This window comes from Drosophila mojavensis, unplaced genomic scaffold, assembly GCF_018153725.1.
Source record: "Drosophila mojavensis isolate 15081-1352.22 unplaced genomic scaffold, ASM1815372v1 contig_136, whole genome shotgun sequence".
In the NCBI taxonomy this organism is placed as follows: domain Eukaryota; kingdom Metazoa; phylum Arthropoda; class Insecta; order Diptera; family Drosophilidae; genus Drosophila; species Drosophila mojavensis.
Window position 1 is genome coordinate 8,789,172 of NW_025318667.1, and position 72,089 is coordinate 8,861,260.

General features: G+C 38.4%; 1 protein-coding gene and 1 long non-coding RNA gene across 7 annotated transcripts; one reads left to right on the forward strand and one right to left on the reverse strand.

The window, feature by feature from the left end:
- Positions 1–1,260: 1,260 nt before the first annotated feature.
- Positions 1,261–44,357, reverse strand: LOC26528598. 6 transcript variants are annotated; one of them, XR_001449001.3, is made up of 4 exons: positions 44,038–44,356; positions 43,050–43,963; positions 18,112–18,240; positions 1,261–1,838 (listed from the first exon to the last, which is right to left on the reverse strand). It is a non-coding gene; the product is annotated as an uncharacterized LOC26528598 (long non-coding RNA). The 6 variants fall into 6 exon arrangements; XR_001449002.3 differs by having other exon boundaries at positions 43,050–43,966; XR_004364552.2 differs by having other exon boundaries at positions 43,050–43,620; positions 43,671–44,356.
- On the forward strand, positions 41,680–42,720 carry LOC6585018. The gene has a single exon (XM_002010622.4). It carries the CDS (start codon positions 41,796–41,798, stop codon positions 42,459–42,461), a length of 666 nt encoding a protein of 221 aa, XP_002010658.2. The 5' UTR covers positions 41,680–41,795; the 3' UTR covers positions 42,462–42,720.
- Positions 44,358–72,089: the final 27,732 nt, after the last annotated feature.

Below are 72,089 nucleotides of genomic sequence, written 5' to 3' on the forward strand. Positions count from 1 at the left end.
GTGTGTGTGTGTGTGTTTAGACCATAAGCCTAGACTGAGGTGCTGCAGGTGCTTTCCATATTGCATTACCAGCAAACAGACAACAACAACAACCACAAAAACTGTTCAATGCTTCACTGAGAAGCGATTCACAATTGTTGTTAGATGGCCAACGTGTCATAGCTCAGCCATGTTCGCATATAAATCAGTTTTGCATGAGCTGTCCCCTCTCTCTCTCTCTCTCTCTCTGTCTCCCTCTCAACATTTTGGTGTAAGACCCAATGCCTGATCTATTGGCAAGCCGAATTTTTATCATTTCTATTGGTCTTTCTATTTTGTTAGATTACGGGCATGCGAATATCCCTGAGTTGTTCAAGTTTTTACGAACTAAAGCTCATTTTGCATTAGGTTTTAAGTTCTTAGCGCGAACAAGCTGATGGTTGAAAAAAGAGGATCTTGACTTGATCAACTAGCAATTTTTCCATGCAACCCACTCTGCTCTAATACTAATAATACTACTAATAATACTAATAGTCTGCTCTAATAATCTTTCTAATGTATGAATGACAATTGTTTTTATTTTATAAATTTTAATAGATTATTTTCTTATACAAATGCACATAATTCAATTATAAAATATTGTTTAAATTAATTTCTATAACTTACTTTAGCTACGTCTCACTCAATTTGATGAAAAATAGTTATTCAAGTTTACTCATAAATTATATAAAAAATATATAATTCAATAGTTTTTAAAAATGTATAAATTTAATATATATAATATAATATATAATAATATTATATTATATACATATATAAAATTTATTTATTTATTTATTAGTACTACTTATTAGTATATAATATAATAATAAAACTCACTTAAAAATAAAGCATTAGCAGGGCTTTACAATTATAAGTATTGTTTAGTTTTTCTAAATTTTCTTCATGTCTTTTAAATTCATCTTATAAATAAATTAATCAGATTATTATAATAGATCAATAATATCAAATAACTTCTTTAATTTGATTTCATTCATAGTAATAAAAATATGAAATTCAATAGTTTTTAAAATGTGTACAATTTTTTTTTATTTAAGTGTATGATATGTCATTATATTATTATATTAGATTTTCAGATAATACTCCCATCCTGCAGTTGCCTTTAAGGCTATACAATTTATTTATTTTTTTTATTAGTGATTAGAATTAATATAATATTAAAACTAACTTAACATTAAAGCATTCATGTTTCAAATAAATTTATAAAATTATCATACTAGATTAATAGTAATAGCTCCTTCAATTTATTTTCATTTAGAGCAACTTTTCCTGCAATGCAGCCGTGTTTAACTAATTTACGAACTAATCACCTGTTCTAACTCTCCAGTTGGATCGTCATCGTTTTTATTGGCAGCTGCTTAGAAATGCCGCGAGGGTAGTAAAAATTCTTTGGAGAGCGTTTCGCTGTTCATGTTAACAGACTGAAAATATATGTAAATTGATTAATTTTTATGGACTCTTCTATTGAAAGCATTTGGCATGCGTCACTCAATATTATTGACAATATGCTTTTGGATTCGTCCATTGTCTGCTTCATTTTAGTGTAGATTTTCTTTTCTCTTCGAGTTGATTGAATTAATTTTTTGTTTTTGTTTTCAGTTTCTTCTCTAGCCATTGTTGTTGCTGTTGTTGTTATTTGTTGCCCAATTAGGATTCTCTATAGAAAGTCAATGAGTTTATTTTATTTGATTGACTTTTAATGAAGACCACGCTGGCTCTCCTCTCTCCACTCCATCTCTCTGTCGCACTCTCATTGTGTAGCTCGAAGATGTATGGGATGCCATTTCGATTCCATTACCCTAAAAAATTTCCAATATTAAATCGTGTTGCTGTTCCATTGGGTCATTGTGTTAACAATTTTTATAGATTTTTAATTGGTCCAAATGTGAGTTTTTAAAGTTTTTGTTTTGTCCCTCGGCTCACAGCCGTGCAGCAAGGTCGTCAGACCTTTAAGGTGTCGCCCATTCATTTGCATAGCCAATCCACTACTCTCGTTCAGATGGTCCCGTACGTGGGCCCTAATGAGCTTCTGTTTTGATACAAAACTTGCTAAATCTTAAAATTAAACAAATGCGAAGGCTGCAGTTAAATGTCAAATTTGATTTGACTTTATGTAACTTTGAATCTGTTCTATTTTAGAGACTCGACATCGAAACGAGAGCGACCTAACTCTTTAGACGATCTTGGATATCGGTTTCGTGCGTAGATATCTTGTATAGATATCATAATATGATATCTAACACAGATCATATAGATTTCGTATACTTGATAAGATGAAACGACATGAATTTTAAGCTATTCAAGAGGCCAATGCAATGTTTGTTTGGTAATCTGATCTTAATCTGAATTGCATGGTTATAGAAGATGGAGAAGATGGAATGAGATAGGGTGTGCAAGAGGAAGAAAGTGAGAGAAGGGGAATAAGGAAGGCAGTTGGAGATGAAGCGGCAGACAGACGGAGAGACAGAGAGAGAGAGAGAGAAAAAGAAATGAAAAGAGAGAAAGAGAAAAAGAAAGAGAGAAAGAAATGAAAGGAGAGGAAGAGAAAAAGAAAGAGAGAAAGAAAGAGAAGCAGATAGAAAGACAGAGAGAATAAGAAAGCAGGCAGAGAGAGAGAGAGAAAGAATGCAATGGAGAGAGAAAGAAAGAAAGAGATGGAAATAGAAAGAGAGACAAAGAGAGAGAGAGAGAGAGAGAAAGAAATGAAAAGAGAGAAAGAGAAGCAGATAGAAAGACAGAGAGAATAAGAAAGCAGGTAGAGAGAGAGAGAGAGAGAGATAGAGAAAGAAAGAAAGAAAGAGATGGAAATAGCAAGACAGAGAAAGAGAGAAAAAGAAAGCAGACAGCAGAGAGAACTTAAGGAAATGATAGGAAGATAGGATGGAGAGAAAGCAATAGACTGAAGCAGAACGAGCGAGAGGGATGGAATGATGAGGGCAAAAGAAAAAGAAAGATCGAGTGAGGAAGAGACGAAAAGGGAGTGAAAAGATGCAGCTGAGAGAAAACGAGTAGAGAGGGCAGAGCAGACAAACACAATGAGAGAGAATGTGAATGATAAAGAGGAAGAGAGGAGAAAATGCAATAAACAGACAGTCAAAGACAAACCCAGTGAAACAGAAAGAAAGAGAAGAGAATGAGAAAAAGATAGTGAAACCAACGCCACATGCAAAAAAGAGTGATAAATAAGAGAGAAATATATAACCAAATCAATGGATAACATCGTGAGATATAGCTATGGATTTCAATATAATAATTAATTGAAAACAAGCTGTATTCCAAGAAATATTTACTCTATAACAGCTTGAAGAAGTATCAATCGAAAGGTATTCGATTTTAATGAGGAATGGTAGAGAAACATGAAGTTATGTAAGCCGAGAAGTTTAGGTTCTATGTGATTTCTCAAGACTATACAGCTGATATTTCGCTAGCCAATGCCACAATACAAACTCAAGCAGAGTGAGCACATCCGTTTCCCATGAGGAAGCGATTCGCGGTATTCCGTTTCAAAAGCATCTGCAGAAGCGCCGCCAACCGTTGTCTTTCACGATCCCTTCATCTCTCTTTCCTCCTTTATTTTTTGGCGTTATTTCTAACCCAAAACAAGCGGCATAAAATGGATGTGTATACAATAAATATAATAATTTATATAGATGGCTCCGCCCTACTCCACTTGCGAAACGAACAAAAGAGGGAAGAGTTTCCTCTGAGCGAGACAGGTCTTGGATTCGGTTTCCCAGGGCAACCCTTTCGAGCTGCTGAGCACCCTCTATATAGAGCTGCTGCTGCTGCTGCTGCTGCTGCTGTCTATCACAAATCTGTCACGAGGGTTGCTAGCGTATCGGCATCAGGTGAGCAGCGTTCTACCTGCTGATGCCGGTTGCTGCTACTGCTGCTGCTGCTGCTGCTACTCCTCCTTCTCCTCCTCCTTCTCCTTCTGCTGAATGGAAATGCAATGCAAAGTTGCTGCTCTGCGCCCATCGATCAACACAATTTGATTCGCATTTGTGTGGGAACGCAGCACAGGTGCTGTTTCCAACTCGTAGAGCTGCCAACTAGCTGGAAATTCGATACATGCAGCTGCCGACTGCCGACTGCCGACTGCCGCCGACTCTCTACATATTAGATATGTTGCAAATATTTGCTTAATCTTGAGTGGAAGCTGAGCTGCTGCATTTCCTCTCGAATTTCCTTTTGGGTTTTCAGATTTCGACAAAAAGTCGCTGGCCATAATTAAGAACATGTTATGAGCGAGTAGCAGCAGCAGCAACAACAACAATTTATGTGAGCTGCATGGCAACAGCAGCAGCAACAACAACAAAGACAACAACCGCAATAATGACAATCGCACAAATCAACAAATCACGATCAGCGGCAGCCACACAGAACTCACGATTTCTGCTGCCCAAAATTCTGGACAAAAAAAAACAAAAAATGAGTCTAAAAACGTACAGCACAGATGAGTTTTGCTCCCAGTGATCAAAGACATTCTAATGCCCTTTGTTTGTTAGCTAGAGTTAAGAGATGAAGAACGAGTTTCAGTTTCAGTTCTATTCATTTCAATTGCTGATAAGAAATGAGAAATTTTCAGATGAATATAATTACATATATTATTATAAGTTAAAATCTAATTATGTGTACAGATATATAAATTTGCATTAGGAAAATTGATTGAATATCTTAAAAAATTGAATTAAGTTTCATGAATTTTTTAATGTTAGAAGTGCCTGAGATACTACATTTAGCTCTTGCACTAATTATCGTTCCGAAGAGCGATGAATTTGATTTAGAATTCTTAATATCTTATATCCATTTCCACAGTTTCCCACCGGGCTCCATATTGCGAGTAATCGTAAATAATTTAATGTACCCAGAAGTGCTCTAAAAAACCTCAACATGCTTGAGCTAGAAGAACAATGAATAAAAATTGCAAATGCCTTAGACAAAATTTAATAAGAACAAAGACAACGCAAGGCGGCGCTAAGCTGATGACGCGCACTGTATGTGCTCCTATATCTTTTAAGTAACTCTAATACATACACATATATGATATAAATATTCCAACCCCTTATGCTGCTCATCTTCCATTTGATACTCTCTGCAAAATGAGAGTACTTTAAACAAATTTGAGCAGACGCCAGCTTAAGCTGAGACAAAAACAACAACAGCAACAATAACAAGAATTGAACTGCCAACAACAACAACCACACAGTTTGAATGAACAGTGCCAATCCTCCTCCTCACGCCTCCCTCAACAAATTCTGGCTAACTTTATCAGTCAGTCCAGTCAGCTTGAGCGTCTGTCCCTTTGTCGGTTTCTTCATTGGTTCGCATTGTCTAGCTGCTAGTTGCAAGTTGCAAGTTGCAAGTTGCGGGTTTTGGCTACTGTTTCGAGCAAACATTCGACTGGAGCGCGCATGCTTCAGTAGCTAACAAGACTGTCTGTCTGTCTGTCTGTGTGTCGCACACAAAATTGTGGCCGAAATGTGTAGGCAATTTGTCAATATGCTATGACGACAACTACAACTACAACAACAACAGCAGCAGCAACTAGCAACTAGCAACTGGCAGCAGCAGCAACATTATTGACATTAGGGCACCTGTTTGTTTGCCAACATAAAACTATGATTACCGTTGTTGTTGTTGTTGTTGTTGTTGCTATAGCTATTGTCATAGTTGCTGGCAGCACGCGTACGTACGACTCACACACACACACACACACACATACACACCTGCACATGTGCACAACTCGTGACTGAGTCGAAAGACGCCAGCGTCGAGTCGCAGCCAACGTTAATCATAGACAAAATAAAAGCCATGGCAAAACGTAAAGAGTGCCCAAGTGAAAGAGCCAAATGCTAGGCCAAGCTGTAGCTATTGCTGTTGTTGCTTTTTTTTTAGGTTTTTGGTCAATGAACAAGAAAAATGGATTTTCACGGTTACATGCGTCGCACACACACACACACATACACAACATGCATATGACATGTTGCCAAGAAGCAATAGCAACAACAACAACAACAACAGCAGCAGCAGCAGCAACATGAGCTCTAGAAATTTTCTTGAGCAAGTTCGTTGCCTAAGTCTTTCGTTTGCCGCAGTTGCAAAAAACTGCGCAACGCTTGGCTTAAGCCACAGCTGACATGTCGAAGATGAGAGTAATGTTTAATTCAATTTTCGATAGATATATTGTTGTAAGGAATAAGTATAATTTTTATATAATATATTCATGATTTATATAATGATAATGGTATTAATTCTTTAAAAGAATTCTGTCATTTGAGAATTGGCGAGAAGTTGAGTAAATGTATTAGATATTATATATTATTTTACTATCAAAATATATAGGAGCTCTTCTATTATAAGTGCTGGACTGAAGAATACTCTAAGCCACCAGGGTAGCCAAGGCTATAAATCATTTATGTTATGACTTTTAAGCAATCTGAAGCTAATATGTCGCCCAAAGGGTGCGCTATCAATATCTTATATACCAAGATAAAGCAATTATAGGGATGGAATTTAGGGTCTTTGTAAATTTGTATATTTTATATGCGAAAAATTGTATTTTTTGATAAAGCTTGGCTGCTGCCAAGAAATAGAAAATAATTATAAATGAATTATATAGATGGATATATTAATGTATAGAAATATGGATTTATATACATATATATCTATAAAGCAATGTGGCTAGCCATATCGGTATATATAGATTTGGCATTACAAATTTGACATTATATTATTATTATTATTTTCTTCTTAAGCCATTTTGAACTTTTTTTTGTTATCTGCGGGTTGAAAATCTAACTCACTCATTACCTCTTATGTAATCTTGGTTAATTTCTAAATATTTTCTATTCTTTCTTCTAGATATGAAAATCTAACTCATTCGGGCATTATCTGGCTTTGATCTAGTTTTAATTAATTTCGAAATGTTTCTATTCCTTCTTTAACATTTCTGTTGCTCTTTGTGTCTGCTTCGATACACTCGATATGCTGTTCGCGAATCGAAATTCAAATCGTTTCGCCGCCCTTGGGAAACGACAACAGACGTAAATGAGATTTCTGGGGTGTCTAAACAAAACGCACTTCCTCTCAGCAGTTGCGCAGCCTGAATCCTTAACGAATTCCCACGCTGAATGCTAGCTGTTGTTGTTGTTATTGTTGTTGTTTCTATTGAAAATGGGCGTTAGGCTATACGCCCTCGCTTGAAGAGCAAACTATGAGCATTACGATTATAGCTATTATGATTAACAGCAGGTAGAAAATAGAGGGTAGGCCAGGTAAGCAGCCAGCGAGTGCGGCATGCGTCCTGCTTGACAGGACTCCACGCTTATCTCACAGACAGATAGATGAATAGATGGATAAAGAGTGGAACTGTCACTCGGCTGTCGCCTGACACTTTGTGCTCGTCCTTGATCCTTGAACCTTTGAATTGTCACCTTTTCTTTTCCATCCACTTGCACTTTCACTTTTGCTCACACTTATCGTCTAGTCTGCTTAATCCCTTAAATCCCTCAATACCTATAAAATGCACCAAAATGCTGCTAAATTGCCATTGTTTGAGTCGAGCCGATGTCCTAATGAGTCCATCAGCGTTTTCTAATGAGCTCAGCATTGTTGTAGCCATCCAAAACCAAGAATAGACAGACAGATAGGAACAGAGATAGACGGACCCCCCACAGTTTCACAGTTCCACAGTTCCCCAATTCCAGAGTTCCGTTCGTAAGCAAAGTTGTTCGCTTCGTTAAGCGGAAGCAGCTTTGACGGCATTAAACGCATATGGAAATTATCATTCAAGTTTTCAACGAAATATTACACGGCTCAGCGATTGTCTTAACACTCCACCCGCACCTCAAACCGGACAGCTACCTGCACCGCCTCCTCCTCTCAGCCACAAATCGTTTTGGAGCCGGGTGGCTGAGCTGTTAGTTCTTGGAATTGGCTCGAAATGCGTTTAGCATAAACGAAAATAAAACCTATCGACGCTTCTTTAATTAAGCTGTCGACAGGGGGCGGCCAGTGCTTGCTTCTAGCGATGGCATTTACATATTAGAGAAGAGCGTGCGATGTGCTCTGGGCTCGTGGGCAAGCGTTTAGTCGATCAGATATTCTGTCATTCAGTTAATACTCATTTAGTTATTACTCATAATAGTAATATTCTCATCTCTTTAAGCTGGAGATATACGAAATAAATCTGCAAAGATCTCTTCATGTAAACCTCTCAATCAGTCGATTGATAGGCTAATAAATCCATCAATCAATCATAGAATCTTTTAGCTGGAGATATACGAAATAAATCTGCGAAGATCCCTTCTTGTAAGCCACTCAATCAGTCGATTGATAAGCACCTAAATCCATCAATCAATTACTTGGTCAATCACAGAACCAACGAGTATATGCTTAGTTCTTATATAAAATTTCTAGAATTTTAAGTCGCTCAATCAGCCGATTGATGAGTTACTTAATTGTTTAATGAATCAATCGATCGATCAATCATAAAACTGAACCTGCATAGATGCAGTTCTTTGGACAATGGCTTGGTAATTCGCTCAATCAGCCGTTTGAAAACAATTAGTCAATCATAACACATTAAGCAATCTGCTGAAATTCTGTTCTAGTGATGAGCACTTGTTCAATCAATTAATTAATCCGTCAATCATAAAACAAAAACCGCCAACAACTCGCAACTAGCTATGGGCAACTGGTTCAATCATTCCATTAAACAATCTGTCGATCTGATTCTCAGTCTGACTTAAAACGAAACACGAAGAACATAAAACAGAAATGTGTTGAAAATCAGTTTTACGCGCTGACAAGTTGAGCATGTGGTAAGCATATGATTTGCTCTACTCGTTCCGCTGCACACGTGCACCGTCTTGGCATGGGCAGCTCCACTGCTGCTGCACCCACTGGAGCCCCGCTCCGCTCCACTCAACGCAGCTCAGCTCAGACTGCGCTGTTGTCCAGCTGAGAGAGGCGTACGCAGTCTTGTCGTGACCCAGTGAGCAGCAGATGACAACTTTGTGTGCATAATTAATGTACTTAAGCAGCAGCAACCACTCCGAGAGGCATATTTAATAACTTGTTTATAGTCGCAGGCATTGGCATGGGGCATTCATCAAGTGGTTTTGACCACAAAGCTTAATAGGGCACGTGCCCTGCTTGTTAGGCCAAGCGGCCAAATGGCCGCCTCTTGTGGTTGATGTTGATGTTGATGTTGTTGCTGTTGCTGTTGTTGTTGCTGCTACTGCAATGGTCAATCATAGCACGCAGCATGCCGTTAGATCCAAGCTCAACTGTACCCAAATGCACATACACGTTGCTATATGCACGCAGAGAAGTGGGGAAAAGGGAAGACTTGAACAAGATGGCATTGAACGAAAAGCCAAAGTCAAGTTGGAGCCTTCGCCTAATGCAGCAGCAGATGAAGTTATTAAAACTTGTTGTGAACGGCAGTTAAAAATCAAAACAAGATGCAACCAAAAACACAGAGAAATGCAATTGCTAATGCTGCTGCATTTGTGACTATTGCTGATGCAGCTGCTGCTGTTGCTGTTGCTGCTGGTGGTGGAGATTGTGGCGTCGCATGTGGAGCAGCTGCAGCGACTGGCGGCTGGCTCTCTGTTGGCTGCCTGCACGTTGTCTTTCAAGTATTTGTCAATTAGATTTTTAATTGCTGAAATATGAATGTAGGCGCAACAGCAATAGCAACAATAACAACAGCAACAGCAACGCATTTGCCATGACTTTGACGTTGACAGCAGCAACAGCAGCAGCAGCAGCAACAACAACAGCAGCAGCAAAAACATCAACAATGTTCTCAAGTTGCTTTTTTTATATACCCTTACTGCGGGTATTGCAATTATCTTATGAGTTGTATGAAGTACGAATGTAGTTAATTTTTTGCTCAGTCGATCAATCAGTACACCACTTGGTTAGTCTTCAGTCTGCTGGGCAGTCAATCAATCAGTTTAGTTTGTCACTCTTTTGCTTAGTCGGTCAATCAACAGACTGTGCCATTAGTTTATAGTCGATCAAACGATTATAAGTGAGTCAAAAAGTTTTTTTTATCAGTTAGTAAAGCTGTCAGCATTCCTTCAATCATTGAGTCTAACAATGAATCTTTAAATCTATTCATCAATCATCAATCATTAGTCAGTAAATACAACATTTAGTCCATCAATCAATCTTCAAATCAATCATCAATCATTAGTCAGCAAATACAACATTTAGTCCATCAATCAATCTTCAAATCTATGAATCATTCAATCGAATAATCACTTAGTTAGTTAGATCAATCAAATCAGTCATGAAATAGTTGGCCTATCAGTCTATCATTCACTCAGTCAATCAATAACTAATAGAGACTTCCAATATTGCTGATCAATCGGCTATTCAATCATGTTCAATAATCGTCTTCAGTCAGCTAGTCCGTCAGTCATTCCTTCATAATGAATAAATTTGATATTTAAATAGAGTTGATCAATCAGTTAAACAATGTTTCAATCATTTATTAACGTATCATTAAATGAGCATAATCACATAGACTCGGTCAATCACATAGACTCGGTAATTCAATCAATTTATCAACGGTCCACTAAACGATTGATATTCACTTTTTCAATTTTAAGGGACAGTTAATGAGCAAACTCCTGTTGATCAATCAGCGAAAACTCTTTCTCTCTCTTTATATATCGCTCTCTCTTTAGAGGGATGCTCTCTATAAATAGATAATGCTTTGATCATATTCGATAGAGTATTCTATCTTCGTCAGCGTGCTCTGGATATTTTGCAGTCTTGCCTCAGCCTGTTTTGCCTGTTGTAAACTTGTTGCGACTGTTGAAGACGACGTCGACGACGACGATTATTAAATGCAACTTAGATCAGATCAGCTGCAGCAGCAGCAGCAGCAGCAATGGCAACGACAGCGACAGCAGCGAACTCGATTAAATCGAAATGCAATGCTTCTTGGAGCTTAGGACTCCCCCCGCTCCCCACAGCGCTTGATGCCCCGCGCTCTAAGATGTTTAAGGCCAGGCGCGTATAGAGCTAAGATGAATCGCGTGCCTGGCAACTGCGACTAGCTGAAATATTATTATTATGCTTTGGCTAAAAGTGAATGATTGCCGCAGCTGCAACAACAAGCAACTGTGACGCACAGCAGCAGCAGCAGCAACAACAGCGGCAGCAATGCAACATTGGCAGCATGATGCGCCTCGATAGACGACAATAGATTACGAGAAAGAGACAGAGAGAAAGAGAGACAGAGAGAGAGAGAGGGCAAAAGAGTAAGCAGCACAGGCAAAACAAAAAACAAAAAATAGTCTGCTGTCGCTTTGCTAATTTACGAGCAATAGTTGCTGCTGTTGCAACTGCAATTGTTGTTGTTGCAATCTAATTAGCGACATTGCGCATACGCCACGTGTGTCTTGGTCTGCTCAGCTTCGCATCATATTAGCCTTATATGTTTGCATAGTTAACTGTTAGATGCACAAATAGACAGAGTCAGAGACGGAGCGAGAGAGAGAGATAGTTAGATAGCTAGATAGCAGCAGCAGCAGCAACAGCAACAAGCACTTGCCGCACGGTCGACTCGCTGGCAACGTGCCTCGTTAGTTGCAGTTGCTGTGCAGTTGTTGCTGTCGTGCTAGCCATGGACCTTGGCCATGGCCACAGCAGCACCAGCACCAGCACCAACAGCAGCAGCAACAGCAACATAAACTCTGCTGCAGCCAGTTGCTGGCCTTGCTTTGGACAGCTTGTTGCATATGTCAAGTCAAGCAACAACAAGAATAACAACAACAACAACAACAACCAGCTGGAACAAACACCTGCAAAATGCTTTTGCCGCATCTTTCCACCCAAATAAGAAAAGTCGTTTACCAATGCGAGCAGCTAAACATCTAACCATCCATCTACATATCTATTATGACTGTGCCCCATCGGCCGGCATTAGCTATTTGAGATTCCTTTCTCTTTTCCAAACACGCAAGCCAAATATCTCAATACATTTCAAAAGTGTGAATTGTCTAGAAGCAGCGAACAGCATTTAGAATCGAACACAAAAGCGTATCAAATGGCGCAAGAATACCCTGGAAGAGCAAAGACATTGGGGTGTTGCACACGTGTGCTAGACATATACATATATGCAATATGTTAAGATCAACTTCTGCCTTGTGTTTATCATGAAATCCATAAAGACCTATCTAACAGCTCTTTAACATGATGTTAGCCAACTAAGAGCTTACCAAATATGGCCTGAGAACAACTTTTGTATAGGGTATATACGGCAGTATGTTAGTATGACTTTACAGAGCAATAACATATGTTACTGTAAATGACAGACAATTAAAATGAAGCGTAAAGATATGTTACTAACATTCGAATAGCATAACATACTTTATAACAAACTTTTCAATAAACCCGGTTTAGCAGAGTAGGCAAAGAAATGTTACTGCTAATAACAGCTGCCTAACAGATCATCATGATTTCAAACAGGCACAATGCTCTCCTGTTGCTAAAGAAGCTAAAACTACATGCAATGATAATAGCTGACACTTAACATATACCTTATACACGATGTTATGAACAGTTGCTTAACATACCACAGAACAACTGAAGCTAACAGCAGTTTAACATACGATAACCAGGTACACAATTATTAATAGTTGAGACTTAACAGCTCTTTAACATAATGGCAGCTGTTACGTTCACATTAACAGGGCAGCTACTAGATGAGCCAACGAACTTAAGCAACTTCTCCGTTCCGCCCAAAAATCTTTCACCAACATATAAGCATAGCAGATGGGGGCGTGGCAGACGGTCAGATGGGCAGATGGATTGGATTGGCTGTTATCTTGTGCATAACATGCCGTTCATAATTCAAGCATTTGTCATTTTGTATTCAAATATTATTTTGTCGACTGCTGTGACATTTGCATTTCAATTGATTCGTTCGAGTGTTGAACTTTAGCGCGAGCCAAGCGAGTGAAGAATCGTTCACAATTCACGATTCACTCTATTCACTGTGCATACTGCTCACATTCATATTCTTTTTTTTTTTTTTTTTCTGGGCTTTTCACACCTTCCACCGTCTGTCGAATGTTTGTTGTTGCTGTGCTGCTAACGAGAGGCAGCCGATAAAGATATCAGTTTCATATGGCACCTGCTTTTGGTATATGTTTACTCTACATCTACCATACGATATATTGATCCAATGCGATATATGCAGACGATGGACGACGATGTTCTTTATTCTTAGGTTCTCAGCCCTTCTTCTTGGGCTCTGAGGTCTTAGTAGCATTTGACACTTTCGAAAAATTCGTTAGCAGTGATTTGCATAATTTCACAGTAAATTCCTAATTCTAATCTATGCCGGCAGTTGAAGTATCAACTCCCCAACTCCCAGACCCAATAGAACAGATCCGTATAGAACTGAGACGAACGACAAGCTCGCCTGTCTATGTATATTTATGTTTGATACTTAATCGCTAATAAATACACGTTCGTATTTCAAAAACACACACACACGCACACACACACAGATGAATTTAAATAAATTTGAAAGGGCCCCAAAAGTCGCAGCTGAAGAGCAGCGCTACGAATAGTTATTCAGCTGCTGTGCGACTCCTGTGGCGTTTGTTTGTTCGAAATCAAAACATTTCTCACTCTCTACCAGCTCATATATTATATGAATTTTGAATTTTTTTTTTTTCACACAGACAAAGCTTAAAAATATTTTTCACACCTATCAATCGATTATAAATGGGCTGCACGATTATTAACTCGAGAAGGCGCTGGAGGAAACGCCTCTGTCTTGAATACGCTTGACAACCTAATCGAAACCTAATTAATTCATACGAAAAGCTAACTGGGGGAGATTTATATCTATATAAATACATATAAAATTATATATTTATCAATGTTTAATGATCGTTAATAATAATATACATAATAAGAATATATAGATGCTGTTATAGCATTATTTATTAACTAAATACTATCTATTATGAAAGATCGCATCGCATGTAAAAAAGCATTCCAAGAATGACTCAATTTCCTTTAGTTTTATATTGTTTATATAAATTCAATTCTTCATTGAATATTTTTTTTCAAGAAATGCCATATGTCAGTAGGGCTACCAAAGTTAAGTCCCTTCAAGAATCCAAAGTACATTCACATCAAAGATGATATATTTCTATATAGTTGTCTGTAAATTGAATTGAACATATTGATTTTGCAAATATAATCATCACTCAATAGAAAATAAATTTTAAATCAAGTGGCATTTGACTCTAAACAAGTAAGATGTTGTCATCCGTTTCGACTCGTATTTCTCATGTTTAATTTATACTTTTTCTATTTTCTTTTCGAATGTATACCCAATTAGAATTTCTAATTTCTAGAATGTGTTTGCTGATTTTCACTAATTAATAATAAATAAAGCTAGACGCAAGAGACCTTCTGGTTTTAACAGTAGTCGCTTTTGCTATCCGCCTCTGCTATGCCGGCCCTTTGGTATTATTGATATATTAGTATTCAAGCCCTTAGGAAGAACACAGCGAGATGTATATATTTTGTTATTTGGTGGTTCGCATCTCGTCTGGTGAAGTAAATCTACAGCTGCAAGTGAGACTGATATTTGAGTTGTGTATGAAGTGGATGATGAACTGAATCTAATTGAATATTTTCCCTGTATATAGCCTCGCTATGTCTTATGCTTCTCCAGGAGAGCTCAGATGTTATTAATAAAGCGTCTATTTAATCGAGCTGTCAAGGTCACTTACCTTTCAAGAGAATACCAATGGAGCACTTTGAAGGACCAACTGATTCTTCAGCAGAAATCGATCCTATATTCTGCAAGTCGAAGTTAAAAATCAAATATGTTAAACAATGGTGATTAAAATAAAAATTATATTGAATCAAAAGACTCTTCTGCTGGCTAAATATTTTCTTATTCGAAATCTGCTTCACACAAATTTGTATTCATTATTCAAGCTTTTCATTTGCAGCATTGTTGGATTTTATCTATTTATCAATCTATAGTTTAATTCATATTTTATGTATATTTAATTTGTTTGAATTCATTTTCAGTTAAAACGTGATCAAATGCCGTTACATTATGTAGATCATACATTTTGCCTCCCAGCTGAGAGAGACTTGACATCTTTGAGTAATATTTCAGTTTCAACTTCAACTTCCACTTCAGCTTCTTCTTCTTCTTCTTCTTCTTCTTTAGTTTATCGGTTTCTCAAAGACCACGCCCTCAACATCAACATCAATGGCAGCGGCCCATTCGTTAGTTGGAACTTAAATTCCAATTGGAATAAATAGATATATTCACAGCAATTTATGTATCTTAATTGTGGCCCAAAGCGAGCCAAGTGTGAATGAATGGGAGAACCTTTTGCTTAACTGCAGTCGATTGTCCACTCACAGAAAGCCACTGACGGCGTGAGGAAGCCGGCGTGTGTGTGAGTGAGAGGAAGGGGGGCGAGGTAGAAACTGTCTAAAATGCACTCGTATTTCATCAATGAATTGAGCTGAAGCTGCGGCTGGAGTTGGGGCTTGGGCTGAGAGTTGGGCTGGGGCCTTTCTCACGATCTGCTCGGCTACTTTAAACACTTGCTTTATATTGATATTTATGGCTGATAATTTCAGTTCATTTGAGTTGGTTTTCAGTTCATGCCGGAGTGGATCTCGTCGTTTATCAACCTCTAACTAAGTGAAAGGTGACCTCTCAGCTATCAAATGAGAAAGTTTGACAAATTAACTATGCAAATGTTCGCCAGTTGCAGGTGGAATTTCCAAATAGTTTTCATTTAGAATTTGAAATTAGGAAAACTCATCATCATCAATGGTATACATTTTTAGGAAAATTCCCAGGGTATATGGAAAATTCCCAGTAGATTCTCGATTTTTATAGCTGTTTAATATTATATGCATATTTGTAATATATCTATGTATATCTTCTACATTCAAATTACAGGGCATCTGCTAGTTGTTCACATTTGCTACAAAGATTCTACTTGCTTATAAATAGTTTTATGACTTACAATATTTAATTCTTAAGAGTGTGTTAGCTATTTTCAAGTTACAGGGTATCTCGATTTACATCTTCCTTATGAAAATTTCCTCTGATCATTTTTGAGCTACCTTTTTGAGAAAAGCAGGGTATCTGTTAGTTGGATACTTTGCTACCCAATTGGACTTTGCATAAGTTTTTTCAATGTCTCGTCCATTGACATTTGCATCTAAAAGTGTGCCAGCTTTTGGCTACAGGGTGTCTGCTAATCAGTCAACTTGACTGCCGCCTAATTGCGATTTCCTGTCGAAATACCAATTTTCTAGCCATATAATTCTGTTAGTTGTCGCTAAGTCGAGCTTGTTAACATTTTTATTGGCCTCTTAGGGGCATATTTTACAAATCTCAGACTAAAATATTCTTTATGGCTCTCGTTTACGTCTGCTTCTCTTTCTCTTTGCATCTTCTTTCTCTATTGATAAATATTTTGAAGAACTTTACGAGCTGCGTATTTTGCCAAAGCTGTCCGACTGTCAACGGCATTAACTTCACGCCGGCCTCCCAATCCGGCTCCGTTCTTATTGGACTGTGTTGGCAGCTCTGACAAGCGATGCTAATATTTGGCCCAATAAATTAGTCGCTGTTTAGCATTTGGCTGGCATTATGCAAAGCTAGTTCTCATAGATAGTTAGCAAGCTGCTCAATCATCGATTGATGATTCGCATTTCTCATAATTTGATTTAATCGCCGCTCTTCAAGCTGATCTCCACAATCTGCTCAAAATCGGAGCTTTGGTAATCTAAGTGATTGATAGATGGAAAGTTGCGTTTGCAATTTCGAGTTATGCAAAACTCTCGAGTTCTTTGGACTAAATGCTGATAAAAGATTGCTTAAATATACTTCAACTCAAAGATTTTATTCTTATAAGCTACTTTTTCAGATTATTTACTGGTTCAGGATAGAACGCGCTGAATTTAGCTTAGTTCTCGAAGTGAAACTAGTTCAATTAAAAAAGTAATTAGCTGGAGCTGGAACTGACTTGGGAAACAGCGCAACTTACTTGAGCTGGAGCTAGAAGTAGTTCCATTATACAATCTTCTTACTCATACCAAATGCTGTAATTAATTAGAGCATTGATGATAAAAGTAAATAAATTAATCAAAAACTAAATGAATCTGTTCAATTTCTCACGATGTTAAAGTTCACACCAAAGCCGCAAAAAATAGGATAATGCTGGAAGTGGAACTAGTTCCACAATATATGTAGTTTGTTAACTCAGCTTGCTTATCCCATATTAACACACCCCATTAGCTGTAGCTATCGACATGGACTGAAACTAGTTCAAATTTGCCGCGATTATATATCATATTACGGCATTGGGTAAGTCCCCGTCGATTGAACGTAAACTAGAAATTGAACTAGAACTGGTATTTCACCAGCTTTACATTTAAGCTACCTGCGAATACATTTAAATAGATTACGTATGTCTTTAATGGGCAGTTGCGAGATCTATTTGAATAGTTGCAATGCCGGACTTTCTTTCGCTAAAATTTGAGATCAACATTCGAAAATGAACCAACAACAATTGCCAAATAATTCGCGAATCCAAAACAGAAACAAAAATAAACGTGAGCATAAAAAACAAAAAAAAACTTTAAAAAAGAAGACAATCCAATCAAATTTCAAATGTAAAATAATAATGAGGGAGATTTGGAACAAAGGCTGATCGATAAATTAGTCAACTATTTGGTAACGGTTTTAATTGTCAACGTGTGGCACAAACACACAGACGCACACCCGGCACACTCGAATCAAGTTTTTGGTTTTTATCTAGACTCATCTTTTGTAGAGTCTATTGACTTAGAGAGCAAGACAATAGTCCTGATTTTTATTGTTCAACAGCAGCCGCAAAAAACTATGCACAAATATATATATTTATATACAAACACCAGATATCAGAAAGCAAAAAATAAAAAATAAAAATAAAAAAAAAACCATAACAATAACAATAAATAATACAAAGGCTTGTCATAAAATTTATTATATTTTACCGATAGATTTCTTGTTTCTTTGTTGTTGCCGTTGGACTTGGACTCGAGTGCCCCTCAGTGCTGACGTCTTTCTATCAATTCAGCTAGACCTAGTCTTCGTCGTTCTGGCCAGTTTTGTTAGGTGTTTTGCTACAACAAAACAGAATTTTAGCGAAAAAAAGATATAAAAAAATTAAATTTATTTAAACTATTCAATTCATTAAAATTGCATACAAATCTTTTTGATGTTAATGAGTCAGGGAGAGATAGACAGATAGACGAGGAGGATGAAAGAGAAAGGGGAGGAAAGAAAGGTCAGGTCGTTGAACCTGCATATTGCTCGGTCGAAGTGTCTATTTTTATCCTTTATCCTCTATTGTCTATGCATCTGTTCTTTATCCTTTATACTCTATTATCTGTGTATGCTTATTCTCTATCATCTGTCCTTTAGCCTTTACTCCCTACTAACTATCTTCTATCCTTTATCCTCTATACGCCATCCTCTATTTTCTATTCTCTATCCTTTATCCTATATCCTGTATCCTCTCTCCACTATACTGTATTGTCTTCCTTTATTCTCTTTCCTCATCATCTATTCTCTCTTTTGAGTCTGCTATCCACTAACCTCTCTACCTCTACCTCTACCTCTACCTCTACCTCTACCTCTACCTCTACCTCTACCTCTACCTCTACCTCTACCTCTACCTCTACCCTCTACCTCTACCTCTACCTCTACCTCTACCTCTACCTCTACCTCTACTTCTACCTCTACCTCTACCTCTACCTCTACCTCTACCTCTACCTCTACCACCTCTATCTTATCACTTATTCTGTATATTGTATTATCCTTCTATTTCGCTCTCTCTCTCTCTCTCCCTTGCATTTAATTCAATTTAGCATTACATTAACAAATTGTATTTGCAACACAATCTAAGACAATCTCTGCTTAGCTTAAGCCTATTTCGCCTTTTTTCTTTAGTTTTTTTTTTAAATATATTTAATTTATTTTTAATTTTCAGGCGTTAAATTCAATTTACAAAAAAGTGGCACAAGCCGCCGGTGCCGGTGCCGGTGCCTCTGCTGGGGCAAAGCCGCAGCGCGTCCAATTGGCATGCGGACAGTGCCAAATCCTCACATGGCTTCCATATGCTGTTGTTCTCTCTCAATTAGAGGTAGACGAAATGCACTTAAGGAAGATGTTGCTGCAGTTGTGGTTAGTATAATTAGCCGGCGTTGCGCGGTCACAGTCGATCTGTAGTATTAGCTGAGGTTAGCTACCAATTACGAACTGAGAAACCAGCTTTTAGAACTTAGAAAAAACGCATAAAAATAAAAACTTCAATTCTATTCTACATAAAAGCTTTCAGATCGTAATTTTATGCAACTTTTTTATAAATAAACTTTATAAGAGAAACTATCTCTCAACAATCTTCATAGAATTCTGCACTACGGCTCGAGTTTGCCTTTAGCTAAGTTTCTAATGTTCCGGGTCTTAAAATTCTTTGCTTTATACTATCAAAGACTAATAACCCAAGTATTTCAGTTGACGTGCTATAGATAATTTCAACATATTTCTGTAGCAACTGGCCAATACATATTTGATTTTCTTTTTTCTGTTTTTCATTTTCTGCTCTGAGCATCTCTAAAAGCAGAAAAGCTTCTTTAGACGAATGCTGCTTCAATTGCAGGCAGCAGGCAACGGGCAACGGGCATCAGGCAACAGTGTTGCAGCTACGGGCTTGTCGCTTGGCCGGCAAATTAACGCTTGATTAAGAACCAATCGGGACGGGCAAGCACTTAGCCAGACAGAGGAGCACTGTGACTGTGACTGTGACTGTGACTCGTAGGGGTTAACGGGTAGCGGATGGAGGGGGGCCCACGAGTAGGGGTACTCGTAGTTCTGGTTCTGTTCTCTGCCAATTGGCCAACTGCCTGATGAAACGAATGTCCCACCGTCCAGCTGTCTGTTTGTCTGTCCGTCTCGTCTGTCCTGGCTCGACTCGGCTGGCTCCCTCTGTCTGTGGCACTTTGGCGAAAATGTGTTGCTAATTGTTGCACTAAACTGTTGTTGGCATGCGTTTGACAGTCGGTCCAACTGATGGCCATCAAATTGGCACCAGCTACCAACTGCCAACAGCCAACAACCAACAGCCAGAAGGCAGCCGCTTTAGACCACTCGAACGCAACAACCTGACCAAATTGTTGGTCATTTGTTGCCTTCCCTCATATATGTCTATATATAAGTATATATAGCTGTGTATACATGCATACATACATATGTACGCCAGTTGGGCACTATTGCAATTTGATCTTGTCTCAAAGCTGAGCTGTATTAGCTGATCTCTAGCTGCAATTTGGTTTGCTTTGGATTTAGCTATGCCTAAGCTATGTCATATGCTAGGCTCTGTTTGCTTGCAATTTGCGACTGCTTATATGTAGTATCATTATCATTGATAGCAAATGTTGAGCACTTGTAGCTTGTTTAAAATTTAATTTGTATTAACTTGTCCTTTGGGAAGAGTGTGACTGCTGGCTTTGACAAGCAGATGATGTAATAATATGCATGGAAAGCGATGTCAACAAGTCATCGATTCAATTAGTAGAATCGATTCATTTGTATATCCAATAACTGCGTGAAGGCCTTTGTGACTGCTGCATTAAACTAAATTATTATTTAGAATTAATTCTTTGACGATTAAATAAATAAATATTTTCAATGTAGTTCCAAGTTCGCTCTCTGTCACTTTCGCTCTTCCTATCTATAGTTTTACTATATTTTCCATACCAGCTTCATTTCTAAAATCTACAATCCTCAAATTCATCTATCTCTCTCATATCTTATATTTCTTCCCATATCAATCATATCTTACTATATCTCTTATATCTCCACTATCAACCATTTTTTGCATATATCTTGAATTGTTTTCTTATTTTCCATACACTCATAGTCTCTCCCAAGTCTCTCACGCCTTCCAAGTCTACATATTGTTTTATATTTCCTATATCTCCTCTATTCTCCATCACTACCTCTAATCTTTATGTCTTCCATGTTTCCTATATCTCTAATATTGCTTATTTCCAGATTTTCGCCAATCTATACAAAAATTCCTCTAGTTCCTCTATTATTCACCCGTATACCTCTACCCACAATTTCTCCTCACCTATTATTGTCAACGCCTAACCAAATGAAACTTTTGAAAAAATCTAAAGCAAGAGTATCTTCAATTCGGCTCGTCGAAAAAAATCTTTTCCTTTCTCTTGTTTCTTTGTTTTCTGCTTCAATTTATTTTGATTGAGGCATTAAAATTCTTGTTTGTATACAAACAGCAAATGCAGAGCAATGATTAAGATGCTCAACCCCGGCTCCCGTCCCCTGGGCTCCTGCCTCCTGCCCCACCATTAACTCCTGCTCTTCAGCGTTCTTCTCTCACTCTTCCATACACCTGCTTACATACATACACACATACATATATGTATAAATATGTATAAATAATGCAGCTAATTTTCATTTAAATAATTTACAGGGGCTCTCTTTAATGTGATTATTTGTTTAATTGCATTTTAATATTGCTTCCGTACATCCGTTGCTTGCTTCCGCAACAGAGTGTGGCAGGATGTGTGCGTGTGTGTATGCATGTGTGTGTGTGTGTGTGTGCGAGTGTTGGCTAAGACATTAGCGCAGCAATTTGCCTAAGAAATTGACTCAATTTAATATTTAATGCACATATTTGTATGCACCAGACTCCACTTAAGCAGCAGAGTTGCATGCGAGACAGAGGGGGATGGCGAGAGGAGCAGAGAGCGAGAGGGGCGACAGTTGGTTTACCTATCAATTAGCATTTGCCGCATCTCTTTAGCTCAGCCAGGCCGACACATTTGCATGATTATGAGCGCAGTTCCGGCGAGCAGTTTACATAAGCAAATTACGCTTCGACTTTAATCAAACGCAAATCAATTTGATATCTATGTATCTATGTCTCTATGCGTCACTCAATCTCTGTCCCTCTGCATCTGCTGCTGCACTGCCATGCACTGCCATGCACTTTGCAGCTGCTCAATTGTTCGCTTGCATAATTGTCACAGTCGAACCTTAACTGTTGTTAATGAGTCGCGCGTAATGCAAATCGATGCCACACTTATTGCACACATACAGAGTATGCAAACAGTCGGATATGGGCAGTTAAAAAATATATATATTTATCTATATATATATTTATAAATTACTCTTGCAATACATCAGCTCCATTGTTATCCAATTGGATGAAGTGCAATTTTGATGACATCGCTCTAATTTTCAAGCAAGAAGCACAGCGAAGATATTTTATATCAAATTATATGCATATACATATGCATAAATAAATAAATATATATATATATCTACTTAGCTTATTTCACAATAAGAATATCCATTTAAATATCATCTCAAAGATATGTCGCTCCATCATTTCATATAAATTATGTTTGTTTGGGACTAGCTTTGAATGTCAGCGGGCAGCATTGGAAGTCGACATTTCATGTCCTTCGACGTGTCGGCATTCAAAAAGTGACAGAGATGGAGTGAAAGAGAGACGGAGAGAGAGGGGGAGTAGTGGGAGACCTTAAGTTATCTGACAATAACTACAGCAACTACATTCAACAAGTTCCTCATTCAACGAGTTCCTCAGACCCCAAAAACCCTTTTTGACCCGAACTGTAAAAAAAAAAAGACATGTTTGAGTAGGTTTTTGGCAGTGGCAGTGCGTGTTCTTGGCTTCATATACCCTGTAATCTGAACGGTGTTTAGGCGGGGGTAGCTGAGAGTGAAGGCAAGTAATAATGGGAGAAGGATGTGAATGTAAATCATGAAAAATGGATGGATGCACGGGGGAGATAGAGAATGGGATAGAAATAGAAAACGGAATATATATGCAGAATAAAAGAGAAAGAGAGAGAGAGAGAGAGAGAGATAGAGAAAGAGATAGAGAAAGAGAACGCTAAAAAGAGTTGTAGGAAAATGAATAGAATGAAAGACGTGGAAGAGAGTAAGGATGAGAGGATGAAAAATAGAGAGGGAGGAACTATAAAAAATATATATGAGAAAGAGTTAGAGAAACAGTCAAACACTGAAAAAGAGACTACGAGGGTGAGAGGCAGAGCGCTATCTCTCTGAGAGAAATAAACAGAGAACAAGAACGAGAAGAGGATTGAGACAAACAGAGAGAGGCAGAGACGGAGAGGATTAAATGCAGACAGAGAGAAGAGGCAAATAGAGGAAACATGCTAAGGCAGATCAGCAATACATAGAGTCCAGGGTATTCACCCGTTCATACTCAACATTAATCTTCTTAAATTTGATCTGTGCTCAGGCGTTTTAAAGATCGATTCGACTCGATTTCGATTGGATGCGTTGCGATTCGATTCGGATCGAATCGATTTAGCTTTTTGTTTTGATACGTTTCGTTTTTAATTTCATTTGTGCATTATGCGTGCGTGTGTGTGTGTGTGTGTGTGTGTGTGACTGAGTGTGTGTTTTGTATTTCTGTAGCTTTTGTGGCTTATTTAGCAAACAATAAAGCAATAAATCAATCAATTATCAGTTAAACGCTCGCACGCAGACAGCGGCTGGCTCTGAAAATGCAATATGAAAGCCTTTTTGGGCGGCTTCAGCTCTTTATGGAGCGAGCACACACACACACACAAAGAGAGGGAGAGTGAGAGAGAAAGAGAGAGAAATGTATGATAATTTGTCAGTGTGCCATCAGTAGAGATACAAAACAAACAAGTATCTGCCAGATACACATACATATATATATATATATATATATGTATATATACATGAATGTATACATATATATAAATGCAATGCGTTGACTGTTTTTGGATTAATGCCAGAAGGCGCACTGGCGCCTAAGTAGGTCAGAGCTCCTCCACAGGCACAGCCGCAGCCGCAGTCGCAGCCAACAATAGCTGCCAATTTGGGCGCACAAATTCCTGGGCTGACGCTGACAGGCGAACAGGCGAGCTGGAGACTCATGCGACTGCGACGCATGCCAATTAGCCGGGCCCGGCTACCAACTTGGCCCAGACGCTCGCCGCAACGCCTGCTGGTATGCAACAGTGCGGGCAAATGTGTAGGCGGCCACGCCTCCATGCCTCAACGTCATCGATCGCGCCCCCAGCCGAGGCCATTGTCTCCCATAAGCCAATTAGAGACAATGGATACAATAGAGACAATCTGTGCAAATGGGTTTTATGCATATTTATATGCCCGATAAGGCTACTATTGAGATACCTTCTAAATCTTTGCGAATTCATAGATAATCCAGATGAATTTACAGTTGTCTTCTTTCTTTCAGTTCTAAGCATTTCAATTTTGATATCAATCGATCTATGCATATTTATAAATATTTGACTTTTTGATTTGGCGCTGATTGTTTTTATTGCGAGAGATCTGAATTAATGTGCGCCTCGTGTTGAGTTAGTTTTTTTTTATTTCATTCTTTTTCTTATGGAAATTTAAATATGAATTTAAGGTACTTTAAATGAAAGCATGCTGATATAATTATTTCATATTTTAGCAGCAAGACCTATCCAACGTGTCGCTTACATTCATTAAAAACTAGGTTTATAGCCATAAAGAATGCTGATGATCTGTAAACTGGAATGGATAACCAATGGGACAATGGGATGTTTTAAAATGTTTATATGCTAATAGCTCTCTAATAGCTCTAATAGCTCTCTTTAGCTCTACCTCTAGATCCATATTACATTTAGTGTTTTCTAATTTATAGATAAATCCACTATATAGACATATCTACTATATATATATATATATATATATATATATATATAGGCTTATGTTCCAACAAATTTAATCCTTAGCACTTAGAAGAAAAAAAAATAAAGTTTGCGCTTAAGACGAAAATTGTCTTGCAAAAGATAATAAAACTTTTACGATTTGATATATTTTATATGATTTTTTTATTATTTAATAAATAAACTTAAATTAGAAAAAAATAAACTTAAATTCGTTAATAATAAAAAAAATATACAAAAAAAAAAAAAAAAAAAACGAAAATATGTGTTATCTATAAAAAGAAAAATCTATTAACATCATTTTCAATATTAGAACACAAGCGAAAACTCTCTGAAAATCACATAAGAACAATAAAGCGACCATGGAGCATGCCAAATGGCTCGAGCTATGGCTAGTATTACGATATGGCCGGATAACTGTAATCAGTGAACTCAATGAGCTGATTTCAGCGCTAGCTAATCAGTGACTGCCAGCCAGATTTGTTGTAATCAGAGGGTGAGAAAAGGAGAGAGGGAGGCAGAGGGACAAAGATAGGTTTTGACCTACGGCCAGTTTCACAGCTCCGATGTGCGAAAAGATTTATATAACGGCTTTCGATAGTTGTGTCAGTCGAACTGATAGGGGTCACAGGGGGGCGAAGTTTTCGACTGGGGTCACCAGTCAACAACAAAAAATAGAGGTGTCCATGGCAAAACACACATCATCAGAGCTAGTCCCCCAAGGGCCTGTCCCAAAGGGGCAATAATTGCTTGCAAGAAACAAAATATTTACCAGAGCTTTAACTAATGAACTGTTAATTTGAGCAAGTCAAGCCAGAGCGAGAGACTCAGAGTCAGCAGGAGAGAGTGAGAGGGAGACGCAACTAGATAGGTGGCATAGGAAAATGCTAAAAACTTAATTGTGTTTAATGGTTGCAGGTTTTTTGTGGAATGCAAACCCATTTTTTTGCCACAGGTTTCGCAGTTGCTTTTTTCTACCATTTTTTTTGGCACTTGATTATGCAAAGTCTTAATTTGGCTAAAAAAAAGCGCTGGCTGATCGCTTGGCACTTGAGCCACACTTTAATTGATTAACACAAGCCAAAAAAACAAAAAATAAAAGTGAGCCAAGCACTACAAAGTAAAGCTGACGCTATATTTTATGAATTGGAAATACTCTGACGGTCAGAAGATAGAAAAAGAATCTATATGATCTACATGATCTATATGATCTTCATGATCTATATGATTTATATGATCTATGTGATCCATATGATCTGTATGATCTATATGATGTATATGATCTATGTGATCTATGTGATCCATATGATCTATGTTATCTATATTATCTATATGAATATGTGATCCATATAATCTATATGATCTATATGAACTATATGATCTATGTGATCTCTATAATCTATAGGCACATACATAGATGATTTATACGAAAAAGAGTAGGAATGATGATCTATATGATATATGAGTAGGAATGGAATTCGTTCAGATTTTCTATACTAAAAATTAACTTTATTTATAAAATCTTTAAAATATAATTTTAATTCACGGCAACTCTCCGCCTTTATAAGTAGGTGTAGCTTACATTAATTAACATTACATGCACAAATACCTGACCATTTCGATACACCCCACTTTTAGGGTATTGGCCAAATTGTACAAATCGTATCGGGCCTGGGGACACGCGAGCTGCTCGCGCCAAATATTTGAGGAGCAACATTTGTGAGGCTGGCTTTCTATGAAATCGGCGCTATGAATTATGATCTTTTGCGAGTTGACTTAATATGAAATGGAATACGAAACACAAGCATATATATGTATGTGCCTATATACATATATAAATATATATTTATATATACATATTCAATAATTGCGATTGCCGTTGGGACAGTCGCTGGTGCTGCACCGCTCTAATGGCATTTTAATAATAGATTACGATGATGGCGACGACAGCCCCGGCAGAGAGTCCAACCGATGATGGGCCGATGAGTGCCCCAAGACAAACACGAAACTGAAAATGTGAAAAAAAATGAGAGATTCATATATACAGTAGATGCACGTATATACATGCAAAATTCTTTTGCTCGTGTGACAGTTGACAGTTAGAAAGCAAAGTCTGAGAATCTGAGGAACTCGCATTATTTGCATAATTAAACTCTAATACAAATTGGTAAAAGAAAAAAGAATATAGATACAAAAAACCGAAGCTGCCGCAGCAGAGACAATGTCTGAGAACTTTGCTGGCTAATCATGCGCATGATCTGCAGCAGCCGGACGGGCGCGGTGCGGTTCCCTGATGATGCTTGGGAGTCTGCGCAGTCTCTCACACTTGACTGCATCAAAATGCGATGCAGAAGATGAAGCTACAGACGGACAGAAGGAGAGAGAGAGAGAGAGAGAGAGAGAGAGAGGGAGAGGGACGGCAGCGGCCTCACGCGATGCTAAAAGGCACGCAATCTATAATACAGTTGTCGTTAGCTAAAGCGAACTCTCTGAAAGATATTCTGAAAAACATTCAAGTAAAATTTGTCTTTAGATTTTTTATTAATTTAGATAAATTATTGAAATTGCTTTCTATAAAAAATATGAATGTGCTAAAAATACCCTGTTTATCAAGCCTTATAGAGCATATTAGTTTTATATTTGTTATAAGTGTGGCTTCTGTACTTATAAAACTCAACTTATACATAGAAGAGCCTCTTATACAGATTACACAGATCACTTATGCCAATTGTTTGAAGGTGACTTATATAATTTTGGTGATAGTATAAGAGTGACTTATACAAATTCTTACAGTGATTGTATAAGAGTGATAGCTAGACTTACAAACCTAAGCAGACACTCTTATATGTACAATCTGCATAAGATATTGCATAAGTTGTTCTTGTAGAAGAGTGACATCTATACTTACAAACCCGAACTTATAAAAAAATCACTCTTATACAATATGTATTGTGACTTCTAAGTATTGTGACCTCTAAGTATTGTGACCTCTAAGTATGAGTAGAAATCTAAAAGTCTCCTCAGGCTAAACTTATAGATATAAGTCACTCTTATATAGATTGTATAAGAGTAACTTTTACAGATTAGACATACTAAGAGAGAAATCTGAGCTTGTAATATAGATAGTATGAGAGTAACTTTTACAGATCATATAGAGTGACTTCCATCTATAAAAAGATTTCTACTATAAGCCTAAATTACAAATAGAAGTCACTCTTATATTGCTTGTACAATCACAGATCAGCTACTGCACCTAGCTCTGTGGCAGTACAGTAAAACTTCATGTCGCGCATTTGTCTCGTGTTTGTTCATATGCCACACACACACTCATTCACACACACACACACACACACGCGCGCGCATACAGTGCTGCAGTCTATGCGGACTTTGTATGCTGGCCAAATGGCACAATAAATTCCCATGACAACTAATTTAGCTGGTCTCCAAAAGAGATAGAGCGAGCGAGAGCGACCGAGTGAGTAGAGCAAGAGAGAGGGAGAGAGCATACGATCGGAACTCTTGCAATGCGTTGTTGTCTCTCATCTTTGCCGCCGCAGCATTTTTATTGACTTTGGCTTTGGCATTGACTTTGAATTCGTTGCAGTTAGCTGGCAGCATCTATTGTTTTTAATGATTGTCTCCATGGAGCGGCGGCTGCATAAATGCCTGGCATTAAGTATACGCCAGCGAGTGTCAAAGCGAACCACAGTGCACGCCCACTAAATGGCCAAGGCGCAAACTACAATTATTACAGTTGGCGGTGTGGGCGTGGCTGCGAGAAGCCAATGCAGAAGCAGAAGCAGAAGCAGAAGCGCAAGCTGTTGCCTGCCAGCCAGGCTGCCATGTTGCCAGGTTGCCAGATTGCCAGCCTGGTTGACACTGAGGCGCGCATGTTGCTGCCACACGTCGACATCGGAGCCTCAGTTGCCAGAGCTCGAGTGTCGGACAGCCTCTGGCTATATAATTTAACACCCACGCTCTGTACTCGGAGCTTGTGGCATGACCTAGAAAAGCGTTTATTAGCAGTTGTCTATCCTCCGGCACAATTCTGCCTCGCACACACACACACACACACACACACACACATACATATATTCGGTGTTCTGCAATTTGTTTATCGATATTTCGATAGACCGATAAATCGCTGTATATCATAAAGCGCAACGTTTTATGGCCGCCTTGTCAGCCAGTTGTCAGGCATTGTAAAGTTGCATAACTGCAGTTTAGAGCACGCGACATTTTGTCGCAAGTTTACGGTCACTGGCCCATGTGGCTGCCACATGTGGCAAGCGTCGCTCGCTACGAAACTGGAGATGTGCACGAATGCGATAAGACGCTGAATTATGATTGGATGTCGCTCATATGCTATGCCCATAAGCGAGAGGTGCCACGGGTGCAACGGGTGGCACGGTGGCACGGGTGGGGCGGTCGTGGCTGCTGTCTGCCAGGGGGAGTGGCTGCAGAGCCTTGACAGCACTGTTGAATGGACTCCAGAGCTCAGCACGGCACGTACAATGCGGCTCACAATGCAACAGCAACACCAACAACAACAACAACAACAATTAATTGCCTTAGACTTGCAGTTGAGTCGGGGCACAATTTGCCAATTGATCAATTGGAAGAGGCCAAATGCAGACACAGAGAGAGAGAGTAAGGTAGATGGGACGAAAGAGAGAGAGAGAGAGAGAGAGTAGCGGCACAGTTAGCAAGTTGAGAGTAAGCAAAACCGACAAATAAAGTGTGGCATGAACAGCTAAAACTAGCAATTGAACTGCAAAAGTTTCGCTTAGATTTGCCTATGCAAAATTCAATTTGTAAGAGTCTATAGAGGCAAAAGACTCCATAAACACTTCTTTGTCTAAACATATATATATATCATTTATATAAAGCTATGATGTATGTATATGTGTACATATTTGAATGTATGTATGTATGTATGATGCAGCTGAAACTGCTCAGTATCAAGAACTCTTATCAATTATTTGATAGCATATTTTATCCTATCTAACAACCCAAGATGAAACCTTTAACCTCAATACACATATATCAGATTTATAATATATATGTATTAACATATATTTCAAGTCTGTAGCTTTTTTGGCGTAAGAGATCATTGAGGATACATTGGACGAATAGACGCTAAGACACTCAGACAGAAATGTCTAGAACAACTCAGTTCGTCGATCTTATCAAGGATACATACAAGGATACATGGAGCCTGTCACCTTTGCTTCTGCATATTACATATTTACACATTTATAGTTTTAGGTTATCAAAAATAAATTCTCTCTGGACTCGCTCCATCTAAGTCTAAAAACAAATCTTTAACAGTATATTTAATATACAAAACTAACTAAAATATTTCATATACAAAAGGTAATATTAAAATGAGCTTTACATTTAAAAATATTTCGACAACTCTATATATATTTTTTGCTCAACATATTCCATATATTTCCACAAGGTATGATCCGATCAGTTTAGAGCGCTTAGCTATATGCAGAAATGATTTTCATTAGCCAATGTTTTCTAATGGTAATTAAGCCAATTTCCGCTACAGTTAAAGCATTGACTTTTTTTCGTGTGAACCATAAAAGGCCCTAATATAGCTAAGCTGAACTACTTGAAGGGGTCCACACATCATCCATATGGCTAAGAATATATTGCTAGAGCAGAAAAATATATTATCTAAATACTCTTTTGCTGCCTCTTCCTCTTCCTCTTCTTCTCCTCGTTTGTTGGTTTTATTGACTGCACACACTCGCTGCGCATATTCAGTTGTAATTGTTGTTGTTGTTGTTTATCAGCAACATTTTGGACGCTTGGCTGCATTTTCATCATTTTCTTAATCAGTCAAAACAAAGGAATACAAAAAAGTTTTATACACATAAAAAGTTATTTATATATACATATATAGAAAAGAGGCAGAAAAGTGAGGCAGCTGCGGTGGCATATGAGAAACTAAGTAAAGCAAACCACATCAGACTTAACTCGAGTAATTATTATTAAGCCTGGGCTGGGGAGCAGACAGAGCTCAGAGCAGGGCAGAGGCAGTAAGTTTCAGTTGGGTAATTAAGTCAGCTAGCATGGCAAGTGCGCGATTCTAGGGCCGTACCTCCACTCCCCCCCACCCCGCACACGGTCTCGACCGTGTCACACTTCCTCCTCTGCTGCGAGCACCCACAAACTGTGCATCTAAATCCAAAATAATAAAAATAAAATTATATAACATTTGAGCTCAAAGAACAATTTGATTTTCTTGAAGCACTTATTTTTGCATACCCTGTAGACATGAGAAAATGTTTGAAAATATTTTTATATTTGCAATTTGGATGCAAATAGTTTCAATTTATTTTAATGAATATTTAAAATATAGTTCTATAGAATGAAAATGTGTTGAGCTCTTTAATTTTCGTATACAAATCGAATAATTTTTTGACGGCATATTTATTGTTGCATTAAAATCGATATATATCGATTTAAATGATATAAACCATATACGGACAACCATAACAGCATGTTAAATTTGCACATCGTTAAAATTTAATTTCATACATTTGCTGGAAACTCTTACTGCTGCATTTTTCTGCTTAATCTGCTTATCGATTTTATCGATAACGCATCACATTCCATACGACACATCTTTCATTGTACGGTATCCATTATTTGAGTCCATCTTCCGCTCATTTCGCATGGTGTTTTTCGCTTGTTGTTGCTTTTTATGATTTATGATGCTTGAAAGATAAATTTCCTAAAGCGCTTGTTAACTGCGGTTGTCAATAGTCGCTCACCAAATGGGCTCTAACTACTGCTGCTCCCCTCCTCCACCTCCTCCTTCCCCTTCGCAGCTGCAGAGCCGCCTCTCTCTTCAGCTGATAATGATGATAGTGTCAATGCTCTGTAGCGGTCTATCTGCCGCTGCTGCTGCTGCTGCCAACTGCCTCCACATGTTGAGCATGTTCTATGTAGTTAATTCCATGGCCCCTCTCGGCCTCTGCTTGGCACATTACGCATACGCTCTGTGGCCGTGGCGCATATCATAAGCCATTTGCAGTGGCATCCACCAATCGCAAAGCCCAAATACCCCAGTCAAAATCCCAATCCCAATCCCAATCCCGAACCCACTCCCAAACCCAATCGCAATCCCAGTCGATAGCCGATAGTCGTGCCTCTTGTATTTGTTGCATCTTTCATCTTGCCGCCTGCGCATAAATCAATACAAATGCAGCCGCAGAGCCAGAAGCGGAGGCAGCAGCGTCGACGTCGCGACGTCGGTGTTGGCGTTGGCATTGCGACAATCGCTACTGCGACGGCGAACTTAGCATTCTTGACGATGCTGCAGCGGCAGATGATGCTAGGCCTCTCGCGTTCTCCTTTCGCCCATTGGCAACAAATTAAATTTGCTGCATCAATGCTTGTGCCACAATCGGTTGCACAATGAGCGCATTGCGGCCTTCAACTTGGCAAATGCACAAATTTGTTAATCAAATTGAAGGGAGACAGAGTGAGAGAAAGAAAGAGAAGGAGAGTGGAAGAGCAGGAGAAAAGTTGGAGGTAAGAGAGACATTAAAACAGAGAGAGATAGAGAGAATTGTAGAGCGAAATAGAGAGAGAGAGAAAGAAAAAAGGATATAGGGGAGATTTGAAGATAGAGAAGGAGGGAAGAAGGGATAAAAAGTGAGAAAGAGACAGAAAAAGTAAGTACAGAGGGAAAAAGTGCCAGTGAAACAGATAGAAAGACGGCTAGAAAAGTAGAACAAAAGAGACAGAGACAAAACAGTCAAATCCAGAGAGAAATAGAGAAAGACAGTAAGAGAAAACAATGAACAGAAGATACGAGAATATAATATGGAGAGAAATATTGCGGATATGGGGAGAAAAAGAGTAAGAGCACTATAGGCAAAGTTGGAGGAAGTTGGTAAAGGGAAGACAGATAGAATGACAGAAAAGGAGGGGAATACAGATAGAAAACTTAGACAGGGAAATATGTCTATAAATAAATGCTCATTCTAGGATTCTGGGAGAATTGCATGACATGGAAAAAAAACCAGAAATGAGAATTGAAAAACAAAGTAAATCTAATGAATCCTTCAAGGAGGGCAGAGATGAAGTCATACCAATTATTATGTCATGTATGCCATAAAATCTGCCAGAAATCTCTAATGTGGTAGAAATGGCTTTCGCTAATAAATCGCCCGTGCCTGGGCGACTCTTTAGTGCACCTGTGCCCCATTTGACCCGACTGGGACACCGTTTAGTGTCTAGAGTGGCACTCTGGCAAGGGCCTCAAGCTGTTTTCTTTAATTTAATTATCACTTTCAACTCGGGCAGATAACGATCGTAGGATTGAAATAAATGTCAACAAGTGCCCAGTTAGGGGTTTTGTCTGGATGGCAGCGCATACTTTTCACACGCACTGTAAGCAGCCGGCAGAAGGTATGAAATGATATCAGCGATCAAAAATCAATTGGAAAACACGATGTGACAGTGCCTAATGGCAGGAAATTCAAATGAATTTCATTAGCAGCAACTCGAAGACGAAAGCAGAAGCAGACGGTATGAATTTCTGTTTCTTCTGTTTCGTTTTTGGAGGAGATTTCATAAATTTTCATTAAACAACAGAAACGAAACAAAACGAAAATCAAATGCGAAAAAAACAAAAAAATTTAATTGCAAAACCGATCGAAATCGAGACAAAATTCAAATAATTAGCTGGAAATTACAGAATTGAGTGAAGATGATGGGATGAGCTGCAGGTGTTGCCAGTGTGTCTATGTGTGTGTTAGAGTTCTTCTCTTGGCACTTTTCATGTTCGCTTTGTGTGGAGCATTCGTGCTACCGTTAGAAACAATAGAAGTGTAGAGAACAAAATGCTCAACGAACTCATCAGCGGCGTCAACGGCTCAGTCGCCGTCGCTTTTGAAAAACATTAATTAAATTAATTAACCAACTCGTGCCAAGAATTTCAAAGCAACAACAACAACAACAGCAGCCACAACTACAACTACAACGGCCATGCACGCCAAAAATAGAAGAGCAGCAAAGAAATGCTTGAAAACGCATAATTAATGCGCTCAGCGCCCAGAACCAGATTAAAAGTGCGACTGCGACTGCGGCTACGTCTGGGGGCCCCCGACTCGGTAGAAGAAGGTCTATAGTCTATATAGTAGATACCCACCCCAAATGGCTATTGCAATGTTGCTGTTGCTGCTGCTGTTGTTGTTGTTACTGGCCAGTCGGCTAATCAGTTAGTTAGTCAGGCATATAGGCGCGCTGTGCACTTGGTAGAGCATTTTTCCGACTCGCACTCGTTGCATATCATAATTCAGCTGTGGATGCCAGGCCAGCGGCTATTCGGCTGATTCGGTAGCATAGATAGAGCATTTCAGTTATTTATGAGCCTGCTGCGGTTCGCAGTTGAAGAAGAAAGCAAAGAGCAACAGCAATAGCAACCGACAGGCTTTCCAACTTGAGAAGAAGCCGCATGCAACAGGTGGCAGCAGCAGCTGAGATTTGTTGTTGTTGTTGTTGCTTTTTCTTCTTCTTCTTTTTGTCAGGCTGCTAAAACTAAACCGAATTTAAAAAGTGGTCTCGGCCCGTTTCCGTAATGCCTCAAACTGGTTGAAAATGCATTAGTTTTTCTTCATTTCATATTGATAGAGTTTACATTGCAAGTTCGTTGCCTAAGTCTTTCGTTTTTGATATGGCTTTAGATTGTGCCAGGCGTCTATCGCTAATTAATATTTGCATTTTTTTTTTTTAATTTCTAGAATTGAAATTCATGGCCCAAGTGTTTCGATTTTCCGCTGAATTTATGGCGTGATAGCCTGATATCAGTTTTCTTTATTTATACACATATAAATACTCTAATTTAGCGTTTTAGTAACTTAAATGCGTTGCCTATGCTTTTCATTTTACGTTGCTCTGATATGGATAGTTTTGTAGATATTTGTCTAAAGAGCTCCCTCTTTTAAATTTACTCATTCGTAGTTCAAGTTCGTTGCCTAACGATTCGTGTTTGAGTTGAATCTCTTTTTGAAACTGTATAATTAATTATGTATTTCCTTATCTATATGTGCTCCTCCATTATGTTGTCTCTTTCTCTGCCCCTAACTTTCTCATTGCTGTTTGCATATTTGTTCTGGGGCCTTCCATCTCTCTCTCTCTCTCTCTCTCTCTCTCTCTCTATGTCTTTTTTAGCATCTCTCTCTCACTCTATTTAATTATGTCTCCCTCTCTCTCTCTCTATCTATCTTTCTCTAACTTTTCTAATCTATATCTATCTATCTTTCCAACTTTCCAAATTTCTCTCTCTCGCTCTCTTACTTTTTCAATCTCTCTGTGTCTGTCTTTTTTCCTTTTCCTTGCTTCTTAATTTCTTTCTCTCTGCTTCTATCACTCCTTTTCTTCCTTCTCACCCTCTCTTTCTATTGATGTTTATCTCTCTCTCTCTCCCTCTCTCTCCCTCTCTTCCTCTCTTACTCAACATCTTTATCACTGCAATTCTCACTATCTTCCTCTTTCTCTCAATCTGTTTCTCACTATATTTTTCACTATAACTCTCACAATCTACCTCTTTCTCTCCCTATCACTATCTCGTCCTCTATCTCTATTTCTATCTCTATAATAAGCAGTGAGCTTATTTTTCTCCCCCTGGCCTGTTCTCCCTATCAAGTTTGTTGCCTAAGTCTTTTGTTCTGGAGCTGCTTCAGAGGCTAACTGCAGCTCATTTGTTATCTCCATCCACCCCATCTCAAAGCACTACTCAAACAAAACACAGCTTGACAATTTTGGCTCTCAACGCAAACATCGATTTCATACATATATTCTTACCCAAATACATTTGTGTATTGAATGCAATATTTTCTAACTGTTATTCTGTGGCGTAAACCTGACCCTGCTCGGTCATCCTTTGTTTCCACCATACGCTCGGTCTGACCAACTTTTAGCGCTCAAGTTCGATGTGAAGCTGTCTACCCGGGGCGCTGAGCGATCAGAGCTCAGCTTCAGATGAACACGTGCCACAGACAGGCAACAAATCAATCGGATGCCGCAGCACAAAGGGCCGCAGCGACGCTGTGTTAACAAACAATCAATCTACAACAACAATAGCAGCAACACCAACACCACCACCACCAACAACAACAGCAACAACAATAATAATAGCAGAGGCCACAAATATTAGAAGTGTGAATTTGATATAAAGTGGCGCTTAATTGCGAGCGATTAATGAGGCAAGAATTTCAACAAACACTGAAAAATCCCCCTGGAGCATCGAGTGTCATGTCCCATGTGTCAAATATCAGATGTCAAATGTCAAAGCAATGGCAAAAGTTTAACGGTGCTTTCAGCAGTTTCGCCGTATCAATCAACAAAAGTTTTCGCCGCCGGCTGAAAGCAACGAACTGCGCGACGTCAAAACGCGGAAGGTCGACACGAAATGCTTTGGGCAAGCGACTAGAAGATACCCTAAAACTAATTATACCTTCTGCTAAATAGTGAACGAAATTACTCAGAGCTTTGTCGGATGTTGAACTTTATTTGCATATGCAAAAGGCCATATACTAAATTATTGACAGATCCTGAGTTAGCTAGGGCTAAAGCATTTTATATTCACTGATGAATATCTGATGAAAAATTGTCAAAGTCTGTTAATATGCACGCAATCGAAATCACAGTTGCTATAGTCAAGTGCATCCCATTTAAGCGAAAAAATTGTAACAAATTTCGTAGTTCTAGCTTATATAGATCCCAAGTTCAGAAAGATCATATTTATAGAAAGATGTTGCTCATGATTTTCATTGCTATTGCCCTTTATATATCTTGTATACGAGAGCCACCATACCAAATTGTATAGCTCTAGCTAATATAGATCCCAAGTTCGGTAAGGTCACATTTATAGAAAGCGCCTTCAAATTCTGATTCCAAATTCGGATATCACATATTGTATTCATTAATTACACCTATGCAAACTACTCTATATACAATATCAGCCATTCCAGGGTATATCGAGTCAAGTGCAATATCCCAATCGAGCTAATAATATATAATAAGCCACACAAATGCTGTTTATGAGTTAAGGGAACCTCAAGTAAGTGGCACAATGTGCGCATATTGAATGACTTCGAACCGAACGCCGCCGATGACTATTGCAATGCCTACGACGATTCCCATTTCGAGTGCGTCTCGTCTCGACTTGAGCTTCGCGAACTAATTTTGATACGCGTCGCGTGACACAATTTCCAAGTGTGCAAGACGAGCGGCTGGGAGGAGTGGGGCTCGGCAGCCATGGCCGGCCGTCCAGGGGCAGCCAAAGGGGCACAGGAAGTGCTCAGACTTGGTGCGGCTTTTGACTGAACATTAAATGGTAAAAAAAAGCTCATAATTAATATGGAGAACGTTGACAGTTGTCGTAAATGGTGAACCAACTTCCGATCGACAGCTCAACGCAAATTTGGCAGAACTCCCTGGACGTGGCCAGTGCGCGAGGAGGCGGAGGCGACGAGGGCTGCCAGAAGACTCTGCTGCAGGTGCCTGACGGCTTGAAAATTGTTGATGCGCATGGCAAGTGCCACCTGTGGCGGGGCATAACAAACAAATCAACCAGAGAAGCAACAAAAAGGGAGAGGGATAGTGACGCTGTGTGTGTGAGTGAGAAAGAGAGTGTGTGTTCAAGGGAAATGAAGAAGCAAACGAATAAATAAAGCAACGTCAATGCAGCAAAGCAGTCAATTTGAATACCCTAACAAATTTTGTGTTTCTCATGAACTTAAACCTGACAACTTATATAAGTTTAGTTTGTTTGGTACTTCTCGTTATCTAATAATATTAGATAATTTTATGATTATATATCATGACAGAAGTAATAGTCATCTGTTCTGTGTGAGTCTATGTTTATTCACTCAACCTCAATATAAATCTCTCTGTCTTTCTTCCATATTCTTTCTTTCTCTTTGTCTTAGAATTTCTCCCACTCTCTCTCTCATTCTCTCTCTCTTTCTTTCTCTCTCTCTCTTTCTCTCTCTCTCTCTCTCTCTCTCTCTCTCTCTCTCTCTCTCTCTCTCTCTCTCACTCTCTTTATCTATATATTCTATCTCTATCATTTAAATTTTCACTAAATTTCTTCTAAAATTTCTCTTCTCTCTATCATTCTCGTTCTACATTTCTCCCACTCTCGCTCTCATTCTCTCTTTGTGCCTCTCCTACTTTCTACTCCTACTACTACTTTTCTTCCATTCCGTACATCTCTTTACCTTTCGCTCCATCCTCCAACTCTTCCTCTTGTTTCACTCAATCGCTAGATTTTACAGTTTCTTAACATTGTGACATTACAGAAACCTGTTAAAGTTAATGCTCATGCTTAACATAACATTCTCGTATTAGTCGTAATAAATATAATCAATAGCGGCTCAACAACTTTCAAATCAACATCGCTCGCAACATTTTGAAGAAATGTTCAAGCGTTACCAACTTGTTATCAAAGTCAAATTACCCCGCAAAGCTCAGCCCAACACTTAACTGAAAAATGAAAAAAGAATTTTTTCAACAAGAGAGAGACGAAAATAAATAAAATGTCGTTGGAAGGAAATCCCATTAATGACAAAATCGATAAATTAATTTGTTTTCATCGACAAAATGCATAAATAAATGTAAATAAACAAATCACACACACATGCACAGACAACAGACGTACACATACACAAAGTGCCGTTAAGTAAAATATTATCTTGTAGTTTTTTGTTTCTTGTTGTTGTTTGTATCATTGTTGTTGCTGCTGCTGTTGTTGTTGCTGCTGTTGCTGCTGTTGGTGCTGCTGTCGGATTTAGAAATATGAAATTAATTAAGCTCCATTCCAATTCCCAGACAGAATCAATAACTTAATAAATTGCTTAATAAAATGCGCGCACAAACGCAGCGGGTGGTGTTCGATGATGCTCGCTGGTGCTTCATAATTTTTCATTGTAGCTTCGCTCACTTCGTCAATGAAGCTCTGTTGACACTTTGATAAAAAAATGTTAACTATTACAAATCAGTAGAGAAAAATGCCCTCAAGCCTTCTGAAGGCAACTATGTTCGTATGAATGCAAAATTAGTAGACTTTATGTTACTGAGTCTTGGATATCTAGACAATCCTAAGGAGAATCGTTATCTTGGGGCTGTGAATAATATAAATAATAGGTAATAAAAGATACATATATAAAATCCACATGAGGTATTGTAAGAATTTTAGCTCGTTTTGTGTATGTTTTACAAAAATATTTGTTATTTTTTGTAAAGCTATAGTTTCTAGTTTTTCCCTTTAAAAATATTTATTATATTTTTTATTCTCATAAAATACATTGTCTATGATCTTCGAAAACTTTTTCGATACCTTATTTATCTACTAAATCTTTGCTCAGCATCATCTGTGATCCACATCCTCTTCAGTTGCATAGGCAATAAGAAGTTTCGCAATACTTTTTGAACGCACCTCGCATAAGTAAGTTTTATATAGTAGCTCTTCACATATGCATGGCACAAAAGAGCAGAAAATTGAGCATTTGTGCTTCGCAAGTGCAGATTAAACGACTTTGCTTTGCAATTAAAACATTAGCTAGAGAACAGTCTTAGCGCAGCTCTAGAACATTCTTCAGTTTCCTCTTCCTGGCTTTACACAACTATATATAATTAACATAGTTGACATAGTTTCCATATAAACTCGCATGAAAAATTGCATTCCAATATTTCAGCTGGATTTTGATATACAATATTACTATCAACATCGTTAGATCAGATATTTAGCTAACATTTAATTTGAATTTAATTTCATAGATTTCTAATTACAATTCGTAACTCTTTGAAGGCCGACAAGTCGCTACCATTTCCAACACGTGCTCAGACATTTGTTTGCATTTCACATGGCACTAACTGCAGCATTTATCAAGTGCTTTGTTTTGACTCTCGCAGCTTGTTATCAACGGCGGCAACTGTAAATGGCATTAATGCAGCAGCAGCAGCAGCAATAGCAGCCCGCAATGTGACAAGCGGATTATGCAATCATATATTTAGATAGATGCTAGAGATAGAGCATCAATTGGATGCTGCTGATGCTGCTGCTGCTGCTGCTGCTGCTGCTTGCAGCCCGGAAAAGTCAATCTGAGAGAACTTCGGGGAGCAACAGCAGCTGAGCAAATGAAACCGGGGTCCAACAATTTGCCACATTGATATTTAAATATGCCGTTGCATTAATCATGAAATTACTCCAACAAAACAGTGCAGCTCGCAGTGCATTTAAATGCATATTAATGCAGCAAACGAGGTATCTGCCCATAGATTAGTCGCCGCGTCAATACCCTAGGTTTCATAAGAAAAGATTTCCAAACCAAATTTTCGATCAAGAATACAAACAAATTTGAGATGTATAATAGAAAAATATTTTTTTTTTTTTTTAAATATTTCGAATTTTTATAGGGCATAAGTAGGCAGGTATAAGTAGGCAGGCAAGCCTATAAAAATAAATTTTATAATAGTATAGATCAATTTAGATGTAGATAATCTCATTTATACAGACATCAAGCTAGTCCGCCTTTCAGCCTGAAGTCTCACAAGTTGACGAAGAAGCTCAATATACCCCTTTATGGGCAAAGGAACCACGGCTACTGCTGCTGGTGTTGTCTGTATGTATTCGCAATAGCTGACCATGTCGTGTCATGTCATGTCGTGTCCGCTCTTGACACTCATTAGCCGGACTCACAGCAGTGGCCGATTCGTATGCAGAGACAACATCTCAATGGTGCATTGGACTACATTCAATCAGAATGAGTCGTATTCCAGCTGTTGACTGCCGATCAGTCGAACAGCACGCCTCGGCCCGCCCCTCGCCATGAGACCACCCTCTATTGCAGCAGCAGCAGCAGCAGCTCCAGCTAGATCGTTTAATTGAAATAATTTTCTATAATTAAACAATTAAATCAACAAATCAGCAAAATCAACGCCTGAGCTCTGTGAGTAATGGCATTTTGGCATCTCGCACACAGTTGAATCAACATTCGACCAAGTCACGAACCAATGACTCAAATATCACACATTGCACGAAATACATACATCTGATTTGCAATTTAGACTACGATGCGTACTCGTTCTTCAAATAGGAATTACCTATCCTCTGAAATAATTGGCTAAAATTGTAAATTTACCCAGTTCGCATTGTGTGCAATGAAAGCAAATGCTTTTATTAGTTAGGCAGCTTTGGAACTACTGTATTCCGGAAACGTAAAGTGTCGAAATTGATACGAGTTTCCAAATTTTCTTTGAATGGAAAAACTTGTCACATTTTTGTAAACAAGCAAACCTATAATTGTGCTTTATAGAACTCGAACTGTTTTACACTGGGATGTGATTGAGCTAGAGGTATGTTATATCTATATTATATAATTATACTGTTATACAGTTATTATACTGTAAAACTGTTATATTGCTCTACCTATTATGCTGTAAAACTGTTATACTGTTTGGCTTTTACGGCGTAAAACTGTTATACTGCAAATTTCTGTACTACAAAACTGGTATACTTTACTATAAATTTGTTATACTGCAAATACTGTTATACAATAAAACTGTTATACTGCTATACTACAGCTGTCATACTGCAAGATGGTTACACAAAAGTCTTTTGTTGAGCTTTTAAAGCTACCAACTTGATTAGTTTGTTGTCAAAATCATGGAGAATTTCAGATTTATTTATCATCAAGCTGACATTTTACATAGCATCTAGTTTCATTTCAAAATTTTTGTGTAGTTATATACGTTAATGAAAATAAAAAAAAAAAAAAAAAAAAAGGAAACCAATATTTGTTCATCGTTCATCAACGTATATAGTTCAGAAATATATATAGTAGTTTATATACATAGATATATAGTTATATATCTGTATGTGTATTTATGTTCATATATATGCATTATTTTGGTCAAAATTCATTGTTTGTAACATGTTGGGATTGCGGCTGAAGCTGCATATGTTATTACTACTGCAGTTGAATTTGCGCAGCGTTGGCTCCATATCAACGGATACACCCTCTGAGCCGGAAATGCCAGAGCGTTGTAAATATCTGCAGAGTTCCAATGAGGTAATGTTTCAGAAGTGCAAAGGAAAATTCCCGCTGGTGGCTTACACGAAATTCCGTGATACATTCATGAAGCAAACGGATCGCATGGCACTCTTTATGCCGGAATCATTGGATCATATTCTGGTGTCCTTGAAGGACTCCCAGTTGCATTACTGCTACAGCATCCAAGTGCTCGAGGTTAATGAGTACTTATGCTTCGACGAGTTCGGCGGCAAGCGCACTATCAAGCTACGATCGGCCCGAATGTATTGCTTTCCATTTCACATCCAGCTCACAGATGACCTGATGCATGAGTGTATACTGGAGCGTGATGGTGTCACCGAATCAGTGCTGGAGGCAAATACATTGCGAACGAAGCGCGGCATCATTCACTATACATTCGATAATGATTCAGCCGTTCGCTATTTAATGTCAAAGCGAAATGTCATGATCCAAATGTTAGTCGTGTTGGCAATGTTGTCCTATTTTTAAATATAGCGTAAGCCGGAGAGGTCGAAGAAGACAAGATGGTTGAGCAATAATAATTGGGCATCAGAATCAGGCACAAGTAAATGAGTAGCCGAGCTTTCCACAAAGAAATGTCAAATATAAGATACTACGAGCTACACAGCGAGGACAACATCGAATTTTAAAACACTGATTAACATTATTGTAAATAACGAAAAATAGGCCAAGCAATCGGTAACTGGTGAATAAAATTGAACGAGCTGTTAACAGCTAGTGTTAAAAATTTTTTAGTTTTTGTCTATGTCGAGAAATCTGTAAACGAAAACTTTGGGCAGCGGGTAACTAGTGAAAAGCTAAAGAGTGACAACCGGCCGAAAGTAACGAGTGTTAAAAAAATGTAACGAATAAATTTCAGCGAGTAGATAGGGCATAGAACAGTAACATTTCGCATGCAGCATTAATAATGAGAAAATGTAACGAGTAAATTTTAGCTCTCGCTCTAGTTCTAGGAACGAGTGAATCGCAAAGAGAAGCGTGACAAATAGTAGCTAGAAAAAAAAAGTAGCGAATAAGAAAATAGTTACAATTGCAACGAGTTACAAAAAGACAAACCTGCTGCCAGCTGCCACATGCCACTTGCCATTTGCCATTTGCCATTTGCAAAATTTCCAACGATGCACTCAGCTGGTATCTAAAATCTCGCTCTCTGTTGCCCCAAACGTCGAAGCCTTTACCAATTAAGGGTCGTAAATATTTATACGCATCTACCCATATTCCGGGCCATTGTGTGAGGCCAGGCCATTAAGATTGATCGGGCTCAACCGCAGAGTTGAAACAAAGCGTAAAGGGAGCTAAGCGGAAGCCGCAACGAGTTCGTTCGAGTCGGAACAACTTACATGGAATCCAAGCGAATATCTTTCGGTTCTGTGCAATTTTCTTCCGTTGTCGCTTAATATTAATATCAATATTATCCATGCATGCCAAGTATTTATTTAGTGAGCATTAAGAGCCATTTCATGGCATCCATTTTTGGGCTACGTGCTCAATATCAACGGCTTCACATCGGGCACGCCTCCACCCTCAGTGAAGACAATGCACAGAAATCGCCTTTAGTGGAGCTCACTCACATCACGTTGCATTTGGGAAGTCGGTCACCTGCGTCTGGCGTGCGTATCATTTCCATCTATTCACACACAGATGCACATATAGCATAGTCTACATACATATACATACTGTAGCTCCAATTTCCAATTTCAATTTCCATGCCCCATTCAGGCGATTAGCGGTTCGATGCAAGGAAAAGCCTTGGCGCGTGCATTGCCCTGGGGTGAACAGCGGTACGGGGGCAGGGTTAGCAGGATTCGACGGAACACCAAATTTGAATGCGATCGCCGAGAGTTGTTGACACATCGCGCTTGGCCACAATTTGCATGTAGCAAGTCCGCAAATGCCGTTGCGTGGCCTCCTCGCACAGTGCTCCACATGGCAGCGTGTCGCGATTTAAGTATTTAGTAATCTCTTTTTAACTGCTAGTTAAATTTGACAGCGGAAGATATCAGTGTGGCACTCTGTGAAATGCCGGCTGCATTGCTTTTATTACCATCGAGGCGTTGTCAGCGGCTTGTTAACTTTGACACGAGCACAACTGGTTATCCACTTGGAATGCCGATAAGACAACCATACTTAACTGATAGTGACATCAAGCCGTTGACAAGTAGTTTAATATAAATTCTGTGTCGCAATCGATTACCATTAAAAGAAGCAATTCAAGACTTGAATGCAAAAGTAAAAACTTTTCAATTTTAAATAAAATTTGGGAGAGATATTGTTTGATGTGTGCACATTTTGAATTTCTGAAAGTTAATGTGAAGTGTTTGTTGAATCACAGCAAGAGTAGATATACTATTGAATTTACTTTCTAAATGAACTGTGTGTTTTGAGTGCAACAGAGTTTATTCTGGCATAAAACTCTTGACAAGCAGTCATATATATTTTTTTTCGTAACACTAAATTATCGCTTAGAGATATCGAAGTCTGTGGGTTAATTTTGACAGAATGGGTAGAAGATATCTATGGGAATCTTTGATTGAAATCTAGCTAGTCAACATTAAGGAGCATCGACAAGGCACAACTTTAACTGCTGTATGGGAATACTCTTGTATGGGAATTTAGTGGAGTTAGTTTCTCTGTAATAATTTGGTATTGCTGAAATGGACAACTTTACAAGAAAACTTTACCAGATTTTTAGCAAAAGCTAAAGCGCAACCACATTTAACTAGCAGATGCATCTGATGATTTGACATCAACTGGTTGACAAGCACTTGCCATGCAAATGGACATTGAGCCACTGTGCCTATTGTCAAAGACAATGCAAACAGCATCCACAATTGAGCAAGCCACGACGAAATGTTTTCTTCAGTTGCGTTTTTTTTTTCGTCTAGATCTGCTTATTTGCATGTCCAGTGCTCAGTTGTTGTTGTTGTTGTTGCAGATGCTGGTGTTGTTGTTGGTGGGTTCGGTGGTGTTGTAGCTGTGGGCGCATTTCAATTTCGAACGCTTTTCAATTTCAATTTTTGCCGCCCGCTGTCAATTGTTTGTCACGTGTACGCCGCAATCGTTCGCTATCCGGCGTAACTGGCACACTCGAGTTCAATCGAATGCCACACACAGCAGGTGATGCTGCCTCTGCCGCTGCCTCTGCCGCCGTATCATTTGGCCAGTTGGTCAGGTAATTGCGCAAATGCGCAATGCAAACGAATTGCCAAAGCCATTTGCATAAATTTCACTTGCATGGAGAAGGCCGCACAGGGAACACTCCACACTTAACACTCCAGAGTCGGTCACTCGATTGTGATTGCGTAATGCCTGCCGCCACTTGCCACTTGCTACTCGCTACTTGCCACTTGCTACCTGCCATTTGCCACTTGCAGCATCAACTGCTGGCTTGGCTTAGCCGTCATAAACATAAACAATGATTAGGCGGCAGATGATGCTCCTCCTGCTGCTGCTGCTGCTGCTGCTGCTGTTTGATGGCCCATTAAAACGGTTTCCAGGCTCCCAAGCTGCCCAAAGTCCAAAAAACCCATTTCGATTCTCATTCCCAGTCGCAGTGGCACTGCCAGTCGCAGTTCAGCCAACTCTATTATCAATTAATTAGTCAAATTCAAACACAACTTTACCACTCAAGCAGAACGACTCATTAAAGTCAGCTTAAGTTTTTTGTTGCTCTATAAAAATCATTCATAAAAAAAATCAATTTACTTATTAATTATTGCATTTAATTCTCAAATATTGATAATCTATCCATTTCGAATAGAACTCGACCATATGCCACATGTGAGAAGTCTGCGTGTGGGTCTTAACTTAAATTTGTATACCCTGAACCCATTAAAAATGGGAAATCAGGGTATAATGGTTTTGTGAAAAAGTATGTAACGGGCAGAAGAAATCATCACAGACCCCATAAAGTATATATATTGTTGATCAGCGTGACGAGCTGAGTCGATATAGCCCTGTCCGTCTGTCCGTCCGTCCGTCCGTATGAGTGCGTCGATCTCAGAAGATAAAAGAGCTAGTGTGTACCATACGCAGTACAAGTTTATCATATTTTTTCGATAACTCATCCGATAACTTTTTTATCGAGAATAATCAAAAATTGAGTATAAATAATTTTGTTTCAAAAAAAGTCGATCTACTGCTAGAAGAAGCTTCCGATCTTTCTTCGTCTTACTCAAAGAAGTTTCGAGAGTAATGAGTTAGTTTAACACACTCTTTTTACATTATATTATTTTTTATAATTTTTTTTTTTTTTTTTTTAAATATGCTTTACTATCATGTATTCCATAATATTTTACTTTTTCATATGTTTTCTACAATTTTTCACTCGGCTAACACCAAGATATTAGTCACACAAAAATAGCTTATGATGGATGACACTCACTATATTATACTACGTTTGACAACTTTAACATCTAAAGATCTCGAGATTCATAAGAGTTCAGACATCTAAATACCTAAAAGCTTCAGAAATGAAAACAAATGAGGCGCATTATGAGTATCTAAATTTAGGAGATTGAATTTGCGTTACTTGCAAGACGAAAGGAAAACAAAGAAAATATGGAAATTAAATCATACGAAAAAAAAAAAAAAACAGTAGAAAATGTTCAAGTTATAGGTATATTCACATACATATATCAAGTTGTCAGGCAAATCGAATGCGGCGACAGAGCTGCAAAGTTGTCTATAATTAAAACATTTCTTAAGGGGCCCAGAGGTCGCGGCAGAAAAACAAATCATGTCAGATATCAACTAAAACAATAAGCGCCAATAAGCAGACAAAGCGAATGTGCAGTTAGCTTAACGGTGAAGCGTAAAGAAAAACATAAATAAAATACCTTCAACTAAGAGGGACAAAAATGCCGACAAAAAAAAAAAAAAAAAAAAAAAAAAAAACTAGCCAGTTCTCGACAAATCGATTTGTTGCTGTTGTTGTTGACATCTGAACTCTGGACCAGAAAAAATCTTCTTTTTGGGCTTTATAAGTTGTTTTTTTTTTTTTTTTTTTTTTTTTTTTTTTTTTTTTTGGGAACTTAAAGTACCGTAAGACTTTGATAAAGACGCAGACGACAGGTGTAGTCTCTAACTAGTCAGCCAGCTCCTCTCTCTCTGTCTCTCCCTTTGTCTCTTTCTAGCTCGATCTCTCTTTCTCTCTCGCTCTCTCTGTCTCTCTCTCTCTCTTGGTCTATTGTCAAACAAAATATTTGTAACAATACAATTTCGAATGTCTGGCGGCTTTTGTTTGGCTTGTTGTTTTGGGGCGGCAATCTGTTCGTTGACATTTATCAAGCCGAAGCTAAAGGAAAACAATAAGAAATACACACAGATATATATCGCTATAACTATATATCTACATGCGACAGATTTCAATCGTCGTAAAGCATAAAGCGTAAGGTGTAAAGCCCATCCCCCATTTCCAATCGATTCGCTTGGGTATTACATTTGAAAGCTATTTAAAGCGTCTTTTTGGCAATATATTTAGAAACATCTTAAGCATGATGAAGCTCCACGATCATCACCATCATTATTATCAACATTGGTTAGTATTGGTATTGTCATTATGTAGCTGCTTAGTTATTGTTCGTTTTGTGAATTATATCATCGATATAAAAGAAAAAACCGACTGTAAATAATAAACAAACAACAAATATGAAGGGCAAAGCAGTTTACATTTTGAAATTGATTTCATTTTGCTCTTTATCTTTTCTTTTTTTCTCTTATTTTATTTTATTTTATTTTATTTTTTTTTTTGCTGGTATTTTGCAAATAACAAAATACCAAAGAAAACTTTTAATAAAATCTGCTTTTGATAGCTATTTTTGGATCCTATGTCTTAGCCTGCAGACATCTTTAACGTATGCAAATCTGAGCGATTGAAACAGATATCTCCGCCTCATATTCATCTGCTTCTTCTCCGACGATTGTGTGCAACAAGTGAATACAAGTGAGTTCACAGTGAAAGAAGCTCGATAGAACAGAAATAGATCTAAGCTGAACAGCATTTAGTATATGCTTTGCTTTCTTTGATAGATGAATAGGCTTAGGTTCAACATTAAGCTGCTTAAATTGGCTGAATACATGCATATGTAGATATGTATATAAATATATATATATATATATATATATATATATATATATATATATATATATATATATATATAAATACATACACAAATGTATATTCCTTAAGTGATTGTGCTGTCGATAGATTCTCAAAACCTTGATTCATATAATTTAGTAGATATCGGCTTTTCGTATCAGAATGAATAGATTTTAGCTGCTTTGATTTGTAAGATACTAAATATGCCTATTCCATGATGTAATATATGCTTACATATTGTAATGCATTCCATCGTGTCTTTGTTTACTTTGTTTTATACTGCTGGAATTTTATTTCTGAATTGTTGAAGATTCGAAAGATTTCATTGAATACACATATTTACAGGGTAATTCACACTCTGTCAAAATGTGTAAAAAAAAATGAAAATTATGTCATTTATGTTCAAATGAATTGAAATACTTTAAAAGATTATTTATATATTATTTACACATAACAATTTACAATTTACTTTGTAGAATTTACCTCACTTTACATTATTTATTTATTATTTATTATTTATTATTTATTATTTATTATTTATTATTTATTATTTATTATTTTATATATTTTTTATTTTTTGTTTTTTTTTTTTTTTTTTTTTTTTTTTTTTTTTTTTTTTTTAATTTATTATTTATTGTTAATTATTTATATTTTATTATCGATCATCATCAATTTTTGTTCTACAAAAACACCCTCCCCTTTTCCCTTCTCTTTTACCCCTCCCCTCTCTTAACTCTGACGTCTCTCTGCTTGATTATAGATTTGATATTCGTATTTATTTTACTTTTTTACCCATTTTAATTTTTAATTATTTGATTTGTTACATATATCTTATATATGTATGTATATGTCTATTGTACTGATGAGCGATTGATTAGCTGATTGGCTTTCGGTGTCCACTTGGTCTGGCTGGCGAGCATTGTGAGCGTGTGTAATGGCATGCGGCAATCGGCTTGCAGCATGCAGCATGCAACATGGCCTAACAGCCGTCTGTCAATATGTGGCGCGTGGCAGCCGTTGGCTACTCGTCGTCGATGCTGTTGCTGCCTTTAGCCGGTTGGACTTGACTCAATTCGTCATTTAAATGATGCCACTGCCATTGGCAGCACTTAGCGCAACATCAACTCAAATTGCAATAGCAACAGCTTGCAGCAGCATCTGTTGCAGCACCAGCAGCAGCAGCAGCAGTCGAGCAAGGAACGTGCCGTGCCAAATTAATTGCTTCGTTAGATGGTCAGTGGCAATATGTGGCAGTTGGGGCAGTGGCAGCGCCTCGAACCGCTTTGGCCATTTTGCACACTTCCGCTGAGCGCCATGCTGGCACTGCCCAACAGCGATTGACAAATTTCCAAATGCCATTAAGAAGGCGTTGCATGCAACATTTGCTGCAGCCTCTCGCCCCGTCTCAGGCCATGGCTTCGCCAGCAACAGCTCTCATCTTCTATGTCCGGGGCTGCACTAAAAACAGGTGGCCATAACCGGGCTACCAGGCTAGGCGAGCTAGCCGAGGCCAGCCGGGCCAGTTGCCACATGCCACAGCAGCTTGCCACTAAATCACTAAGGCGCTCGCCTTATATTTCATTTGTTTGCAAATTTTTGGACAATCAAGTGCGCCGTTTATAACTTTATCATTTGAACCGGCTTCGGCTGCGGCTACGGAGTTGGCTTGATAAGCATCTTCGGCTAGCTGCCACATGCCACAGCACAGACGGCGCATTCCACTCGTCTCAGCGGCTGCTGCGACTGCTGCGATTGCTGCGCCGGCTCGTTATTGGCTTGCTTAATTAATGATGCAGCTGCCCGCTGCTAACAAGCGACTGGCAGCATCTTAGCTGGGCGCTACACGCCTGACACGCCCCATCATCGCTTGATTTGAGCTTTTCCAAATTGCAATCAAGCTACTTATAGATGGGGGGCGTGTCGGCTGCCTTCACAAGCACTACAACTACTACAACTGCTTCCTCTGCTTCACCATCCACTTGAACCTCACCCACATAAATAAGTGGGGGCAGCGAAATAGAAAAGAAGAAGAAGCAGAAATAAAGTCTCGCAGTGCCTTTGCCCATTATCTGGGCAGCATCTAAGATCTGTGAACGAGCATGTTACTTAGCCTCGACTCCTCTCCAATAACTATAATTCAAGATACAATCAATTTGAGCTTGCCCAAGATTATTATCTGCCTGTATATATCAAACACTAACGGCCAGTGCCCGGCTTTGCGCGGCTCAGCTTAGCCGTAGCGAACTTCAATCTTGTGAAATGCATAAAACGAAATTGAAATTCTATAAATACATTTTATGCGATTCTATTGCCAAGAGTTCATTTTCCCTCTTTGCCTATTGAAGGAGTGACTTCTTCTAATTCATTCTATTCAAATTCCTATTTGTATACCCTGAGCCCATTGAAAATGGTAAATCAGGGTATAATGGTTTTGTGAAAAAGTATGTAACGGGCAGAAGGAGGCGTGGCAGACACCATAAAGAATATATATTCTTGATCAGACGAGCTGAGTCGATATAGCCCTGTCCGTCTGTCCGTCCGTCTGTCCGCATTTCAAATACTAGAGATTTGTGCTTCAGAATGTACACACATTATTATCATATGATTACGCTCTGAAAGTTTCATTAAGATCGTATGTCTACAAAAGAAATTATTCGACAAATAAATGCTCATAATATTGCTCAAACTGCAGCGCAGCCTAAGCGCAGTCACTGCTTACTGCGCAGTCAGCAGAGCGCGTGATTATGCGTGCGTGTGGATACATGTGTGTATGCATGTGTGCATAAAAGAAGTGCAGAATGAGTAGAATATCAGCTTAGAGGGTACAGGGTATCTCCTAGTCGAGCAGTCTCGACTGGAGTCTTCTTATTTTTTTTAATTTTGCTCAACTTTTAAGTTCTCATCAATTCTATATGGAAATTTCATATAGAAAATCTTTCCTCTGACACTTTCCACTCATCTATGTACGTCAAATTCTAATTCAATTAGCTGCACAACTCTAATATCTGTAATGTGCTATAATCTTTCAATCAGTTTTATTCAAAGAAACATTTTGTGCTGTCATCTTTGGTCTACTAGAATTTTATATTCTTTAAGAGAAAATATTCCAGAGCACAGTGAAATCCAGCTTCAAATACAAAATATTAAAAATACCGACTCCTTGCTGTTAACAGTGCCTTAACATGCTTTTAACATTAAACTGCAGAAGCTACTTTTGCACTCAATTACATAAGTTTTTAGCATCAAGCATGCATTTCATATGCTTATTATGCAATCAGGAGAAGTTGGAGTAAGAGAAAGAGAGACTGGTAGAATGCGTGTGTATGAGAGTGAGAGAGAGAGAGAGAGAGAGAGCTGTATGTATATCATGCTAAATAATGTGTAAATAAAAATGCTCGGAATACAGTAAAAATCACAGCAATAACGAATGTTTACCTGCAGGCGAATAGCTGTAACGTGTGTATAACACAAATACACACACACACACACACACACACACACATTCAGCTTTATTACGCCACAAGAGAAGAGCAAAGAGTTGGACTACCAAATGCAATTACCCAAACCCAAGAGACAACAACTAGACATAGTGAGAGAGAGAGGGAGAGAGAGAAAGATAAAGAGAGAGAGCGAGAACCTTTGGCTCCAAGGCAGCTGAGGAGGGGGCTCTGCAAGAGAGGGGGGCTGTTGGTGCGAGGCTTACGCTTCGTCCACGTCGTGTTAATTGTCATAAAACGAAACGACGCATTCAGAACGTCGTTGTTTACTTCTTCTTCTTCTTCTTTCCCTACCAAGCTAATCGGCACTGTGGTTCATGTTCATTCTCTATGCATTGTCACATTCTTGGCAAATGCTTTGCCCCGCCCCGCTAGCACCTTTGGTGAGCAAAGTTTATGGCAACATTATGCTAATAGGCAATTGTTTTTTTTTTTTTTATTTAATTTTTTTCTCGCGCCTCGCGCCACTAAAAAAAAAATAGCGAAAATTATTTTTGATTATTGTACAACATTTACAGTTGAACGCAAGGCGTGGCAGCAGTAGAAGAGCAGGTGGGGAGGCGGAGGAAGCCGCTCAGACGCTTCATTCAAATACCATTTGAGAATTCTCAATATGGAAGCACATTTGATTAGCATATACAAATACACATAAACAATTTATCAATAGAGCCAGACAGCTGAATAGATAAGCGAGAGCGAAAGAGAGAGGGAGACTAGTAGATGACTCGGTTTGCTCAATGGCGGGCATTACGTGTTGTTCCGGCCATTCACTTGACCCAATTGATTTCGTAAATATTATTGTTAGTTCAGTTTATTTCGAGTCGCTTAAACAACTTTTTTTTTTTTTTTTTGCAAATTATCAAATGAAAATTATGATAAGAGCCAAATGCCAAAAAGAATTTCGTACGAATTTAAATGTAGACTGTGCTATTCATATGCGACTTAGATCTTAGAAGTTGTTCGATGAGCTAACTTAAGTTTCATGTGACAAGTTCTAACTGAAGACTGAGTAAAAGAGAATGTTTATAGGCTTTGCTTGGAGAAGCATAGGAATGGTATTCATATATCAGTTGCTAAGTGAAACATCTCGCACAGATATGCTCAAGTATTTCCCCTTTAAGTAACTTCAACTCAAATTAAAAAGTTTTCGAAATCGAACTGCATTTGCTATAGCCAAACTAAGCATTGCCAGTGGGTTCAGGGCCTTGCGATGAAAAAATAAAACTTTGCATGTTTTCTTAAAAACAGCCAAAACCATCGAGAGCAAAATTCAACTTTGATCAGACTCAGAAGGCAACTCCAGTTTATTGACGGGATTCGTGATGTCATGATAAAGTCACAATGCAAATTTTTGTAGTGCAGCACTCAAAGGTCGCGAGGAGCGAGAAGCTGCAGGAGAAGCAGCAAGAAGCAGCCAAAGAGCATTTAACGCAAATTCCAAAAAGGAAAATGAAGTTGAACAAAAAGGGAAAAAAGAAGAGAGCAAAAATAAGAAACAAAAACTTAAAACTGGTTTCTCCCTTTTCCTTTTCAAATACAGTTGCTTTTCAAGAACGCGAGAAGCGACATATATATATATATATATATATAGATGTATATGTCTACTGAAAAGTTATGTCCTCTCCAAAAAGGCAACGATTGCCACAGCATCAGAAGCTGAGCAAAGGGCGCAGCGAAGAGTGAGGGGTGGGGGGCAAAGGCCAGACATAACTTTTTATTCATTTTTGCTTTTTGCTCTTTCTGAAGGCGTGTTTCAAAATATTTGAAAATTACATTTGGCTGCAAAGGAAGATGAAGCAGCATCAGCATCAGCAGCAGGACCACTAACAGCTATGCTGTTGGTGTTGATGTTATTTCTAATTTCGCTGATTTATGGCCTCAGCTGTGGCAGAGCAAGAGGAGCACGCTCCAGACTGGCTGGGGTTGGCTCCAGCATCAAAGTCACATGACCTGCCTGAACCTGCCTTAATGGCTTTTTATTAGTCTCCCTCTCTTTCTCTCTCCCGCAATCTCTCTCAGTCTCTCTCTCTCTCTCTATCTCTCTCTGGGTCCCTGTTTGACTGGGCAGATCTTGTGCCATAAAATATGATTTTGCGTTTGTCTAACACCTCTGCACATGCATCCTTTTGGCTTCAGCCAGCTTTATCTAATGCAATTCACTATTGAAACTTATGAACAGCCAAAAATCTCTTCGTTTTCATTTAAAGTACAGTTAGCTAGACGTACATATGTATGTATGTTCTTATGTACATATGATAATTTATTCCATATCTCAATTTGTTAGCAGTCTGACGCACTTGTAGATTCTTTCTTTTGCGGTCTCTTTTGAGTCTTCTTCTTGCTTCTTAAATATATTCAATATTTTTGTTTGTACGTAAATTTATGTAAATATTGACGGCAAGGCAAAACAAGACCTAAAAGCAAAATATGCTCAACTAAATACATATACATGAGCTCTATAGATAACGTGAATGATATAGATAAAGATACAGAAATAATGCTATGTACTTAATATAGATATAGATATAGATATAGATATAGATATAGATATAGATATAGATATAGATATAGATATAGATATAGATATAGATATAGATATAGATATAGATATAGATATAGATATAGATATAGATATAGATATAGATATAGATATAGATATAGATATAGATATAGATATAGATATAGATATAGATATAGATATAGATATAGATATAGATATAGATATAGATATAGATATAGATATAGATATAGATATAGATATAGATATAGATATAGATATAGATATAGATATAGATATAGATATAGATATAGATATAGATATAGATATAGATATAGATATAGATATAGATATAGATATAGATATAGATATAGATATAGATATAGATATAGATATAGATATAGATATAGATATAGATTATTATTAGTTTTATAGAGTTATCACAGATAAGCCTTGCTTTTTCCCAACCAACTTTTAATCTTAGGCTAATAAACTAAACATGTTCATTAAGCGTGTTCCAGCTGAGCTCCATTACAAATGCTAAGCGCAAAATCTAATATCAACTCAAGCAGAGATTTATTATGGGCGTCATATGGCAAACTGTTCTGATTGATTGAGCAAGCGTTGAAATGAGTGAAATGCGAGCGTAATTGTGATATGCAGAGATTATTAAGAGCCAGCACTTAAGCAGCTGATGCACTAGAATTCCTCAAGAGCCACCAACCGAGTTGAATGATGAGCGCAATGCAAGCTAAGTTGTCATTCAGAATCGGGCTGTTCACACCGCTGCAGCCAGGAGGCAGCACGTGGCAGGAGGGGGCGGTAGCCGGCAGGAGACGGGAGGCAGCAGGCAGCAGGCGGCTGGGCAGCTAAGGCAATTATGCGAGCTGAGAAATGATGGTAACCCGGTAGCATGCACTCGCAGCCACCGTCGCTCGGCATTAATTGCATTCGCATTTGCCTGGCCAATTAATCTGCATGATAATCGTATTAATTGATGCTGCCCGCTGCCCGCGTCGACGTCGACGTCGTCGAGTTGATTGCTCATAAATTTTATCTCCATTTGCCGTCCAGAGGCATCAAATCAACGAATTGAGCAGATCTAATTGCAACGTGCAGATGGTAACTACATAATCGAATTGGCTTATCTTTTAGATATCCTGTAATAACCAAATCAGGATATGAACGAAAACTTGTTCAGTTACATATTGTAAGAAATATGCTTTTGATGAAGAGCGATCCAAAGACACAAGCGTAAGACCTAAGTCCAACAGTAGAAAGTCTTGGTACTAGAGATTAGATAATAGGTGCTAGACTCTAGCTCCTAGACTGGTCTTAAGCCTATAGATCTTGAGGCTACCCCAGAAGGTATACCACAGATTCTCAACATTCAAGACTAGAAGCAGATTCTGATATACTAGACTTTTGATCCTGAAACTCATACCCTCGACTCTAGATTTTATACACTAGAGCCAGATGGTAGATTGCAGATGATAAATCCTATATGCTAGATTCGTGGTTCCAATTTCTAGCTAGGTTTCCTAGGTCCTTGGACCTAGATCAGCCTTATATACTAGAGATTTTAGATCACAGACGGCAGATCATAGATTGTAGACTGTAGATCCCAGACTCTTAGTCTTAGAGCCAATAACCCTGATTCTAGACTCTAGACTACAGAATATAATCTACGCCTAATAAGCCAAAGTCTTTAGTCTTAGAATTTAGATCCTTACGCCGTAAGCTCTAGATTCTAGAGCCTAAGCCAAAGAATACAAAAACCCTAAGATGAAGACTCTATATACTAGAACTCGGACTCTATATACTAGAGCTTGGACTCTATATACTAGAACTAGAGCTTAAAATTAGACCCTGTACGCCTGAGGACCCTCGATCCTTAATTCCAGCTTAGCTGTAAAAGTTCTCCCTCTCTCTCACACACTCCTCCCATGTTTATTTAGAGAACTCTTCTAATTCACGTCGGTAAATGGCCTATAGCATAGTTATCTTCTTTCAACTAAAACACTACTCATCTTTTTTTACACACACATGCACCAATCTACGTTATAGCTCATTGATTGCAGGGTATGAGTTGCCAAACAGATCTGCATCTGCATCAGCTGAACCCAAGCAGAAAGCGAAAAGGGGCAGCAGCTAATGCCCCAGCCCCAGCTCCAGCCCCAGCCAAGGCAAATTAAAAGAACGAGCAAAAGGCATAAAAACAAATCAAAAGCAATCTCGGCAAAGAGGCAAACCCAATGCCTTACATAGAGTCCAGGTCCAGCTAACAGTTCTGTTATACGCTGAAGAGTCCAAGGAAGAATCGTGGAAGGCCGCAGATAGCAGCAGCCCAAAAGCCGATGAACATCTGCGCCAAACGAACTTCACAAATGAAAGACGCAAAAGAAGAAAAACATGCAGAAAAAGGTAAGAAAAAAAAATAAAATAAAATAAAACATAAATAAATAAGGAATCACAGTTGGGCCACAGACAACAGGATCAGGAAATTCCGGTTTGCACTTCTTTTTTTTATTATTATTATAATTTCTGTTCTTCGTTCTCTTGACTTCTTTTACATTTGATTTTTCATTTTCTTTTACTTTGTTTTCCTTTTTTATGCCTTCTATTTGTATTACCCGTTGCCCATGCTTAATTTAAAGGGTATATTGCATGTTGCACTTTGATAAGGGCCAAACGAAACAAGTCAAAGTTAAAGCCAAATGGACACAAAAACGATGCTGATGAAATGTGTTAAAACTTAATACTCTACTCACACAGTGGCAAGAGGAGCATATTAGTTGCGTTTCAGTTGAGGTAACTGAATTCTTAATGGATCGATTAACGATTTCCTTTAACATATCAACTTAATGAACTTATCGTCTTAACTTTCTTCAGCTCTAATTACAGAGTATTGCACAGTCTGATCTGATTTTAACAACATTTTAATTTTGCCTAACATATCCTGCCTATTATTAAGTGTTGCATAGAGAGCATCTATTAGTCAAGTGTTGCACTTGTTTTTGCCTGCCCACTTTTTTTTGGCTTGATTACAATTTGGTATACCCTATAAAAGGCGAGTAAGGAAAGGGTATAATAACTAAACACAAGAAGTCACATCGCGTCGATTAAAAGCCATTAATCGATAAGTATCGATATATAATTTATCATATTTTGAACCTTATAAGAGGAGGCATGGAGAGTTTGCTAACCATGCTACTGATATACTATGTATAGGGCAAAGGGAGTCGACTTTAGATCATAATAAGATATAAATTGTTTTGCTAAATCGATAAATATTGATAAGTGATTTATCGAATCTTGATTCTTATGCTACGATGGGTAGATTATACCAACAATACCATTTTTATTCTTAGCCTAAACTCATTTTAAGTTTTCAACCAACTGCAGCGTATCTAGCAGTCAGTCATTCCCTATTCAAGCACTGTTACTTGCTTCTCTTTATTATTATTTTTGCGTTTTTCAATCAACGTCAGGCGATGCATCTAATGCCTGCACCAACTGGCCCAGAGAAACAGGAATTTGTGAGAGTGTGTGTGTGTATGTATGTGTGTGAAGCAGCGCGAAGCTCACGAGGCATTGCAAGACGATTGCAACATTCTTGCGCCTCTCTCGCTTGCTCGCTCTCTCTTTCTCTCACTCTGTCACACTCTATGCCTCTCCTCCGCTCTCTCTCTCTCTCTTTCTCTCTCTCTCTCTGACTCCCTCGGGCTTTCTCAGTGTGCTCTGTTAGCCTTGCGCTTGGCTAGATCCATGTCGCTGTCCGTGACTCGTTTGTTTGCTGGATCTGTGGCTATTTTTAAATCCGCAGCTTTAGCTGCTCCAAGCGTCCGCCCGCAATGCCTCCTCTAGTCGATACCCTCCTGGTATTCCTTTGGCAAAGGATACACCGCTTGCCAAGTGGTTGGCCGCCTAATGTGCGGCTCGTTGGGTGGAACATTGCGAACAGGTTTTTGGTCATTGGCATTGGCCGCTTCTAACAGGCGGATGCTGCAACTCTGACTGCGATGCGATGCGAGTCGCTGTCGATGCTGCCGCTGCCGCTGCCGCTGCTTTTGCTGCTGCTAAACTTCTGGATTATTGATTGCTCTGGGTCTCTGGGCGAACTTGTGCGGTTTCCCTCTGTTCACATATGCCAGCGCCATACCCAACCAGACCCGCTGCAGCGGCATTGCCAAGGCATTTGCATTTGTCGCCTAGCCAAAGAAGTGAACGTCGGCAAGTCTCAGTAGGAGTCGAGGGAGTTGAGAGCTGGCAATTGAGCATCGGTAGTTGAAAGCTAAGAGGGCCGAGACTCGGCAGTTGCTATTCTGGGAATAGACAGTTCGCAAATGCGAGTCGGATGATTACAGAATCGAAACGGAAAGAAGCAGTTGGAAAATCAGCAGCTTAGACTGCCAAATTGGGAGACAAGGAGTAGAGCCAGGAGTCAAAGGATTTCAGAGAAGTGGGAAAAATTATCATTAGGCGAGAGTAGTGGAACTTTCCTACCTCAAAAGGTAGGATTATATTCAAAGTTAAAATTCTAAGACTTGCGAGTCGGATGTTTAAAGTATCGAAACTGAAAGAGTCCTAAAAATCAACAGAACAGCTGCTTAGAGAGCCTGATTGGGAGGCAGGGGAAAAAACCAGGAGTTAAAGGATTTTAAAGAAGTTGAAAAATGATCACTACTATAATTTTAAGGTAGGAGTACTTATATTCAAAGTTGAATCCTAAGATAGAAGCTAGGAAAGAGAAGAGCAGATAGCAAGGAGCTACTCTTACTCTCTAGTAGGAAAAAACTAGAGCGCTGCGAGACTCCCAATATTCTGGTGGATTCTAGGTGATGAGCTATATAACTGTAGATGAACCCGCTCTCTATATGAGCTAGGATTCTAGATGGCGTATTCCTAAATTGTCAATGGGCTACCTAAAGTCAATAGCGAAATTTGAGAGTATGTATAGAACTTCAAGATTCTTCACACCTTACACTGTAGAAAATGAATGTCTTCTAAGTGTGAGTGCTGAGTAAACACATTCATGTGAAGCCCACTCATGAGCTGGGCGTTGAGAATGGCTCGTGCCCGTTAGCCGAGGATCACTCGACATTTACATTATTTGCTCTACACCAGTTTTGGCATTGCGATCGAATTATTATTTATTAGGCCCCGCATCTGGTCGCAATCTGCAAAAAGGCCGACAACCGCCTGCGGGCCCGTGATGTCTTTGTTTATTGCTCCGGTTTGGTTTTTATTTTCCTTATTTTCCTTATTTTTTGTTTTTCGTTATTTTTTTGTTTTTCGGCTGCCAATCGAATCGTTTCGGGCGACTGTAGCCAAGGCTCTGATCAAGCCAGAACGGAAGACGGGATGGTAGATGCTCACTGGACAGAGAAGAGGAAGTGGAGGAGCTGGCTGGCTGGCAAAGCCATCGGCTGGCTATGCTAATTAGCCATCAGGCCAAGTATTTGTTGAGCCAGAAGAGTCAAGTCGTACCGCCTTAATTGACAGCTCTGCTTGGGCAGCTCTAATGGAAGCTGCGAAGCTTTAGCGTAGAACTTGACTTGGACTTGGACTTGGCCGTGGACTTGGTCGTGGACTTGGACTTGGAGTATCGGATGGCTGATCGGCTGGTCGGTCAATAGCTAAAATAAATGAACCACATGCCAATGGCAAAAGCTGATGGCTAACAGGCAAATCTAATTAAAGCCAATATTTCGAAACCACACAGCCGTTCTCTCTATTCCGTACGCCAGATGGCGCTCTTTGATCGCCGCCAGCCAACGACCACAACAACAACAACAACAAAAGCAACAACAAACCAATTGCAAATAAATTCACCTCAATCGATGCGCAACTTTGAAGTCTGCATTCGAGCCATGGCTCAATTACTGTACAATATAATTTAATTCACATTCAATTGTCTTACTTTCATTCACAATTTCTCAAGTGGATAATATGCTGAGAATTTGTCAAGCTGTGGGTGGCAAAGCCTAAAAAGCAACGTGGGCTCATACGTTTAAATACTCAAAAGCATAATTTTCAATTGAAAATATTTGCGGAAAACAAACAAAATAATCAAAAGACATGAACAAAAGCTAAATACAAATTATAAAAAGATCAAAATAAATCAAAATTATGCTTAGAGAGGCTATAGCACTTGTCTAAATTGTTGAGTGAAAACTATATGTATATAAGAGATGGAAATTTTGAAATTTTGTTGAACTACTGTCGAGCATTTAGTGATTGATTCCAAACCTCAAAAGCTAGAGTACTATATCTTTTAATATAGATTCATTACAAATTTGATGTCTCTAGTCTCAATTCTTGAAGATACTCTTTACTATATTTCCATTTATTTATTGGATAGGAGAGTCCCTTCTTATAAATATCTAAAACTTTATATACAAATCGTGGTCAATTTCTTTTGAGCGATTCTGTCAATCGGGCAAAGGTTGTCAATTTGAAGCATATATTCAATTTTCATTTGAAGGTTGGGCTTACATAAGAGAGCCAAAAGGTGTTTTGGGGTTGGGGGGATAGCGCAAGATCAAGGTGAACACTTTAAGCCGCCACGTGATGTGTTAAAATCGTTGCAACAACAGCAACAACAACAACATGACCGTTGAGGCAATGACAAGCAGCGTGGCGAAGAATGAGAATTAGATGATAAAGATGATGCTGTGGCTGTGGCTGTGGCTGTGGCTGTGGCTGTGGCCGTAGCTTAAGCTGAATGTTGAATGTGAACAGCAAACGTCGTCGTCATCGTCCTCATAGACATTTGCTTTGACTTGCATCAAGTGCGCCGGCAGCTGCTGCTGCGGCTGCTGAAAACGCATCATGACTTGGCCAGTTGGGATTGGCATTGGTATCGAGACTGGGCATTTGCGGCATTTGCACTCTGCTAGCTGAAAGCTACAGGGTAACTTAGCTTTGTCATCAAGGGAGACAAATATAGGACGGATATATATGTAGATATGTGCATGTCTGTAGTTCTGTGCCTACAGTTTGTCATCGATTCAGATTAAAATATAAAATATTCAATATACATTATAAAATATAAAATATAAAATATAAAATATAAAATATAAAATATAAAATATAAAATTTAAAATATAAAATATAAAATATAAAATATAAAATATAAAATATAAAATATAAAATATAAAATATAAAATATAAAATATAAAATATAAAATATAAAATATAAAATATAAAATATAAAATATAAAATATAAAATATAAAATATAAAATATAAAATATAAAATATAAAATATAAAAAATAAAATATAAAATATAAAATATAAAAAATAAAATATAAAATACAATTTTCTATATAGTTCGATTTATATACATATACAGAATTTTTTCTGATACTAGAAAATATTCTAAAATCTATCCATGCAACTTTCTTCGATATTTGTTATATATAGTAGATTAATCTATACAGCTTTTCTTCTGCCAGCTAGAGTATTTAGGCGTCATTTAATGCCGACATTTATTTAATTTTAGAGCCTCTTAGTTTTGCCCGATAATTGATCATCATCAGTCGTTTTAATTGATCGCTTTGGCCGCCTTGCTCTGCATTTTGCTCTGTGCCGCATTTCGATTGTAATCAATCACTTTCGTGGAATTGGTCCACACAGTTGCTGCCTGAATGAACTATGCGGAGCAATGTGTGCGACTGGGACATGGACTCTAGACCAACGAATCTCGTCTCTCAGCACCCTGCCTCTCTTGCTCTATCTCTCCCTGTCTGTCCCATTCTCGATCTCTCTGTCTTGCTGTCTCTCTGAACGGGCGTTGTCTTTGAGAATATCGTCGGCTGGTATTTTCTTTCGTTTTCCAATCATCGACGCAATTGCGTACGTGAGCTGACGCACCAAGTTGTCATTGTCATTGTCATTGTTCAACTCCACACATACAATATATATATTGCCATCCATCTATCCATCCATCCATCCACACATCCATCCATACATCTATCGCCCAGTTTAAAGTCGTGTGTAATTGTTGCCGCAATATCGTGTATCATGCTGCGTCAATAAGTCACTCGCTGGCATTTCTGATATGCCTCAGAGCAACAGTTGCCATTGTAAGGAGCGGCAACAACGGCAGCGCCAGCAACAATTGCTGCTTAATATTAATTAATAATATATATATAAAGTTAGCTAATGAAGAGTTCATGAAGTTTTAATTAAACCATATCTAGAAATCACTTTGGCAAAGCAACTCCACATTTGTTCTTTCAATTCAGCTAATTAGATTATAAATATTTTCTCATATAGCTTTTCGCCATAGTTGAGTTCGCAATAGATTGCATTTTTGCTAACGAGCAAAGTGTGTTCCAGAGTGATATTTACTCTAAATTAAATATCTTATTCGATATCTGGTTTATTTTGCAGTACATAACTCTATATATAGTCAAACTTCTCAATATTAAACTGACCTAAGATTTGCTGTACATATTTAAGCAACATTTTCAACTGAATTTAGCCGACAAAATTTCTTTTGAAATCTTGAGATCAGCTCATTTCTTATTACTGATCGGAATTATATTTATAAATAGACTATAATAAAACCACTTTTTACTATGTTTCTCACACTCTCAGAGCTCTGTCCATATACCTTGCCAATCACTTTGCTTCATTGTCCTGCTTATAGCCAGATAGCAGTTAGGATCCACTCACACATAATTTCAGGTATATATGTATATGTATACCTATAGCTACATGTTTATCTTTTATGTTGAGCCGTTGCCTTTTTGTTCGAATGCTTTTTTATGACAAATGTCATGACTAATTGTCTGGCACTTAAATATTTTATGATCGTCCCAAGCCAAATTGGCTCGCCAGGGGCAAGAGCAAATATGAGAGATGCATATGGAAGTGAAATTATGATGACTATTTGATACTCTATAGTAATTGAAAGGAGCCCCAAATAAATTGTTAAATATATATGCCATCATGCAGGCCATATATGTACATATAATGAAGATAACAGATAAGACTTTTAAACTGAGAATGAGTATTGGCTTCTATTACTATATAGTAAGAAAAATATTCCATGAATATCTCAACGATGCTAATAAAGTAAAGCTCTTATCTGCAGACTCCCAAACTGTAGGAAAAGATCTAACTATAGAATTGATACTTCAATATTTGACAAGCAGCATTCCTGAAGCTTTAAAGATTTTCAGACTTTGACAGCTTGGGCTTCGAAAACTTTATGAGATTAAACTTGATTATAACGTACAACTGATATGCCCCGCTTCTGTATTCAAGTGCAGGGTATTTTTAAAACAGATCATTTTATGTTGCAGACATAAAAAGCCATCAAGCAGATGAGCATCTGCCAAGCCACACAGAGTTTATGAAGCAAGTTCTTTAAAATTTGGTTGTCAACTCTCCAGTAAAAATCCATAAACTCTAACAACAACAACAACAACCTGTGTGTTGGTCTTTGTGTGTGTTTTATTATTATTTGGCTGGCGATAAATCAATAATTTGTTAAGAGGCGCTTGACTCCAATCGGTGGCTGTGTCCGTGTGTGTGTGTGGTTATGAAAGCAAGTTCGTTGCCTAAGTCTTTTGTGTGAGCGCAAGGAAATTCAAAGCCCATTTTTTTTTTTTGCGCTAATTTTAGAGCAAGTGTGCATGAAAGTGTGTGTTGTATATGTGTGTGTTTGTAGTGCGTGTGTTCGATGCGTTGTGCTCGCAATTTGAAAGTTCCAGGGTTTTTTCTGACTTTTTTTGTTTTTTTGTTTTTGTGAAAGGAAGCATTATTTTATTGGAGTCATATGCAAATTGCATTATGTTGACTTTTCGGATAGCCACAAAATACAAACAGAGACAGCGGCCAAACAGCGCGACAACCCAACGACAAGACAACGACAAACGACAAACAAACAAACCAACAAACAGCAAGCGGAAAAAGCGTAAATCACGCTCGCCGTGTGGCACAGCTGCAAAACTTGTGTTTCCCCATCCCCAAAAGAAGAATCAGCGAGAGAAGAGAGTGCGCACGCGCACAACCTACTGCAGGCACTGCTCGACCTCTAGTTATCCAGTAGCCAGTGCATTGAATTACCTTCAAATAGATAGCGATTTTTTAGGGGATTTTCAATTCTCTTTTCGATTCTTCAATAACATGAGCTTATGGCAACTATATGCGATCGATAAATCGATTCTTATCGATTGAAGCTAAACCCAATGACATAAGACTAAGGCTATGCAGCAATTAATGTCTTTTCTTGCTCAAATATGATGTAAAATGAAATCGATATTTATCGGTTAAAGCTGTACGCCGTGATATAAAGGTATGGTATCACCTTGCGATGTCATATATGCTCGAGTTAAATAAAGCCATGTTTTTTTGCGGTTCGAATATGATATGAGTTCGATATTTATCGATTCATAAAGTAAGCATTATTGGCATTGGTTACTACAAAGATTTATCTCAAAATCCCTGTCACTACATAAGAAGTGCCCTTGCGGCTTATAGCTTATATATGCATGTATGGCTATACAAACTTGCAATGAAATATGATCGATAAATATCGATTAATTTACTGACAGCCAATAATTATTAGTTTTTAGCTTTAAAGCTAAGAACTTTGCACAAATACCTAGCTGAAGGAAGATATATAAAAGCTTTCGATATCAAATTTTGTCTTTGAAAGGCATTTGCTCTTACCAGAGATTTAGGAAGAGCCAGAGAAAGCGAGAGAAAGAGAGAGAGAGAGAGAGAGAAAGGGTAGCTGAAGAAAGGGTATCTCAGCATTATATTTATATTATTGCAATTTTCAGCATTCAGCTATATACCCAGTATATCTATATCTACACATTGCAGGGCATAAACAAAGCAGCAGCAGCAGCATCCACAGCAGGAGCAGAGGAAGCTGGCAGCATTTACTGCCTAGATTTGTGCAAGATTTGCGAGAGTTTTTTAATTCGATTTTTGTTGCTGTTTTTGTTGCAATTGTTGTGTTTGGGGCGCTAGCTAGTTGTGTCCTGTCAAATCGTTCAGCGATTTGTCTTGGCAACGCGACTGCATTCAATCAGCAACTGTTGCAGCCGCAGCAGCAGCAGCAGCGGCAGCAACTATGCCAAGCAATTGACACTTGAGGCGTTGGCTAACAGTCGAAGGCAGCTGCGGCTGCGACTGTTGCTGCTGTTGCTGTTGCTGTTGCGACGAGGCAATTTATAAACGAAATAAATTCAATTGACTTGTTTGCCGCAGCATTTACAGTTGGCAACAATTGCAGCAATGCCATAAATCGTTGGCCAAGAAGCCATGCCTACCGCTCCGGCCCGCTCCACCTGCTCCTGGGCCTTAGCTCAAGAGCTGGCCATTCCAGTGGCCAAAACTGCGTAACAATAAATTTTCAATGCAAACAAGTTGCCAAGACTTGCAGAAATCGGAGAGTTGGCCATTGCCAGTGGCCATGGCCATGGCCATTTGGCCAAACTCCATTTTCATCTGCGAAACTCCAGCTCGCATTTAGCATCCCCAAACGTTGTCGCCGGTGCTGCAACTGCGACTGCGGCGACTGCTGCTGCTGCTGTTGCTGCTGCTGCTGCTGCTGCTGTTGCATTTGTTATTTGAATTTCGAAAATTATGGGCACAAATTTGTTTTATTGCCAAAGTCAAGGCGTGCAATCATTAAATGCAACAGCATGCGGTCCAGTCGCCAAGCCCCAGCACCTGAGCATCCGAGCACCTGAACAACAACAGCAACACACAGCAACAGCAGCAGCAGCAACACGGCTGTATATACCCTGTAATGTAACAACAAAGTCTCCTGAAACATGCCTTAGACTTAAGGTTTTTTTCGCAGACACTGAAACTCATCTGAAGGAAGCAGTTTTTGTTTATCAAATTTTCTTTTTAAATCTAATTGTCAGAAGTCTAAAAATAATATTGAATAGAAAAATTGAAATCAATTTTCTTAGAAATCTTTTTAAGGAAGCTTGTCTACTTATTTTTTCCACTCCAGGATATTTCATATTAAATTATTGTACAAAATATAAATTACCCAACTCAATGTAAATACCAAATAACATATTAGATTTAAAAATACAACCAATATTAAAAATAAAAATTGACAAACATAATAATAATAATAAATTAATTAAAATATAATATAATATCAATAATGATAAATTTATGTAAAATATACAACTGGAAAATTTTAATATACTAAAATAATGAAATGAAAATAAAATTTTTAAATTTTTTGTTATATAAATAAATTTAAAAAAGAAATACAAATTGAAAATTTAAATATACAAAAAAAAAAAAAAAAAAAAATATATATATATATATATATATATATATAAATGACAATAAAATATTAAACAAAAATTGTTGTTATATAAAAAAAATTTGCATTACAAATAAAAATCTATTAAATTATTAATAATAATTTAAAATAATAAATACAAATAAATTATAATAATAATTAACGACTATAAAAATCATTTTAAGATTCAGCGCAGATTTCTTTGTCTTTGCAACATTTGGATTCACTCTACAATTCAGAGGGTATTCAAAAAGTTAGTCATATTGGCAGTGGAGCTCTCAGCTGCATGTTGAGGCAAGACTGAATTATGCCTTGCACTAAAAGCGTTTCAGCTAACTTAAATATGAGCACATCATTAGCCTAAAATTGTTACTTAGCCATGCAATGTTCGTCTCTCAGTGCAGCCAGCTGAGGCTAGAATGCCGCCAGCTCCAGCTCCAGCTCCAGCCTCAGCTACAGCTGGCAACTGGGAAGCGCACCGTCTGATTAACACGTGCGCAAATTATAAGATTTTATGCATTTGCCACAGATATCTAAAATGTTGTACGCTCTCGCGAGAGATAAAAGCAAAAATGATCAAACTGCCGACACGACTGAAGGCTAGAGCCGCACTCATCATTGAAGAGTTATGAATGCATGTTTATGCATGTGCAGCACGCACATATACACACACACACACACACACACACACACCTGCTATGTTGCAGTTTTGAGCACTTTATTAGCGCATCGAGCCGTCTAAATATATGGCTAACCAAAATGGCCAAAATGAATAGCCATGAAACGTTCAAAGCGTGCAACACCGCTGGCCCAAGGGGAGGCTCTGCATGTGTGTGTGTGTGTGTCTGTGTGTTTGTGTGTGCGTGTGTGGGGCGTGTGCCACGACTTGACCCATATACGAATATCTTTCGCCATGCTCCGCACTAGCCATAAACATGTGCACATGCTGCGCCTATAAACTATGACTCGCCAAATGCTCTCCTTAACATATTTATGTTATTAGCTCGGGTGTTAAGCTAAGTATGTTAATATGCGAGCAGAGCCATGTTATACTACATATACATATGTATAGGTATAACAATGGAAATTGGAATTAAATCTTATTTAATTCAGAGCTTTAGCAGCTCTTTGGCTTTTATGTTGGCTAACAGCATGCCAGTGACTTTTACAGCGCTTTAACAGAGTAATTAGCTTGTTAACACTGTAATGCATATTATGCTTGTAATCTGTTTAGGTTCTCCAAAGTCCGATTTCAATAAATTTGAACATAAATGTAATTTTATGACTGCGCAATGTTTACTTCGGCAGTTTTATAATATTATTGTTCAATTCAACAAAAAAGCAATAAATCTAAAAAGCAATAAAGCTGAAAACTCGGAGACTAGTTAGCATAGGCAGTAGATAGACTCGGATGCATACATGGACCCCATACCTAACTCTGTTAAGTTTTTTTTTTTTCACATATTTGCATAACATATCTCACTCCTTTTTTTTTTTTTTTTTTGTATCAAAAACTGTCTGGCCATTACAGAATCACTTTATTAATTAACAACAACAGTTATTAGCTGTAAGCAGTCTGATTTCCAGATGCAATTATTTTAAAATAAATAATTCAATAAAACTGATTCAAACGACAATTCTAACAGCTGCGACTCACTATAGGCACACAACAGCTCACAGATCAACCAGTCTCTCTCTCTCTCTCGCTCTCTCTCTCTTTTCTCATTGCAACTGTCGCCTAGAGCTGTTGAGATATGAATAGTATCAGCATTTTGGTCAACTAACTCATTTGTTAGGCTACTGCACTCGATATTTGAGCAAACAAAGTCCACAGCCCACTGAATGCTGCTGCTGCTGCTGCAACTGCTTCGGCTGCAACTGCTGCTGCTGCTGCTGCTTCGGCTGCTTCTCCAGCTAAATACCAGAAAGCACGCAGCCAATGCAAGCCAAAGTGAGTATTTAACCAACGCATACGCTAATTTTAGAGTTGAGATTTGCGAACATTGCGGCAAACGTAATTACTTCCTACTGAACGGGGACAACAGATAGATATATCACTGTGTGTACATGGAGGGCAGTAGAGGCGAAAGCAACTCGAGCAACAATTTCTTGAGGCGCGTCTCTTTAGCGTTTTTTCAATTACATAGCGTTGACTATTTCTATTTGAGCAAATTCTGCTAAAAACAAAAACAAAACACACACAAAAATGAAGCAAAACACATGCCAAACCCCATGCCAAAGTCATGCCAAAATGCATGGCAGGCGAGAGGGAGAGAGACACACAGAGAGAGAGAGAGAGAGCGAGGGAGGAGAGTAGGGGAACGGGTGAGCAATGTGGTGCGCGTGTTTGGTGGCGTTGCGTGTCTGTTGGCATGTGTCCACGCGAAATTGATATCGAACATAATTTTAGAAGCAAGCCACACACACACACACACACACACACATAGACACACACACAGGCACATGTGCAGCTGCCTCCTCATAGAGTTGTTTGCCACAAAAAGGAAATGGCTGAAAAATGCTAACAAGATTTGCGCGTTCGTTCGGTGGGTCGTTCAATCGATCGAGCTTGCTGCTGGTGCATGCCAACCTCTTCAACAACAACAACAACATCATCATCATCATCATGATGATGCTGCTCAATGATGATGATGATGATGATGATGACAAGGCTGCAAGGTTACAAGTTTTTCCAGATCGGCATAGACTGCCCCACTGACTTGTTGCAACATAGACACAATGCCAGACTTTGGCAACATGCAACAACAACAGCAACAACAGCAACAACAACAACAACTGCAGCAACAACAACTCGCATCATATGGCGGCGATTGTTGTGCCTTGCGTTTCGTGGCACAACATTAAACAGATCGTAAACACTTTAGCTTTATCTTTTCTCAGCCAGCTCTTGTTTGTTGTTGTTGTTGCTGCTGCAATACTGATAACGTGCTGCAGACAATTGAAGTTGTTGCTGTTGCTGTTGCTGATGCGGTTGTTATAGCTGTTGTTGTCGCTGTTATAGATTTCGTTCATGCTCAAATCAATTTGATGTTTAAATTTGCACAACAACGAGTTGCCATTATCGCATGCCAAGTGCCAAGTGCGCTTTTTGTTTAGTTTTGGTGTAATTTCAATATATGGTAACTGTATTCCATTGCGAGTTGCATTCAGAGTTGATGCAGATAAATTATAGAAAGAAATACGAATTGGTAATGTGGTTATTCAATCAATCATTCAGTTTTTCAATTTGAATCAATCAATCAGTCAACCACATAGATTGTTAGTTAGTCTATCAGTCAGTTAATTATTGAGTCAATCAATCATGTCAATAGTCAAACAGTCTATGTATTAGCAAGTGTGCTAATCATTCAATCAGATGCAGGCAGCTATCATCTCATCAATCTGTCAATCAATCAATCAATAGGCCTATCAATCAGTCATATAATCAATCATTATTTAACTGGTTGATCAATCAGCAAGTCACTCAAACATTTATTCAGTAAGTGGACCAATCAGTCAGTCAATCAATCGTCGTCTAATTCATCGGTTATCACTTAAAATTCTCAGTGATGAATCTTGAACTACAGAGCCCCAACTCTGTCAATCAATCATTAATCAGTCAATCAATCAAGAGCTCAATCCGCTCATTAATTTAACTGTCAATGATTCATTCATTCATTCAATTCCTAAGGCAGTCAGGTAGTCAATTACTCAATCATTCATCATTCATCAGTATTTTAATTAGTTTACTCTGTTTTGTGTATTAGTCATTCATTTGTTAAGTCACACAGTCGTCAGTATTTTATCAATCTATCAGTCATTCAATGTTAATCAAATATTCAATCATCATCATTTAATCACTAGTCAATCAATAAATCATTCAACTACTTTACTCAATTTTTCAATCAGTCCTGCCAAAAGTTTCTACCAGTTATACGAAACTCAAGTGATCTATTGCTTGAACTAGGTGCAAAATATCGCACCTATCCGAGCGATCTTTGCTGATAGGCTTAGTGCGATGCCAACTATACGAATCCCCAATAGCTGCTTGGTATGCTCCATTCATAATGTGCTCCCCACAAACAATACAAATGCCAAAAGCGATTCTGCGATGAAATACGTGATTCGCACAACAAACAAACCTAATGTATGTGAGCATGTTTGTACATATATAGACATTGCACACATTTATACATACATGTATACGTATACGGATCATATATCGATTGATAGCATAAAACTTTTACTGTTCAAAGTCTGAGCCTGACTTCAGTGGTTTTATAGCCAACGCGAACCTTAGGACAGTGGCTCCCGCTGATGAAAATTTGCATTTAACGATTGCCGTTAGAGAGCAGCACTTGCTACAAATTGGAGCATAAATGTGTTGAAAGGGAAGATGATTGGCCACTAGTTACCCTGTATAAGTGATGGGCATCGAATCAACAGACTGATTAATTGTAATGTCTTATGGAATTTTACAAAATATAAATTGAGCTCACTCTGAAAACCTCACTACAGTTCGAATTCTTTTTTAACAGGATATATATAGTATTTTGAACAGGGTATCATATGTTGCATTGCATAATTAAGCTAACTACTTTTCTTAGTCAAGCGTGTAACATGTTTAGTCGCTCCTATTCCATTTTTCATTGCCTACAGTCGTACTGCATATTTTACAGGGTGTAGCAAGACAAATGAAACGATCTTCAATTGATCTCAGTCATTCTCATATAACAACTACATTATCTATAGCTTCTACTCCTGCAGTGTTCATTACCTACTGTCTCGAGTGCATATTTTACAGGGTATCGTAAGACAAATTGAACGATTGCTGGCATATGGGGTCGGTCGCCGCCTTTGATACTCATAAATTGCTTAATTTAATGTAGACTTTGTATGCATTCCGACTTATCAATAGACTTTCCAGCTAAATAGGCTTAACAATTTGAGTGCGTGCAAATGGATTCTGGGATTCTCTTCCGCCATCGCGGCACAGAGGGTGAGACGATGAGCCGCAGAGGAGGCTAATAGAAACATTTCGTTGTTGCGCCTGTTGCGCCGGTTCGGCAACATTTTGACTAATTAACTGCAATGTTTAATGCGTTAGACCAAAGTTGATGCTGTTGTGTGTTGTTGTTGTTATTGTTGTTGTTGTGTGTTGTTGTTGTTGTGTGTTGTTGTTTGCCAAGTCTGTAGCCGGAACGAGTTCCAAGGCATTGGCCATTGGCTCGCATTTCCTGGCCAGGGCGACGACAATCATAATCGCCAATGACAAACGCACAAAAAAGATGCAGAAAAGATCTATCTATAAATACATACGCGCATAACCGGGTTGGGGCTTTGTCATTGGAAAGGGTATTTGGTTAGCGCAGCGCAACTGGTATTACAGGCATACCATATTGGCCAAATGCTTAACTGGCAGCTGTTTTGCTTGCTACATCTGCATCTGCATCTGCAACTGCAACTGGCAACTGGCAACAGCCCAGCCTTGCCGCTGCTGCAGCCTCTCGCTGTCGCGCCAGTCCAGACAAGTTCTGATTTAGCTTCCACAGCAATCGCAATCGCATTCGCATTCCCATTCCCATTCGAATATACAACTCACAATTTATAACTAGCCAAAATGCACACTCAATAAAACTGCTTAATTTATACACCAAAATTATCTCAGCCAATAAGTAAATCAGCTCGTATTGCCATGACTCTC

Excerpts from the sequence above, each read along its gene's own strand:
- LOC6585018 (XM_002010622.4), top strand. The coding sequence starts at position 41,796 with ATGTGTATTTATGTTCATATATATGCATTATTTTGGTCAAAATTCATT.